Source organism: Oncorhynchus kisutch, linkage group LG1 (assembly GCF_002021735.2).
Source record: "Oncorhynchus kisutch isolate 150728-3 linkage group LG1, Okis_V2, whole genome shotgun sequence".
Lineage (NCBI taxonomy): Eukaryota > Metazoa > Chordata > Actinopteri > Salmoniformes > Salmonidae > Oncorhynchus > Oncorhynchus kisutch.
The window spans coordinates 11855266-11925941 of NC_034174.2; the positions used below are offsets into that span (position 1 = coordinate 11855266).

Here is a 70676-nt window from a genome sequence, read left to right on the forward strand (position 1 = left end):
AACTAGGCTGAACTCAGGAGGAATGCCTGTGCTTTCCATTACAGTGGTGATGAGGCTATCAACTAACATAGCGTAGCATGAATACTCCAACTCATTTGACGCTGCTGTCTGCACAGCGGCAGTTATCTTTCTGATTAGCTCTATCGAGGGGAGGGGGTGTAAATGGCTCTGCTTTATGATGGCATAATGATAAATAATAACACTGGTTAATGGGGTGATGATTGTCTAGTTGGGACCTTTGAAATCAACTTGAAGTAGTACACTTATTTATTGCACAAAGAAACTGATGAACTAAAACACTGCCTTATTCAACTATTCAACTATCGTATATCCACAGCTGGCAATTTAACAATTCAAGCAAGTGCTGAAAGTGTTGATTGTTTGAAATATCTGGATTTGAGGCTAGAATCGGGATTATCTTCTGGAAAGAATATACAATGCCTTGCGAAAGTATTCGGCCCCCTTGAACTTTGCGACCTTTTGCCACATTTCAGGCTTCAAACATAAAGATATAAAACTGTATTTTTTTGTGAAGAATCAACAACAAGTGGGACACAATCATGAAGTGGAACGACATTTATTGGATATTTCAAACTTTTTTAACAAATCAAAAACTGAAAAATTGGGCTTGCAAAATTATTCAGCCCCCTTAAGTTAATACTTTGTAGCGCCACCTTTTGCTGCGATTACAGCTGTAAGTCGCTTGGGGTATGTCTCTATCAGTTTTGCACATCGAGAGACTGAAATTTTTTCCCATTCCTCCTTGCAAAACAGCTCGAGCTCAGTGAGGTTGGATGGAGAGCATTTGTGAACAGCAGTTTTCAGTTCTTTCCACAGATTCTCGATTGGATTCAGGTCTGGACTTTGACTTGGCCATTCTAACACCTGGATATGTTTATTTTTGAACCATTCCATTGTAGATTTTGCTTTATGTTTTGGATCATTGTCTTGTTGGAAGACAAATCTCCGTCCCAGTCTCAGTTCTTTTGCAGACTCCATCAGGTTTTCTTCCAGAATGGTCCTGCATTTGGCTCCATCCATCTTCCCATCAATTTGAACCATCTTCCCTGTCCCTGCTGAAGAAAAGCAGGCCCAAACCATGATGCTGCCACCACCATGTTTGACAGTGGGGATGGTGTATTCAGGGTGATGAGCTGTGTTGCTTTTACGCCAAACATAACGTTTTGCATTGTTGCCAAAAAGTTCAATTTTGGTTTCATCCGACCAGAGCATCTTCTTCCACATGTTTGGTGTGTCTCCCAGGTGGCTTGTGGCAAACTTTAAACAACACTTTTTATGGATATCTTTAAGAAATGGCTTTCTTCTTGCCACTCTTCCATAAAGGCCAGATTTGTGCAATATACGACTGATTGTTGTCCTATGGACAGAGTCTCCCACCTCAGCTGTAGATCTCTGCAGTTCATCCAGAGTGATCATGGGCCTCTTGGCTGCATCTCTGATCAGTCTTCTCCTTGTATGAGCTGAAAGTTTAGAGGGACGGCCAGGTCTTGGTAGATTTGCAGTGGTCTGATACTCCTTCCGTTTCAATATTATCGCTTGCACAGTGCTCCTTGGGATGTTTAAAGCTTGGGAAATATTTTTGTATCCAAATCCGGCTTTAAACTTCTTCACAACAGTATCTCGGACCTGCCTGGTGTGTTCCTTGTTCTTCATGATGCTCTCTGCGCTTTTAATGGACCTCTGAGACTATCACAGTGCAGGTGCATTTATACGGAGACTTGATTACACACAGGTGGATTGTATTTATCATCATTAGTCATTTAGGTCAACATTGGATCATTCAGAGATCCTCACTGAACTTCTGGAGAGAGTTTGCTGCACTGAAAGTAAAGGGGCTGAATAATTTTGCACGCCCAATTTTTCAGTTTTTGTTTTGTTAAAAAAGTTTGAAATATCCAATAAATGTCGTTCCACTTCATGATTGTGTCCCACTTGTTGTTGATTCTTCACAAAAAAATACAGTTTTATATCTTTATGTTTGAAGCCTGAAATGTGGCAAAAGGTCGCAAATACTTTCGCAAGGCACTGTAAGTTTGGGTTACTATACAGATCTAAGAATTGTTTTACTGTATCGATTAGAAAGCCTTTAGTAGCCCAACGTCTGCTTCCTATCCTAAACTATGATGACGTCATCTATCAAAACACAAAACAAAACCTTACTTTGCCAATTAGATGTAATTCATAACCATCTTTGCAGATGAATTCTTGGATGCTGTTATAAGACACGGTATGAATCACTAAATGGGCAGAAGACAACTGCATTGGCACCAATTTATTTTGAAATGAATCAACTTACATTTCCCAGTATTTATTAAGGAACACCACACTTTATAAGACTCACATTACTTCTTTCGAACAAGAGCAGAAATTAAAAATTCCAAGGGAACATCATGAGGGTTGAAGTCTCAACTTCAAGGCCCAACTGACGGCATCACACAGTGAATTTAAGAAAGCCATTTCTCAAATGTTAAGAACAAACTGTTTGTGTTTTTAACTAATAGAAACATCAAAAGATATTTATAAATATGGCTACCAGCTCTCACAGTCTCACATCAGAATTAATGTTCATCCATGTTTCTCAATCGTCAAAATTTCTAAGTTGTTCCCAATGTCACATTTCAAAGTGTTTAATATTAAGTTAAGTTCATTCTTAAGGTTAGGCATTAACGCCGAATGGTTAAGGTTTGGGATAGGCTTAAAACAGAAATATCAAAAACAACTTTCTATTGCTGGATTTGAACTAGCAACCTTTCGAATCAGAGGCAGATGCTTACCAAAACCGTACCAAATCCGAAACCTACTTGAAGGTAACAGCGCTCACTGTTGCCCCTAGTGGCCGGATTCCACATAATCTCCCGACATGCTCAGATGTGGATAGATGTCAGATACTGACTGGCCTGGCTACATATGTATTTATATATGTATTATATATGTATTATAAGTAATTAGATTCATTAGATGTATTAGTAGTTTTTATTGGTAGTTTTTATTGTACAACTAGTTGTACAAAACCTTTTTATGCAGTTAATGTACGTTTTTATTATTATTATAATTATTGAATTATTAGATAGTAGTTGCCTTGTTATTATCGTTACTATGTATTGTCTGTTTAGTATTTTTCATTTGGACTTGAAAATAAGAAATAATTCAAGTGTACCATCTAGTGTTCAAACATAGTATTACAACAACATTGGTGAGGACAGGTTGTCTAACAGACCCACTGATCACTCTAGCTTGTTGACCTGATGTGACCACTTGTTTTATTCAGTAACAGACATTCAGAAATAAACATTCCAACACATACTTAATCAATATGACAGAGTTAGTTGATTTGCAGGGAGACCAAACAGCTCCAACTGGAATCATCAAGAGGACATCAAAGGGGATGGCACCAAAATGAACATTATATTTCTCTCAAACATAGTTAGTGTCACCTAACACATAGCATGTTATTTATCAGCTCACTTAAATCAATTCAAATCAATGCAGATATACAGTGCCTCAGTAATGGGTGCGAAACGCATCACACATTCTAGAACAATCTAGTCTTACAATTAAAGTACCTTCGGAATGTGTTCACAAACCCTTTACTTCTTACACATGTTGTTGTGTTACAGCCTGAATTTAAAATGGATTCCATTGAGATTGTATCACTGAACTACACACAATACCCCATAATGTCAAAGTGGAATTTTGCTTGTGTCATTTTTTTTTTATTAGTAAAAAGTTAGATGCTGAAATGTTTTGAGTTTATGGCAAGCCTAAAAAGGTTCAGGAGTAAAAATGTGCTTAACAAATCGCATAATAAGTTGCATGGACTCATTCCGTGTTCAATAATAGCTGTTATCATGATTTTGGAATGACTACCCTGTCTCTGTACCCCACAGATACAATTCTCTGTAAAGTCCCTCAATCGAATAGTGAATTTCAAGGACAAAGGGAGGTTTTTCAATGCCTCACAAAGAAGGTCACCGATTGGTAGATGGGTAAAAAATAAAAAAGCAGACATTGAATATCCCTTTGAACATAGCAAAGTTATTAATTACACTTTGGATGGTGTATCAATACATCCAGTCATTACAAAGATACAGGTGTCCTTCCTAACTCAGTTGCCGGAGAGGAAGGAAACTGCTCAGAGATTTCACCATGAAGCCAATGGTGACTTTGAAACAGTTAGTTTAATGGCTGTAATAGGAGAAAACAGAGGATGGATCAACAAGTAACTCCATAATACTAACCTAAATGACAGAATGAAAAGAAGGAAACCTGTACAGAATAAAAATATTCCTGTTTGCAACAAGGCACTTAAGTAATACTGCAAAACATTTGGCAAAGAAATTAACTTTTTGTCCTGAAAACAAAGCATTATGTTTGGGGTAAATCCAACATAACACATCGCGGAGTACCACGCTTCATATTTTCTGGCTGCATCATGTTATGGGTATGCTTGTCATCAGCAAAGGACATTTTGGGGATAAAAAGAAACAGAAAACAGCTATAAGCACAGGCCAAATCCTTTTCAACAGACACTGGGAGACAAATTCACCTTTCAGCAGGACAATAACCTATAACACAAGGCCAGATCTACACTGGAGTTGCTTACAAATACCAAATTCAATATTCCTGAGTGGCCTAGGTACAGTTCTGACTTGAACCGGCTTGAAAATCTATGGCAAGACTTGGAAATGGCTGTGATAAACAATCAATTTGACAGAGCTTGAGTAATTTTTTTAAATGATAAAATGGACAAATACTGTACAATCCAGGTGTGGAAACTGAGAGATTTAGCCAGAAAAACTCACAGCTGTAATCACCACCAAAGGTGCTTCTGTAAAGTATTGGCTCAGGGGTGTGAACACTTGTGTAAAAGAGATATTTCTGTATTTAATTTTCAAAAATAGATTTTCACTTTGTCATTATGGGGTATTGTGTGTACATGGGTGTGTATTGTATTGTGTGTACATGGTTGTGTATTGTATTGTGTGTACATGGGTGAGATTATTATTCTTTTTTAAATCCATTTTGAATTCAGGCTGTAACAACAAAATGTGGAATTAGTTATGGGGTGTGAACACTTTGAGGCACTGTTACTGTAGAATTAGTAGCACTGAAAATAAGAAATCTATTTCTTTCTTTCTCTTCCCAAATGCTGGGCACTTTGAGAACAGAAGGCTCTGTCTATCTAGCCTCGTAATTACCAGACTGATTCTGTGGTAGCGAACCATTCATGAAAGCTTGTGAGATCAGGCGGCTTCCGAGGTTACTGTTTATCCACTCATGGGCTCTTTCCACTCCAAGTTATTATTATTCTACCTCTCTTGGATGTGAGTTCTGAGGTGTCTCTTGATCTGGCTGGACTGACTGAATCCTTTCCCACAGACAGGACAGGAGTAGGGTTTCTCCCCTGTGTGTACTCTCAGGTGGGCCTTCAGGTGGGCTGACTGGTTGAAGCGTTTACCACAAACGTAGCAGCGGTAAGGTCTCTCTCCTGTGTGAATCCGTTGGTGTTCCCTAAACTTCCCTGAGTAGCTGAAGCTCTTGCCACACACACCACAGTGAAAGGGCTTTTCCTTAGTGTGAGAACGCTGGTGGACCTTGAGGTAACTGGTAGAGGTGAATGACTTCCAACAGACTGTGCACATGATTTGCCTGTGACTAGTGTCACCACTGTGTGGTGCTGTGTGGGATGGCATGTGTGCCTCCAGTTGGGATAGCTCACAGAACACGGCTCCACACTGAGTACATGAGTGTGTGTCTGTATCCTCCTCTGGTCTCCTTTCTAGATCTCTCAGAACAATAGGAACACTTTCTGTGTTCTCAGTGTTCTCAGTGTTCTGACTTTGTGTTCTAGAAGAGTCTGGACTTACTTCAGAGACGGGCTGAGACTGAGGGGAGTCACTGGTTGGTTCTGATACTCCATAGCCATCAGGTTCTGTTTTGATCTGTCCAGTTGTGTTGGTCAGTAGAGACTCCCTCACTCTGTTCTCCACAGTTTTGGTTCTGGAAAGATGTGAAGGCTGAGGTCGGTCCTCATCATTTTTCACACAGGGAAGAGTAGATATGGAGTCTTCTTTGGTATCAGACTCCGGTACTTGAAGCTGCTCTTCCTCCTGACTGGTCCCGAGTTCACCCTGTTCCTCTTTAATCTGTGTGGTCTCAAGGTCCTCCTGGCCAAGACTGAGCCTCCACTCCTGCTCACAGTGCTGTTGTTCAGGGGGAGTTCGCGGCTCTGAGACCCAAGAGAGAATGGGCTGAGGGGCTGGGGGAAAGAAGACAAGTCAAAATTGAGATCAATGAAAGTAATGACAGTTGTTGACTCTTGATTGACAAGACCACCACTGCGTTAGCTAAGTGTAGTTTGTTCTGGGAATGGCATAGGCAGCTATGTGTCTATCTCTGCCCTACAGAGTCAAATTCTGTAGAATACAATGTAACACGTTTCTAACTATGTAGATAACTCGTGCATATGAGAAGAAAGTACAGTCGTTTAGCTAGCTTGCTACATACCCGGCGGTAGGACAGGTGTGATCAAGTGTCGTTTAAGGTATTGGTTCTCTCGCTTTGTCCGGGATATTTCTTCCTGGTACTCGGAGATCGTGTCTGCGACAACTCTTAGTATTTCCTCAGCAGCTTGCATGAGACGCTCAGTCAAATACACATTCAGATATTGTAATTTAGTCATCATTGGACGATTTAAACTGGCAAAAGATCTTCCCAAAATCCACGTAGAATTTGTTGTCAAACATGAACGCTGTACTGCACGGAAGTGACGTCAGCGCGCTAGGCACATGTGCGCGGGTTCACCATAGAAATGTCCTGAACATAGAATGGATCTTTAATCGATATCGATTTCTAGATCTTCAAACAAACGAAAAATATTTTATGCAGCACACTACATCACCTTAATTTGCAATGCCATTGATATACAATAATGTAATATTAGTCTTATATATGCCGGTACATTATACAGCAGATAATAAATCAAACAGCTACTGTAAATCAAGGCATCCATTTTTATTTTATACCAGAAGTCAAGTCTTTGTACAGTATAACATCCACATAAGTGTTAGGGTGAGAAAGAAGAAGTTGTATTTATTTTGTATTATATGTGCACTTTAGTGGACAGTACGACCAGGGAGGACATATTGATTTGGAGGCCCAGGCAGAGGCCAGTCTACAGACATTTGGATCATCTACATTTTAAAAAGTCTATTAAATCCATGTAATAAAGCCAACACCTTCACAATAAATCCATTATTATTTTCGACAGGTCTTAAGAAACACTATGGTGAAGATAATGTAGTCTATTTCAGAAGAACTGAATAGCATACTCTGAGTTGTCCTTGTGTTATCAGGGGTGGGTAATTCCAGTCCCGGGGGCCTGATTGGTGTCACAGCCCCAGCTAACACACCTGACTCCAATAATCAACTAATCATGACCTTCAGTTTAGAATGACATTTGATTAATCAGCTGTGTTTGCTAGGGGTGGAGAAACAGCCCCCAAGGACCTGATCTGGCTATGCCATATGGCTGTGGGCTACACTAGTTCATTTAGCAGACAAGATTTGCTTAGTATTCCGTGGCATTATTTTACCCTTATTTTATAGTATGAAGAATACAATTGAACAAAGCTGAATAAATAGAAAGGATATTTTCTCCTAACAACTTGAGGTGCGCACATGCAGCTATTCTGTGTTGAGCAGTTAACAAAGAAACAGGTACTCCTATATTCTTCATTTAGAGTTATTAATGTAACTTTAGTTGTTCTACAAACATTGGTCTATATGTTTAGATTTTTAATACATTGTAAAGCTAATGATGATTAGAAAACAGGCGCTTGAAAGGCATGAGCTCTGGTTTTTTTTGCGAAGGCTGTACACACCTCTCATTCACAATTTGAGAAGCACTTGATAATGCTTCGAATTCCCGGTGGCATCCCCTTTGTGTGGCCATAATGCACCCTTAAAAAATCCATGCCTTTTGCAACCCTTCTCCCTGAGTGCTGCCTGCTGTGAAACACTTCTCACTCACATGGCTGTCCATCACGTGATCTGGTCTTTATCACAGGCTACAAGGGAGGACAGACACAACGGCTTATCCAATTCCTCTTTTATTAGAGGCCATCACTCCTCTTTCTGGTGTCATTTCATAGCCTATAGAAATGTTGCGCAACATGAGCTCATGGGCTCTCATGAAGTGTTTGATTAGATTTTGGGATACATCTGCATTGATGACAGAGTGATTAGAGGGACAATAGAGTGCTGAGTACCAGGCAGTTAACAAGTTTGGTAGACTACTAATGACCGTCAGAGCTTGAAGATGCCTAAACGGTCACGAGGAATTTGACTTCATGACTCGTGACCGCAGGTGTGGCAGTTATTCGGTCACTGCAACAGCCCTAGGTGGATTCCAATCAAGTTGTAGAAACATCTGAAGCATGATCAATGAAAACAGGATGCACCTGAACTCAATTTCATGTCTCATAGCAAAGGGTCTGAATGCTTATGTAAATAAGGTATTTCTGTTTTTTATTTTTAATACAGTTTACAAGCACTAAATTGACTGTGCCTTTTAAACAGCTTGGAAAATCCAGAAAATTATGTCATGGCTTCAGAAGCTTCTAGTAGGCAAATTGGATGTATTTCAAGGCCTACCTTCATATTCAGTGCCTCCTTGCTTGATATCATGGGAAAATCTAAAGAAATCAGCCAAGACCTCAGAAAAACAATTGTAGTCTTTACTGAAGACTTATCTCTTCAGTGGGTCATATGATTGAGTGTAGTCTGGCCCAGGAGTGGGAAGGTGAACGGAAAGGCTCTGGAGCAATGAACCGCCCTTGCTGTCTCTGCCTGGCCGGTTCCCCTCTTTCCACTGGGATTCTCTGCCTCTAACCCTATTACAGGGGCTGAGTCACTGGCTTGCTGGGGCTCTCTCATGCCGTCCCTGGAGGGGGTGCGTCACCTGAGTGGGTTGATTCACTGTTGTGGTCATCCTGTCTGGGTTGGCGCCCCCCCCCTTGGGTTGTGCCGTGGCGGAGATCTTTGTGGGCTATACTCAGCCTTGTCTCAGGATGGTAAGTTGGTGGTTGAAGATATCCCTCTAGTGGTGTGGGGGCTGTGCTTTGGCAAAGTGGGTGGGGTTATATCCTTCCTGTTTGGCCCTGTCCGGGGGTGTCCTCGGATGGGGCCACAGTGTCTCCTGACCCCTCCTGTCTCAGCCTCCAGTATTTATGCTGCAGTAGTTTATGTGTCGGGGGGCTGGGGTCAGTTTGTTATATCTGGAGTACTTCTCCTGTCCTATTCGGTGTCCTGTGTGAATCTAAGTGTGCGTTCTCTAATTCTCTCCTTCTCTCTTTCTTTCTCTCTCTCGGAGGACCTGAGCCCTAGGACCATGCCCCAGGACTACCTGACATGATGACTCCTTGCTGTCCCCAGTCTACCTGGCCATGCTGCTGCTCCAGTTTCAACTTCCACCTGACTGTGCTGCTGCTCTAGTTTCAACTGTTCTGCCTTATTATTATTCGACCATGCTGGTCATTTATGAACATTGAACATCTTGGCCATGTTCTGTTATAATCTCCACCCGGCACAGCCAGAAGAGGACTGGCCACCCCACATAGCCTGGTTCCTCTCTAGGTTTCTTCCTAGGTATTGGCCTTTCTAGGGAGTTTTTCCTAGCCACCGTGCTTCTACACCTGCATTGCTTGCTGTTTGGGGTTTTAGGCTGGGTTTCTGTACAGCACTTTGAGATATCAGCTGATGTACGAAGGGCTATATAAATAAATTTGATTTGATTTAGACCACCACAAGTCTGGCTCATCCTTGGGAGCAATTTCCAAACGCCTGAAGGTACCACGTTCATCTGTACAAACAATAGTACGCAAGTTTAAACACCATGGGACCACGCAGTCGTCATAACCCTCAGGAAGGATCCTGTCTCCTAGAGATGAATACTTTGGTGCGAAAAGTGCAAATCAATCCCAGAACAACAGCAAAGGACCTTGTGAAGATTCTGGACGAAACCGGTACAAAAGTATCTATATCCACAGTAAAACGAGTCCTATATTGATATAACCTGAAAGGCCGCTCAGCGATTTTTCTGCAGGTACCGGGTTACCTTCAGACGAGTCTCGTGAAACGTGTGGGGGTCGTAGAGCTAAACCGAGAACAACCCCGTGTTCACGAGGGTCTCATCTTTCCATAGAGGTGTCATATTAGTGTGTAGCGTTCGGACACTACAGATGTTTTCGTGAGAAGACCGGTTTTCGGGATGTCTCCTGATCTGAGAAACACTGCTGTAGCTCTGCCACCTTCCACAGGTTGTCACTAGTACCACAGCCACAAAGTCAACATTGGCTATATCGAAAAAATGCATCTGCAGCGGAAGGGTTCGTCACTAGTTGCCACAAAGTCATAAGTATGGCTAAACCCTGCATAGTTCTACAATTTCTCTTCTTAAAGTTAGATTTTAAAGCTAAACCTAACTTTAACCACACTGCTGACCTTATGCCTAACCCAAACCTTAGCAATTTTTTTGTTTTCATGAAAAAAAAACACATCTCTAACTTAAACAGACAGATTTTTGGTTTACTTTCTATATTTGTTTTATGCCTCGAGCACAAAATTCATATTATTTAAAAACAATTGCCCATCTCTCATGAGGCCCCTTTGATGTGAGGCCTGAGGCAATTGCCCATCTCTCATGAGGCCCCTTTGATGTGAGGCCTGAGGCAATTGCCCATCTCTCATGAGGCACCTTTGATGTGAGGCCTGAGGCAATTGCCTCTTCTGTCGAATGATAAGTCCACCAGTGTTTAGGACTCAGTTGATAGTAAATATGTTACATTTAATATGACAGTAAATGGGTACAGTAGGTGAAAAACATAGATAGCACATCCTTTATAAACAAGCTCTTATTAAGGTCTTACTAAATGTGGGGGAAAAATATTACACTGCTCTGAAAACTCAAACTCCTCCTGAGATATTTACTTCCTAGGAACTATTTGAATATCAAACTCACTCACGTTCTGACCTTTATTTCCTTTGTTTTGTATTTATTTAGTATGGTCAGGGTGTGAGTTGGGTGGGCAGTCTATGTTTGTTTTTCTATGAATTGGGTATTTCTATGTTTCGGCCTAGTATGGTTCTCAATCAGAGGCAGGTGTCATTAGTTGTCTCTGATTGAGAATCATACTTAGGTAGCCTGGGTTGCACTGTTTGTTTGAGGGTGATTGTCTATGTTGTAGCTTCACGGTCCATTTGTTTATTGTTTTGTATACAGTGTCAGTACTTTCTTTATTAAAGATTTACCATGGACACTTACGACGCCGCATTTTGGTCCGATCCTTCTCGCCTCTCCTCTTCAGATGAAGAGGAGGATGACCGTGACACTCACCAAAAAATATAATTACACAATTACACACATTTACCTTTCTTCCATAAAAGGTGCCAATTTTGATGGCAGCCAGATTGGAGAAAAAAACAGGAAGAGAAAGTTCGGTCACACACTCATTGAAAAGCCCCAGTCTGTCAGAAATTGCTAGCTCAAGTCAAAATTGGCAGTCTCTTTGGCCATGACAAGGAGTTAGTGTTTAGCTAACATAACAGACTGGAATACAGGTCAAATTTTTACATTCTGCCATAAAAAATAAAACATGAGAGACTATAGTAAGTGCCAACCCATAACAGGGTTGATGATTTTTTCTTAAATCAGGCATAAATCCACTTGTGACAGTGGGAATGGAAGGAAGTGGCCATTGAATACAAGCTTCACAACAACAACAAAAAGACATTGCTAAAACATTTCTAGTCTGTCTATCTGTGGCTAACAGGGTTGACGTGTTAGGCTTGACACGCACAGTTTTACACCACAAAATGGCAGATATTTGTAATTGTTTTTAAAGTAGTAGAACCAGCTCTCCTGCTTGTACTCTATGATCTCACTATTAGATGTTCAATGTTTATTTTCATAACAAATATTTAAAAAGCAATAGTTTCGCCACATTAAAATGAGAGTTCAGTTCAGACGGAAATATTTCACTAATTTCATGAAACAAGTCATCTTCAGACGTGACTTTGTCGAAGCAACAAAATAACTAGGACTTTACAATGAAGGTGAAAACGTGGGGATTAAAGTGGGTTAAAATCTTCCTACAAGTGTTGACAGAGGGACATGTCAAAATGCTGAATTCAGGCACTTTAGCAAGCATTTATTTATATATGAAACCATGAGGTCTATATTAACGGTCACTGCCACTGCCTCCCTTTCCTACCAAAGGCACATGAATTGAGGAGCAAACTGAAGGAGAGAGGAGATTCAGCAACACTTGGAGGACAATGGAATTCAATTTTTAAAAAGCATTTAATATAATAGGCTTTTAAAATTCAATATTGGAGCACAGTTTATACTTAAAATATCAAAGGGAAAAGCAACCATTTTGATTGAACAACCCAGGTGTTAGCATAGATGACATGGAAGTCTGTTTAAGCTGTTAATGCTCTGGTTCTTCTTTCAGCAATAAATATGCTTTTTTTTAATTGAATTCCATTGTCCTCCAAGTGTTGCTGAATCTCCTCTCTCCTTCAGTTTGCTCCTCAATTCATGTGCCTTTGGTAGGAAAGGGAGGCAGTGGCAGTGATCCCTTCCCTTTGCACTGCGTCTGCTCTCTTGCCAACTCCTTATGGAATTGCCATGTTAAGCTTGACAATGATAGCAATGGACTTGGCAAGAGCACAAACAGATTTGGGACTATAACATCTCGCTCTCCTGGGGCCGGAGGGTTGATCGATGCAGAGAAGAGTTAGACAGGAACAGTGGGGTATGTCTAGTGTGAAGTGTGTGGGTTTCCTATCTGAGAGAGGAGGGATACAGGGAGAGACAAAGGCAGAACAATAGAACAAATAAAGAGAGAAAGGAATAGAGTTTTACCACCTCTGGAGAGTTCATATCTCATTTACCACCAGAGAACCTGGATAATGAGGGTGAATGAGTCAATGTTTTCACCTGCCACAGACAGGGTTTACCACAGACAGGGTTTAGCACAGACAGGGTTTACCACAGACAGGGTTTACCACAGAATACTGTGGCCACATAACACTTGACAGTAAAACCTAGCACTGTCTCATCGTCTACATCCAACCAGGATGGGGGTCAATTCCAATCCAATTCATTAATTCAATCAAATTCAAATTCCTTTGAAAAGCATTGTAGAGTATTGGAATGTCTGTGTATTTCCTGAATTGGATGCAACATTGCTAAAAGACAAACAGAATATACTTCCCCACATCATAACAGGAGCACAATGTCCTGTTTCCCGTTTGGTATTCTGTTTGCTTCTTGTTGTTCTGAAAAACCAATCAATATACAAAGGGGTTCAAAACAGTGATGCAATACGTTACAGACAGAAATATAGTAGCCACTTCTCAGTAAAACCTAGCACTGGCTGTTACTTTCTATCCAAGTAAAAAATACTAACAAAAGACAGAACAGAATATTTACAACATTATAACAGGTTTGCATGATCTTGTGTCTAATATACAGATGCTGTCAAATACTGTATATTGGCACCCTTGCATGATTCACTGTTTCTTCTCAAATACATTTCATGTAAAAAATACTTTTGTGGTTTACATGTACACAGGATCAAGAAAAACAATGGCCTGGACAATTATCATTGTTTACTGTGTAATGTATCTCCCCTGTGGTAAATGGCAGGTGCCTACAAAGTAAAAATAGGCAATCAACCAGTTTTGAAAAGAAAACACAAAACATCCCGCTCCATTGTAAAGTGCAAGGTTGCCAATATATTTGACTGTATCTCTACGTAGGAAAAACAAAACCAGTGTGTATACTTTACATTGTCTGCAGCACCATGGAGCTTGGTGCACTTCAGTGCAGTGGGCTATGGCCTATACTACTGCTGTGGAGACTGGGGGCAAAGGTCAGAAAGACCAGGACAGACAGACGCACAATGAGTACTCACTAACCATTACCCTGCTCTCTGAACTCTCTGTTCTCTCTCTGATATCTATGTTCTCTCTGCTCTCTCAGTAAGAGTCACTGGTCAGGCAGAAATCATTGGACTGTCGCATCACATTTTATTTCAACATACCTCTTTATTTAGGATGAAAGCATGACGTTGAAACAATGATGTTAATTCAAACATTCCATTTTACTATCAACTATCTAATCAAATCTAAACTTCAACAATTTCAACCACCCAATTGAATATAGGATGAAAAATATTGTTTATGTAGAATTTTCCACTCAATTTCAACGTTTACATAGTTCTGATGTATGTTGAAATTAGATTGTAACAACCTGTTAGTCAGGTTAAATCAATGTATTTAAGCTGAAGTTTTACCCTAATTTCAATGTTTCAATGCTGGTTGAAATGAGATGATAACAGTACTGATTGAAATTAGATGAAAACTGTACTGGTTGAAATTAGATGAAAACTGTACTGGTTGAAATGAGATGATAACAGTACTGGTTGAAATGAGATGATAACAGTACTGGTTGAAATGAGATGAAAACTGTACTGGTTGAAATGAGATGAAAACAGTACTGGTTGAAATGACATGAAAACAGTACTGGTTGAAATGAGATGAAAACAGTACTGGTTGAAATGAGATGAAAACAGTACTGGTTGAAATTAGATGAAAACAGTACTGGTTGAGGACTTTATTCAGATCCAATGTATTTCCCACATTGATTCCATGTCACAATACGTTGGCAAATAACATTGAAACAGAAATGGATCACCCAGTGCATGCCCAGTGGGTTAGTCCTTCTCTGTTTACAACACTGTGATAAACAGTTCCTGAAAAACTTTTCCCTTCTCTTCCCTGCAGGTATATGATGAGTATCTCCAGTGCAAGGCAGGCCCTAGAGGACAGGGGGTGGGGTCAAGGAGAGGAGTTTACAGCCCGTTGACAACCTCCCTCACCGCGCCGCGCCTCCTTCTGCTGCTCAGATCCAATGTTTTACAGGGTCCGTGTGTGAGGCCCTTCATCCTACGCACAGTGCACACCAGACCAGACCTGGGTTCTGTGGTGAATTTTTGACGTGGTTAATTTTTTGGTTGATTTCACATTGAATTCAGGTTAGATAACAACTCAGCCAAATGTAAATCAAAAGTACATGTTGAACTGAAATCTGTGCCCAGTGGGTTTTGTTGCTGAGAATTTACCTGCACCACACAATGCAGATGAGCTTTGTGATTTACATAAATTCACTGAAAACCCACAATAACATATTAACAGCATTGCACTTTTCATGTAGCATACTTTTGGCCATATTTCAAATGTTTTATGTATGTAAGTCTGGGACTGAAACAGAATACTTACTTAGTCTTTTTCATTCTGGGTGGGACAAGAGACTGCAACAATCTTCTGCCATTTGAGTCTGTCTTGTGCCCTGTCCCATGAGAGACCCATATATGATTTAGTTATTATTTGTCATAATGACAGACAGCTCAAAATCAAATCAACTAGGCTGAACTCAGGAGGAATGCCTGTGCTTTCCATTACAGTGGTGATAAGGCTATCAACTAACATAGCGCAGCATGAATACTCCAACTCATTTGACGCTGCTGTCTGCACAGCGGCAGTTATCTTTCTGATTAGCTCTATCGAGGGGAGGGGGTGTAATGGCTCTGCTTTATGATGGCATAATGATAAATAATAACACTGGTTAATGGGGTGATGATTGTCATGGTGATTGCCCCCCTGCAATGTCAAAGTTGAGACCCCTTGAAGTAAACTTGTTTCTTGCACAAAGAAACGAATGAGCTAGGTAAGCACTGCCTTATTCAACTATGGCTCTATCATATATGTCTAATATAGGAGGGACCCTACTAAAACCCTGGAATGTTTATGTATAAACTTCACAATAAGGTGGTTTCTAGATTTTACACTATGCTGCTAGGCAGGACCTATAAGGAAAATAATATTTAAAATTCTAACACTTTTGTGGAGAAATAATTAAAGTGTACCATCTAGTGTTCAAACATAGTATTACAACAACATTGGTGAGGACAGGTTGTCTAACAGACTTACTGATCACTCTAGCTTGTTGACCTGATATGACCACTTGTTTTATTCAGTAACAGACATTCAGAAATAAATGTTCCCACACATACTTAATCAATATGACGGAGTTAGTTTATTTGCAAGAAGACCAATCAGCTCCAACTGGAATCATCAAGAGGAAATCAAGGGAGATAACACCAAAATTAACATTATAATACTCTCTAACATAGTTAGTGTCCCCTAGCAATACAGGGGATGAGCCCAGTCTTTTCATAGCATGTTATTAAGAAGCTCTCTTAAATAAATTCAGATATACGGTGCCTCAGTTATGGGTCCAAAACACATCATTGTTTACTCCATGTGTAACTCTGTGTTGTTGTTTACTCCATGTGTAACTCTGTGTTGTCTGTTCACACTGCTATGCTTTATCTTGGCTAGGTCGCAGTTGTAAATGAGAACTTGTTCTCAACTAGCCCACCTGGTTAAATAAAAAAAATCACACATTCTATAATCCTCTAGTCTTACAATTAAATGTGAAATTTGTAGCACTGAAAATAAATGTCTTTCTCTCTTTCTCTTCCCAATCGCTGGGCATTTTGAGAACAGAAGGCTCTATCTAACCTCGTAATTACCATTTTGAATTCAGGCTGTAACAACAAAATGTGGAATTAGTTATGGGGTGTGAATACTTTGAGGTACTGTTACTGTAGAATTAGTAGCACTGAAAATAAGAAATGTATTTCTCTTCCCAAATGCTGGGCACTTTGAGAACAGAAGGCTCTGTCTATCTAGCCTCGTAATTACCAGACGGATTCTGTGGTAGCGAACCATTCATGTAAGCTTGTGAGATCAGGCGGCTTCTGAGGTTACTGTTTATCCACTCATGGGCTCTTTCCACTATAAGTTATCATTATTCTACCTCCCTTGGATGTGAGTTCTGAGGTGTCCCTTGATCTGTCCAGACTGACTGAATCCTTTCCCACAGACAGGACAGGAGTAGGGTTTCTCCCCTGTGTGTACCCTCAGGTGGGCCTTCAGGTGGGCTGACTGGTTGAAGCGTTTACCACACACATGGCAGCGGTAAGGTCTCTCTCCTGTGTGAATCCGTTGGTGTTCCCTAAACTTCCCTGAGTAGCTGAAGCTCTTGCCACACACACCACAGTGAAAGGGCTTTTCCTTAGTGTGAGAACGCTGGTGGACCTTGAGGTAACTGGTAGAGGTGAATGACTTCCAACAGACTGTGCACATGATTTGCCTGTGACTAGTGTCACCACTGTGTGGTGCTGTGTGGGATGGCATGTGTGCCTCCAGTTGGGATAGCTCACAGAACACGGCTCCACACTGAGTACATGAGTGTGTGTCTGTATCCTCCTCTGGTCTCCTTTCTAGATCTCTCAGAACAATAGGAACACTTTCTGTGTTCTCAGTGTTCTGACTTTGTGTTCTAGAAGAGTCTGGACTTACTTCAGAGACGGGCTGAGACTGAGGGGAGTCACTGGTTGGTTCTGATACTCCATAGCCATCAGGTTCTGTTTTGATCTGTCCAGTTGTGTTGGTCAGTAGAGACTCCCTCACTCTGTTCTCCACAGTTTTGGTTCTGGAAAGATGTGAAGGCTGAGGTCGGTCCTCATCATTTTTCACACAGGGAAGAGTAGATATGGAGTCTTCTTTGGTATCAGACTTCGGTACTTGAAGCTGCTCTTCCTCCTGACTGGTCCCGAGTTCACCCTGTTCCTCTTTAATCTGTGTGGTCTCAAGGTCCTCCTGGCCCAGACTGGGGCTCGACTCCTCACAGTACTGCTGCTCAGGTGGACTTTGCTGCTCCGAGTCACAAGACAGTATGGGCTGAGGGGCTGGGTGGAAAAGACGACAACAGACATAATAACAGTAATAACAGCCTCCAAGGAATCATGAGACAGACTTTCATCAAGTAAATGACAAGAGACCAAGCCTACACTTTGGCTCGTGAAACGGGATGCTGTCTTCCCTATAGAGTACATTGTCAAATACAATTCGGGTAGGTTCTTTAACACACTAGTTAGCTAGCTAAGCAAGATAAGGCCTAAATAAAATGGGAACTACACTAGCTACTTCCTAGCTTGATACATACCCAGCGATAGAACCGGTGTGTTCAGTTGTCGTTTCAGGTATTTGTTCTCTCTCTTTGTCCGGGATATTTCTTCCTGGTACTCGGAGATTGTGTCTGCGACAACTCTTAGTATTTCCCCAGCAGCTTGCATGAGACGCTCAGTCAGATACACATTCAGATATTGTAATTTAGTCATCGTTGGACGATTTTAGGGGCAAAAGATCTTCCCGAAATCCACGTAGAGCTTGTTGTCAAACATGCACGTTGCACTCTACGGAAATGACGTCAGCGCGCCAGACACTTATCGGCGCGTCTACCATAGAAATGGAAGAACGTATACTTGATCTTTTATCTTTATCGATTTCTATGAGCAGAATATGTATCATATCTTCAGACTATGCGAGTATATCTTATCTCAGTAAACATGAATAAATATGCAGCAAACTACATAACTTTCAGTTGTAATCTCTTTGATATACAATCATGTTATCGCCTACTTTATTATCCATTATACTACCTGCACACATTTTTCCCTTTCACCAAATATACTTAAACCACATACCACACGGTGGCTAACTCAAGGCATGCATTTTATTTAGAACCAGAAGTCAAGGCTTTGTACATTATAAAATACTACTTCCAATCATTCATTCCAAAAATTAATTTTCATAACTTAAAAACCGATTAAATTAATCCTAAATTCAATATTAAATTCAAAAAGGCAAATAAGGATGATACAGTGCATGTATAATATATGTGAAACATTAAAGCAGAAGGTGGCTGAGGGTACATCAGGTAGGCCTACAGTACAGTAGGCGTTAGCCTGGATGCAATGCCAGTCTGTGTCTGCTCTCTTGCAATCTTCTTATGCAATTATCATGTTTGGCTTGACAATGATAGCAATGGGCTTGTCAAGAACACAAACTGATCTGGGACCAGGCAGTACCTGTTTCAGTCCGTTTGGTACAGTATTAATTTTGGCACTATTTTTTAGATTTAGACTAATCTTAGTCAGTTTGACTAAATTATAATTAAGTCTCCCTCACATTTTTGTTATTTGAATAATGATTTAGTATAGTTTTTCTCGTCAACTAAATGCCCTTTAGTCACATCACATTTGTATTGCCTCATTAACACATAGTAAACATAAATCAGACTCCCATGTGCATAAACATACATAGCCTTGTCCTACAAACATTTTTCTGCATAACATCCTATTGTCTTCCCAGCAGCAGAAATATGATAAACATATTTAAGTATTAACGGGCCATATAAATTCCTAATTCAGCCTACATAGATATTACACATTACATAAAAAACAAACAGACACAAGCGCAGGGAGGGATGGTGGGAGGAGGCGAGGTACTATCACGTATTGACACAGTAGTGTGGGTTGCATCTCCGTCACATCATTGTTCTCACCATTTCCCAGATGCCACACTGATGTCAGGAAGTAGTTCCGCTTTAATGACCATTTCACCCAGTGATGTAGTCAAGTCATTAAACCTCAAATCCCAATCGAGTCCCAAGTCCTCTGTGCTCAAGTTCGAGTCCCTATGGCTGAACACCCGAGACCCAGTGCTCGAGTCCTGGTCCAAGTATTATGAGTCATATATTTTGAAAGGTAATCTCTCAAGCCATTTTCTCTGAGGAAAAGAGGGAGTCTTGGCTACAGAACCTGGCTATGAAATGCAGTGGGGAAAGTGGGAGGGTTGAGCGAGACTACAAATACCAAAGACAGCCTACTTTTCTAAACTCAAGGGAGCTAGACTGTTGTTTTACTATTAAACTCAACGCTGCTATTGTTTTTCATTTCATAAAGCAGCTTGTGATTCTTAACCAGACAAAGCGTAGCTAACCAGAAGGCTGGTGGTGACTGGTTAGCTACGAGGAAGCAAGAGAGTCGCCTGAGCGATGTGTATAATCGAAGGCAGAGTGGAGCTGGTCTGTCCACACTCATTGCTTGCTCCCCCCCCAGCTCACCAGGTGATGTGGCAAGTCCTTCCCACTGCTAATATTAATTGTGCTTATCACAGAAAAGCTCTCAATCTCTCCAAAAACTATTGTCCAGTCCACTTATCTGATTTTAGTCAGATCATTTATTCTCGTCCAGTTTTAGTCAACTGGAATGAAATATAATTTTAGTTTATTTCTAGTTCTTTTTCTGGGTCTATTTATTCAGTTATAGTCTTGTCAATTGCCACTGAAAAATAGGTGCTTGCTGAATATTTTAGTCACTATTTTTGTTGACGAAATTAACAATGGTTTGGTGACTACTAGTGAATATGACCCAGGTAGAGTAGGAAGGTAGCCTGGGTACCAGTCTGTGCTATCATCCCACTCCTTGGCATGACAATAATAGCACAAACAGACTGGTACGCAGGCTAGAAGGAAGGTGTCCAGGCATTAATAGTCTTGCTCCTGTTTGATGTTGATGTGTTGTTGGATGTGTTGCTGTCTCTGGGTATGGGGGACCTGGGGTGACTGTCTGGGGGGTCTGCCTCCTCCTCCGCGTCGGTCTGGGGCGTACTTCAGTACGTTGGCCATCAGGTGCATCACAGCAGACTCTGTGGCGTACGGGTGGGTGATCATGATGCTGTCTGAAAGATTCAGAGAGGAGAGAACACAAGATCAGTGGACATTCAATCACATTAAAACGAGGCATCAACAAGGAATACATGTAATACTTCTGCAGTAAAATGATCGTCATCATCGTGGTCTGACAGACTTTCAGATCGAAACATTGAAATGAACTATTGAGTCGGGTAACTCTTACCAATAATGATTTTACTGAGGGAGTGTGTGAGAAAACTCTTCTTGGTTCCTTTCCTTCCTTTCATGTTGAAGGTACTCATCAGTTCATTGGTCATCAGCCTAAGAAGAGAACAGAGTCTGTATTTCAGCATTCCAAAAGTGTGTGTGTGTGTGTGTCTGTGTGTGTGTCCAGTACCCACCTCTCCATCACCCTGGTGACATTTTCCCTCAAGGTGTTCCCACCGATCCTGCTCAGGAACTGTTTCTGAGAAACATACAAACAAAGACAACTACTTATTTTGTGTACGTTGGGGTTTCAACAACACTGTCATTGTAATGCTAGCTTATCACTCAATGCTCTGCAGATCCACGTACCATCTGGGCAGCTACCTCAGGAGGCTCTAGAACTTTCTCCAGGTTGGCCATGTCCTCGTAGGTTCTGCACACGTCAAAATGGAAATCTGTTCCAGAACCCCTAGAACCACCCCAGTGTTCTAGAACTCCCACCCTTCCTCCTAGATCCCACACTGACTGTCTGATGTCCACCAGCAGACCCAGGACCTGCTCCTGGAACTCTGGAGATGGAAGAGTCACAATGTGGTACAATGTAATCTTTATTGGTACCCAGATTCAAATTAAACCTACACCTGGATTGAAATGCATGCTAATGGAGATGGATTTTAAATCCTGAAATATGTGTAATCTGGGTCCGTGAACCAGGCCATTATGCATTTCTGTGTGACTGACCAGATTGATTAAATAAAGAGAATACTCACGGTCATTTGGAAGAGGAAAACTTTGGGTTGAATTCAGCAGGTTTCCCATCATATCCTGTCCACTATAAACACACAAAACATTTTTCAAAAGGGAGGATACTTAATTCCACAGCACTTACATCAGAGTGTGTTCTTACTTCCTATCCATCTGCCTTGGCATTAGTAATGCAAAGGTTACATTGTTCAGCTGCAGCACATACCTTAGGAATGTTCCCTCTCTGGACTGAGAGGTTGGAAAAACAGAATCCCCTAAAAAAAGAAAGTGGAAATACCAATGAAGTAATTCACATATAGTAGGATTATGTAGTCTCTTACAACTATATAAAATTGAGTAAAACTTGTAACGTATTAATATATATTGTTAAGCGTATTACGGCCATTGAAATCTCAGCTATTAACAATAATATCAAAGGGGTTAGAAAACAACAAAAGGTGTCATTGTACGCTGATGAACCTCCATTTGCCCTTTCAAGCCAATGTTGAGATGTCTAGCGTTTCTTTTGGAATATTCAGATTTTTAAATGTGCAGTTTTAACCTGCCTCGTGTTTTTGTAAAATCTTCTAGAAAATGTAAATTGAAAAATATCCTGCTTATAAGAAAGGGTTACTGTGAAATGTATTATATAGATTCTTGCAAGATGAATGTTCTCATTAAAAAAGGATTTAATGTATACTTTTAATTCTCCTAAGTGTTTTGCTTATCATTAGAATTGTTGTTTTAATAAGTCTTGTGTGACTCCCATTTTGTAAATAGGACTGGTGGCGTTATGTCACACAGCTAACAAAAATATGTGGAAATGTCTGCTCTACCCAAAATTACAACCAACTAATTGCAGAATTACCGCAAAAATAAGAGGAAAGTGGAAAAAAGTAGGGAACTTGTCTGCCGGTACTGCATTTATCTCGATTTGGTTAAAGAAAATCGAGATAAATTAAAAACTGGTATACCAGTTTCATTTAAGGACCAACAATTTTACAGCTGTGCCATATAGATTGCAAAAGAGTTGGGAAGAGATTTGACGAAATCAATTTATGAACTGATACAGAAAATGACACCAGATTCAAAACTTTGAATGTTTATATTTAAATTATGCAAAATTCTTGCAACCAATAGAATGTTATATATATTGGGGATACAACCTTCCCAGCTCTGCAGATTTAGCTGCGAAGAGACAGAATCATTAGATAATTTGTTTTGGTACTATGTGTAACTCTGTGTTGTCTGTTCACACTGCTATGCTTTATCTTGGCCAGGTCGCAGTTGCAAATGAGAACTTGTTCTCAACTAGCCTACCTGGTTAAATAAAGGTCATGTCAAACATACTGTGTCTGTAAAACGCATATAGATTCTGAACTTTAGTGAAAGAAATAGATGAGAGATTGAGGTTAAGAGGAAGGACAGGAGAAAAAAAAAAAAACATAGAACTATTGTAAAATAAACCTGTGCCCATAAAATGTATATAGTGTGTATAAGCTGGTAGTAGAAGACTAAGCGTTAGGGGAGGGGTGGTAGAGTTAGAAAGTAATAAAGGAAAATATATCTTTTTAAAAGGTACCAGTCAAAAGTTTGGACACACCCACTCAAGGCTTTTTCTTTATTTTTACTCTTTTCTACATTGTAAAATAATAGTGAAGACATCAAAGCTATGACATCACACATATGGTATCATGTAGTAACCAAAAAAAAGTGAACTTTTTTATTTTACTAGGCAAGTCAGTTAATTAAGAACAAATTCTTATTTTCAATGACGGCCTAGGAACAGTGGGTTAACTGCCTGTTCAGGGGCAGAACGACAGATTTGTAACTTTGTCAGCTCGGGGTTTTGAACTTGCAACCTTTCGGTTACTAGTCCAACGCTCTAACCACTAGGCTACCCTGCCGCCCCAATCAAAATATATACTATATTTTAGATTCTTCAAAGTAGCCACCCTTTGCCTTGATGACAGCTTTGCACACTCTTGGCATTCTCTCCATCAGCTTAATGAGGAACGCTTTTCCAAGTTCCCACATATACGGAGCACTTGTTGGCTGCTTTTCCTTCACCCTGCGGTCCAACTCATCCCACACCATGTCAATTGGGTTCAGGTCGGGTGATTGTGGAGGCCAGGTCATCTGATGCAGCACTTCCATCACTCTCCTTCTTGGTCAAATAGCCCTTACACAGCCTGGAAGTGTATTTTGGGTCATTGTAAAACAAATGACAGTCCCACTAAGTGCAAACCAGATGGGATCACGTATCGCTGCAGAATGCTGTGGTAGACATGCTAATTAAGTATGCCTTGAATTCTAAATAAATCACAGACAGTGTCACCAGAAAAGCAGCCCCTCGCCATCATACCTCCTCCTCCATGCTTCACGGTGGGAACCACACATGCGGAGATCATCTGTTCACCTACTCTGCGTCTTACAAAGACACGGTGGTTGGAACCAAAAAAACTCAAATTTGGACTCTTCAGACCAAAGGACAAATTTCCAAAGGTCTAATGTCCATTGCTCGTGTTTCTTTGCCCACGAGAGTCTCTTCTTATTGGTGTCCTTTAGTCGTGGTTTCTTTGCAGTACTTCAACCACGAAGGCCTGATTCTCCTCTGAACAGTTGATGTTGAGATGTGTCTGTTACTTGAACTCTGCAAAGCATTTATTTGGGCTGCAATCTGAGGTGCAGTTAACTCTAATGAACTTATCCTCTGCAGCAGAGGTAACTCTGGGTCATCCTTTCCTGTGGCGGTCCTCATGAGACCCAGTTTCATCATAGCGCTTGATGGATTTTGCGACTTCACTTAAAGACATTTTCAAAGCTCTTAAAATGTTCATGTCTTCAAGTAATGATGGGCTGTTGTTCCTCTTTGCTTATTTGAGCTGTTCTTATCATAATATGGACTTGGTATTTTACCAAATAGGGCTATCTTCTGTATACCACCCCTACCTTGTCACAACACAATTGTCTCAAACGCATTAGAATGGAAAGAAATTCCACAAATGTACATTTAACAAGGCACACCTGTTCATTGAAATGCATTCCAGGTAACGACCTCATGAAGCTGGTTGAGCGAATGCCAAGAGGGTGCAAAGCTCTCATCAACACCACGGGTGGCTACTTTGATGAATATAAAATATATTTTGATTTGTTTAACACTTTTTTGGTTACTACATGATGTGTTATTTCATAGTTTTGATGCCTTCACAATAATTCTACAATGTAGGAAATAGTCAAAATAAAGAAAAACCCTTGAATGAGTAGGTGTCCAAACTTTTGACTGGTACTGTACGCATATGTATTTATGTGCAAATAAATATATTGGGACATGGAAGCGATGTAGCTTCCATCAATGTAATTGTCTGCAATCTATTTGCAATTTTAAAGCTGATCTACCCCCTGAAAAACATATAATAAAATAACCCTCCTTTGGGCAACATTCACACAGGACCATTAGACAGCCTTTGTTTCTCTCACATGCGTCAGAAGAGTGTGGTCCCTCTATGAGGTAGCTCTCCTTGTTGAGTGCGTCATCAAGGCTGTAATAACAACAAAAGAGATTGATCAGAACACATTCAATGCCTCAAACTGACATAGAACACTTGTGTGACAAACCAATGGGAACACCGGTAGATGCAGTGAAACTTGCCCTCTGAGCTCAGACGGATCCAGCTGAGGTTCTGCTTCTAGAGCTCCAGAACTCTCCTCCAGGGTTCCAGATTTCGTCATCACTCTCCTCTTCAGAGGAGGAGAGTTTGAGGATCCTGACACACCTTTGGATAAACAGGCAATGAGTACAGCTACAGAATTGTGTTCCATACATATGGCTAGTTTAGTGAAAGTACAACACGGTGGCCCAATACATTCTCTAAGGATTCTGTCACCTGTGTGTATCCTTCCATCTCCACTGGGTCCTCCTTGAGGTATCTGATCAGTGCCTTTTGTAAAAGATGATGGAAATCAAATGTTCGTCAAACACACTGTCCTACAGAAGCAATCCTAATTTATCAATGTCTATGTTAAGGCTATCTCACACTGACCGGTAACGTGCCCCTCACCCGTCCTCCTCTTCCTCCTCCTCCTCTTCTTCTTTTGTGTGTTGGGCTCACTGTCTCCGTTGTCAGTGAGCTCATCACTGGACCTACTGTAGCCTTCACACTCTTCCAGAGATTCTGAAACCATACAGGGTAGCTCGATCTCAGATTCAGGCTACAGCAAAATTAAGGCAGTTCTATACAATTAAAAACATTACACAACAGATTTCTCAACACATTAAGAGTGTAGCTGTACCTTCCCTGAGAGCATTCTGAGAATTGGTAGTTTGGCACAAATAGAGTTAAAGAGGGATATGGGATCATGAAACAGTTATTCTTTCAGTCACTGGGGTGACCCTCTACAAGGAGCTTATTTACATTTCACATGTATTACTGCACTTGATTTTCTGAGAACTTTAGGGGAAGTTCTTTAATAAGGTATTTAAACATCAAACATAACCACTAAAAACTCAACATTGTGTAAGTGGTAGGTAAGACGCTTCAGTACCTGAGAATAGTTTGACCTTAACAAGGTCATATGTCGTCCAATTGGCTCCTGGCTTGTGTCTCTCTTTCATAGCCTTCCTCCCATTGGCTGGAGGCCACAGAACCTTCCTTCCCACCACCCAGGTACTGGGAACCACACCCTCCACCTCCTCCTGGCCTTCCCTCCACACCGCACAGCACCAGAAGTCATCCGTGTTTTCATAGTCCTGGAACCCACATAGGAAGAAAGGATAAACATGCACTCTTTCATGTTTATTATAGTTGTTACCAATGGTTTTTCATTCTAGAACATCACATAATTCAGGCAGTTGAGGGGGTACGAGACCAGAGTAGTTGTTTGTTGACAACATCCTGTCCCCAGGATAGATTCTATGTTCTATTGTTCTACAAAGTTCTAGAGTTCTACATACTGAGCTCGACTAAATTAATATTTTAAGTCATCCGACTTAGCTGATTTTCAGCCGTTATGAAGCTCTCCCACTTTGGAGGGTTGCTTCTTTCCGTTGAATCACCAGCTTCGCTCATTCACCCAACTTTTCACCTTCTAACATCTTCTTGACATCGAATGTTGAGGGACGACAATCATCCAACCCTACACCACTAAATAAAAACGAAAAATCTGATGGTTTGTTTCAAGAATTCTGACATTTATTTACCAAAATACACAACACAACAATGTCCAAAACATCCCATTTACATCCAACTGCCCAATAACTATTTCCACCAAAATCACACGTTGGTTTCATGCTTTAAAAATACAATAAGTAGTTTGGATGTTTATGTCCATTGACTTCCAAAATGTATTACAGAAAATTCTGTTTCAGTACTTGTAGACGTAACAATGTAAAAATACCTTTTGACAATTGCTTTACATAGACAATGCCATTTAGGTAAAATGCTTGATTAGACACATTATTATAAATAGCTAGCCTAAACATTTTCAAATCATTTCTGACACTGAAATGGATTTGAAATGGAGTTATAACCCCTATCCTGTACATTTCCACTTAAACATCTACCGCATCTCCCTCATAGGCCTGGTAGGAACATCCTGTCCCTAGAATGTGTTACAAGGTGTCTTTTCACCTTGTTGGACTGACTGAAGCTCTTCCCACAGACGGGACAACTGAACGGTTTCTCACCTGTGTGGACTCTCAGGTGTACCGTCAGGTGTGCGGTCTGATTGAACCGTTTTCTACAGATATGGCACTGATAGGGCTTCTCCCCTGTGTGAATCCTCTGGTGACCTTTCAACCTTCCCGACGAGCTAAAGGACTTACCACACAAGCCACAAAGAAATTGCTTCTCTTTCATGTGCATTTGCATGTGTGCGTTTAAATGGCCCATATGTCTACAGGGTTTCCCACACACCTTGCAACACAATGCTGTGTTGTGGTGATTTTGAAGGGACTGTTCCATGTGTAGTGGTATCTGTAGCGCCTCAAACCCTGATAGTAGTCCTTCACCACCTTCCACCCCCATCATACTTACACTGTTCTCACTATGTGCTGCCGAAAGGTCAAGGTTCACTGACGAAGAGAATGTATTGGGGTCACTTGACGGATCAAATGGACAAACACCCAGTCCTTCAGTCTCTGTTTTGATTGGTTTGGATGTTGATGAGCTGGACAGAGAGCCTCCCTCTCTACTCTCCCCGGTGAGAGTTTGGAACTGACTGAGTGAGGTGTGTTGAGGTGGGTTCTGATCATAGTCATCATTTCCATTGGAAGGAGTGAATATAGACTGAGAGTCCGGTCCTCTAAACTGATTTTCCTCCTTCCTGGTCCTTCCCTCCTGTTTCTCCATAGTCTGCCTTGGCTCTGGTTCCTGCTTTTGCCCAATGCCTCCCTCCTCCTCAGATTCTACAGGAGCAAAGGGCTCTCGGTCTGAAAGTCAAGGAGGGAAAATGTAGTGTCGTTAGCAAAGCACCTTTACTTGAGCTATCACGACCTGCTACCACACAGTTCTGAGTTGTAGTAGCTAGCTATTGAGGAACAGAATACACAGAATGTACTGACAACTATGTTCTTTTCAAGGAACATTTTTCGTAACTGGTTAGGAGAGCATTTTCCCTAAACCTTTTCCTAACCTTAACCGCAGTCTCCTAACCTGCTACGAAAAAGTCACTTCCTTATCGACGTGGCGTGAAAAGAGTGTTTCTCGATTTTCTAGCCATGAATGCTAACGTTAGCTAGCCGTCTCTCTGACTGCACTGCAGAAAACAAAGATACAGCAGCTACATTAGCTAACACGCCAAGCTAGCCACTGGCATATGACACAGTCATAGTTGGTTAGCTAAAACAAAGCACATTCATCACGGCATATTTCAGAACAAATACATAACTAGCTACATAATGTGTGCTCATTATCCTCATTAGCACAGTTTGCTATTCAAATAACGTAGTTAGCTAGCTACATTACCAACCTGGCCATGGAATCCCAAACTTGCGTCTCAATTGATCATTCTCTCTCTTTCCCTGGATGATTTCTTCTTGGTATTCTAATATTGTCTCTTCCACTTGCTTATATATCTCTTGGGCGGCTAACATCAAACGTTCGGTCAAAAATACATTTAAAAACTGTAATTTGGTCATTTTGAGGGTCGATGGCAGCCGGGGCACATCCACCCTAAATAAACACAATAAACCAAACGGTTTTTGAGAATGTGACGCTTTCTGGTGACGCAATCAGAAAATGACTCGCGGTTACAATATGTACATCTGACGCGTTCAACAACACCTGGGAACTCGAAAATCTGGGGAAGGGAAATCGTTGTGAATTGTCAAACAACTCGGGAATCCAAGTCAGAAACTCGGGTATCTTTCTAGAGCTCCGCCTCCCCGACTTGAAAATCAACGACGTCATAATTTGAACAGTTTTTTTCTCTTTCTCCTGAGTTCCCAGTTGTCTTGAAAGTGTAACCGGTGTGAAATGGCTAGCTAGTTAGCGGGTGCGCGCTAATAGATTTTCAATTGGTGACGTCACTCGCTCTGAGCCCTTTAAGTAGTTGTCCCCTTGCTCTGCAAGGGCCGTGGCTTTTGTGGAACGATGGGTAACGATGCTTCGTGGGAGGTATTTTTTGATGTGTGCAGAGGGTCCCTGGTTTGAGCCCTGAGAGGGATGGAAGAAATACTGTTACAAAAGCACCATAACTAGAGAAACTAGGGCAGCTAAAATCAAATAATTGTATCATCTGAGACAAATCAATCAACATATGGATTAAAATAGTTGATTAATTGACACATCTGTTCCAGCATGTACACTGAATAAAAATATACATTTTTTTACTGAGTTACAGTTCATATAAGTAAATCAGTCAATTTAAATAAATTCATTAAGCCAAAATCTATGGATTTCACAAGAATTGGCAGGTGCGCAGCCATGGGTATGCCTGGAAGGGCATAGGCCCACTCACTGGGGTTCCAGGCCCAGCCAGTCAGAATTAGTTTTTCCCACAAAAGAGTTTTATTACAGACAGAAATAAAAAAAACATGTGACCAACACTTTACAGGTTGTATTTATATTTTAGTCATACCATAGAGTGTGGAAGTCAGGCCTACCGTAGTGATGTGTGGTAGTCATACCATAGAGTGTGGAAGTCAGGCCTACCGTAGTGATGTGTGGTAGTCATACCATAGAGTGTGGAAGTCAGGCCTACCGTAGTGATGTGTGGTAGGCCTACCGTAGTGATGTGTGGTAGTCATACCATAGAGTGTGGAAGTCAGGCCTACCGTAGTGATGTGTGGTAGGCCTACCATAGAGTGTGGAAGTCAGGCCTACCGTAGTGATGTGTGGTAGTCATACCATAGAGATGTGTGGAAGTCATATCGTAGTGATGTGTGGTAGGCCTACCATAGAGTGTGGAAGTCAGGCCTACCATAGTGATGTGTGGTAGTCATACCATAGAGATGTGTGGAAGTCATATCGTAGTGATGTGTGGTAGGCCTACCATAGAGTGTGGAAGTCAGGCCTACCGTAGTGATGTGTGGTAGGCCTACCATAGAGTGTGGAAGTCAGGCCTACCATATTGATGTGTGGTAGTCATACCATAGAGATGTGTGGAAGTCATACCGTAGTGATGTGTGGTAGGCCTACCATAGAGATGTGTGGTAGGGCCTACCATAGAGATGTGTGGAAGTCATACCGTAGAGATGTGTGGTAGGCCTACCATAGAAATGTGTGGAATTCATACCATAGAGATGTGTGGTAGGCCTACCATAGAGATGTGTGGTAGGCCTACCATAGAGATGTGTGGAAGTCATACCGTAGAGATGTGTGGTAGGCCTACCATAGAAATGTGTGGAATTCATACCATAGAGATGTGTGGTAGGCCTACCATAGAGATGTGTGGAAGTCATACCATAGAGATGTGTGAAAGTCATACCGTAGAGATGTGTGGTAGGCCTACCATTGAGATGTGTGGAAGTCATACCGTAGAGATGTGTGGTAGACCTACCATAGAGATGTGTGGTAATCAAACTATAGAGATGTGTGGAAGGCCTACCACAGAGATCTGTGTTAGTCATACCATAGAGATGTGCGGAAGGCCTACTCAAACTCTGAATCCCAAATAAACCCCTGGCACTAGATGTAGATCGGAGGGGATTGGATATGTGAGGGTAACCCATTCATAGATAATAACTAACTTTAGCGACTATTGAAGGTACTATGTTCTTCTGGCCGGGGAAGTTTCGTTAAGAGCTGCAAGAACGTGCTCTGAATGTTAAAACACATGGCTTGGTTGTGGAAACATAAAGAACGTATCTTTCATATCAGCAAGACATTTTCCAAATATCTGAAGGTTAAATTACTACACACCTTTATAGGGTTCGCACACTGTCATATGTCCATGTTACAGTGCTTGTTTATAGACAGAAGGCCGAGGCGTAGGCCTACCTGTGCTAATTAGCTATTTACGTCTCAGAACACCTGTGTGGAAACGGAAGACGGACGACAAACATGTTGTCACTGAAAAAAGTAGGCTGCAACTGTATTAAAACCAGTTAAAACAGTGTACAGTGTATATTTTGAATTTGTGAAATTAATTTTTATGTGATATGAATGTAGAGGGCTTAATGTTTCTAGAACCGTACTGCAATTGGGAATTGATTCATGTTTAGATGGAGTATTTTACCAGAGCCAATTAGCCTCTAAACTGAACATGTAAGGTCCTTGGACTATAAGGAGTAACGTTATGTAGGCTCATTTAGTTGATTAATGGGCTACGGTGCAGGTAGCTCCATCTTGATTTGATTGGGGATTCAGCTTCTCTGTGGTGACTACTGTGGCTTCTCTGTGGTGGTTACTGTGGCTTCTCTGTGGTGGTTACTGTGGCTTCTCTGTGGTGGCTACTGTGGCGGTTACTGTGGCTTCTCTGTGGTGGTTACTGTGGCTTCTCTGTGGTGGTTACTGTGGCTTCTCTGTGGCGGTTACTGTGGCTTCTCTGTGGTGGTTACTGTGGCTTCTCTGTGGTGGTTACTGTGGCTTCTCTGTGGTGGTTACTGTGGCTTCTCTGTGGTGGTTACTGTGGCTTCTCTGTGGTGGTTACTGTGGCTTCTCTGTGGTGGTTACTGTGGCTTCTCTGTGGTGGTTACTGTGGCTTCTCTGGTGGTTACTGTGGCTTCTCTGGTGGTTACTGTGGCTTCTCTGTGGTGGTTACTGTGGCTTCTCTGTGGTGGTTACTGTGGCTTCTCTGTGGCGGTTACTGTGGCTTCTCTGTGGCGGTTACTGTGGCTTCTCTGTGGTGGCTACTGTGGCTTCTCTGTGGTGGCTACTGTGGCTTCTCTGTGGTGGCTACTGCTTACCTCTAGGTTCAGGATAGTTCATTTGTGTTCCAACAAACTAGGCTTTAATTTGAACCGCTGTCAGATAATAATGCATACTAGCACTATTCAATCTAGAGAGCTGAGCTGTGCTTTTTAGGTGTATGGAGGAGGAAACACAAAACAATTTCGACAAGGTAATCAATTACTAGTTTATTAAAAAATAACATTTAGTACACAATGATACAACACTGTACAGTAATGTGTGTGGGAGCAGTGGTGTCCCAGAATAGACTGTGGGGAAGAGACTGGAGGAATGTCGATTGAGTTAGACGGCCTACTGTAGTAGCCTCAGTCCTGAGAGGTGATAAAGGCCCTGTCTTGTGACAACCCCAAGCCCCTATTGCCCAAGACACTTGGCCTAAGTGATGGGGGCTACAAGGTCTTGAAAGCATTCCACAGGGATGTTGGCCCATGTTGACTCTAATGCTTCCACAGTTGTGTTAAATTGGCTCAATGTCCTTTGGGTGGTGTACCGTTTTTGATACACATGGGAAACTTGTGTGTGAAAAACCCAGCAGCGTTGCAGTTCTTGACACAAACCGGTGCGCCTGGCACCTACTACCATACCCCCCCCAAGACACTTACATATTCTGTCTTGCCCATTCACCCTCTGAATGGCACACATACACAATCAATGTCTCAGTTGTCTCAAGGTTTAAAAATCCTTCTTTAACCTGTCTCCTCCCATTAATCTACACTGATTGAAGTGGATTTAACAAGTGACATCAATACGGGATCATAGCTTTCACCTGGTCATCTATGTCATGGAAAGAGCAGTTGTTCTTAATGTTTGATATACTCAGTGCAGACAGTGTCTTCAGAAAGTCTTCACACCCCTCGACTTTTTCTTCATTTTGTTGTTACAGCCTGAATTTAAAATGGATTCAATTGAGATGTTGTGTCACTGGCCTACACACAATACCCAACAACGTCAACGTGGAATTATGTATTTTGAATCTTAAATGTCTTGAGTCAGTAAGTATTCAAACCCTTTGTTATGGCAAATGAGTTCAGGAGAAAACATTTGCTTAACAAGTCATATAATAAGTTGCATGGATTCACTCTGTGTGCAATAATAGTGTTTAACATGATTATTTAATGACTGCCTTATGTCTGTACCCCACACACACTGTAAGGTCCCTTGGTCGAGCAGTGAATTTCCAATGCCTTGCAAAGAACGGCACCTATTGGTAGATGGGTAAAAAATGGTAAAGCTGATGTTGAATGTCCCTTTGAGCATGGTAAAGGTATTAATTACACTTTGGTGGTGTATCAATACCAGTCACTACAAAGATACAGGCGTCCTTCCGAACTCAGTTGCTGGAGAGGAAGGAAACCACTCAGGGATTTCACCATGAGGCCAGTGGTGACTTTAAAACTGTCACCGAGTTTAATGGCTGTGATAGGAGAAAACTGAGCATGGATCAACAGCATTGTAGTTACTCCGCAATACTAACCTAAATGACAGATTGAAAAGAAGGAAGCCTGTACAGAATAAAAAATATTCCAAAACATGCATCTTGTTTTCTATAAGACACTAAAGTAAAACTTTAAAGAATGTGGCTAAGAAATTCACTTTATGTCCTGAAGCGTTACATTTGTGGCAGGTCTAACACAACATCGCTGAGTACCACTCTTCAGATTTGTAAGCATGGTGGTGGCTGCATCATGTTATGGGTATGCTTGTCTTCAGCAAGTAGTAGGGAGTTTAGGACAAAAATAAATGGAATGAAGCTAAGCACAGGCAAAATCCTTGAGGAAAACCTGGTTCAGTCTGCTTTCCACCAGGCACTGGGAGACAAATTCACGTTTCAGCAGGACAATAACTTAAAACACAAGGCCAAATCAACACTGGAGTTGCTTACTAAGAAGACCGTAAATCTTCCTGAGTGGCCTAGTTACAATTGACTTAAATCTGCTTGAAAATCAATGGCAAGACTTCAAAACAACCAACTTGACAGAGCTTGAAGAATTTTAAAAAGAATAATGTGCAAATATTGTGTATTTAGCCAAGTTATTGGCATTGTGGATTTGTTCCTTGTGTTATTATTTTTCTATTATTTCTTTATTTTCTTTGCAATTTTGGGACGGGACCATAAGTAAGCATTTCACTGTTAGTCGACACCTGTTTTTATGAAACATGACAACATTAACAAAATTTGATATAAACTTCTAAGGGACAGGCTTACATTTCAAGTTTTTATGTAATGTGCACAAGTACAGTGAAATGCAGTAATCAATATCAGTAGTACTTTAAAATAAAGTAAATTAGAACAAAAACATGACAAATAGAAATAAAAACATAAGAAAGTAAATAAGCTATATACAGGGTCATGTAATAACTTGCTGGTAAACTTAATCAAATATTGACAGGAAAACGTAATTACTTTTCCCGCTAAATGGAATGTTATTACATTAACTGGTGAGTAAACACTTTTTAAAAATGAATTTCAACCAATCATATAATAACAAACCAAAATCACAGTTTTATGTACTACTTCCCTCAATTGGGATGCACATGCCACCATCCACTGTCAATTACAACAGAAACTCCTGCACATCATCCCGGAATACTCACAGCATTCATTGAAATGTACACACATGCACTTGGGTAACACTTTACTCTATTAATCAAGCTTATTATTATGTTGTTGTCTGGTGGTTATTACTTTTTCAACCAATGATGTAATATCCAAGATCAACGTCTTTGTGTGGTATTCCTCTTACTTTGATGGACATGGAATAGTTCAAAGAAGAAAGAAAAAAGGCTCAAGCAAACGCTCAAAGTACTTTGAACAATTTCAAATCTGGATGACAGATCTGGCTGGCACCCGTGCAATGGGTGTCCTTTTAACATGTTGAGTCAACTTGTCTGAAACCTGAAGACTGGCATTAGCTCCACAATCTAGAACCTTGGCTTCGGCTTGGCAGAGGCTATCAAAGTCTTGTGCTGTGCAGAACTAACCCAGCAACCACCCAAGCTCAATTCATCCAGATAGTTCTACTATAAAATAATTGATAATAACGTTTTGCTTTTGAAGATTACATATGATTGATGTTTAATCTGGTATGATTTTATGATGACTGATACTGAAACATTAATGAAGGGGATTCTGAATGATGTCATAACGGTGTTATCAATGGAAATGTATACTTCCTTTGGTGTTGCCAAAAGCACACATACTGGTATATATACCCAGGACCCACACATACTGGTATATATACCCAGGACCCACACATACTGGTATATATACCCAGGACCCACACATACTGGTATATATACCCAGGACCCACACATACTGGTATATATACACCCAGGACCCACACATACTGGTATATATACCCAGGACCCACACATACTGGTACAGTGGGGCAAAAAAGTATTTAGTCAGCCACCAATTGTGCAAGTTCTCCCACTTAAAAAGATGAGAGGCCTGTAATTTTCATCATAGGTACACTTCAACTATGACAGACAAAATGAGAATTTTTTTCTCTCCAGAAAATCACATTGTAGGATTTTAAATATATTTATTTGCAAATTATGGTGGGAAAAAAGTATTTGGTCACCTACAAACAAGCAAGATTTCTGGCTCTCACAGACCTTTAACTTCTTCTTTAAGAGGCTCCTCTGTCCTCCACTCGTTACCTGTATTAATGGCACCTGTTTGAACTTGTTATCAGTATAAAAGACACCTGTCCACAACCTCAAACAGTCACACTCCAAACTCCACTATGGCCAAGACCAAAGAGCTGTCAGAGGACACCAGAAACAAAATTGTAGACCTGCATCAGGCTGGGAAGACTGAATCTGCAATAGGTAAGTAGCTTGGTTTGAAGAAATCAACTGTGGGAGCAATTATTAGGAAATGGAAGACATACAAGACCACTGATAATCTCCCTCGATCTCGGGCTCCACGCAAGATCTCACCCCGTGGGGTCAAAATGATCACAAGAACGGTGAGCAAAGATCCCAGAACCACACGGGGGGACCTAGTGAATGACCTGCAGAGAGCTGGGACCAAAGTAACAAAGCCTACCATCAGTAACACACTACGCCGCCAGGGACTCAAATCCTGCAGTGCCAGACGTGTCCCTCTGCTGAAGCCAGTACATGTCCAGGCCCGTCTGAACTTTGCTAGAGAGCATTTGGATGATCCAGAAGAAGATTTGGAGAATGTCATATGGTCAGATGAAAACAAAATATAACTTTTTGGTAAAAACTCAACTCGTCGTGTTTGGAGGACAAAGAATGCTGAGTTGCATCCAAAGAACACCATACCTAGTGTGAAGCATGGGGGTGGAAACATCATGCTTTGGGGCTGTTTTTCTGCAAAGGGACCAGGACGACTGATCCGTGTAAAGGAAAGAATGAATGGGGCCATGTATCGTGAGATTTTGAGTGAAAACCTCCTTCCATCAGCAAGGGCATTGAAGATGAAACGTGGCTGGGTCTTTCAGCATGACAATGATCCATAACACACTGCCCGGGCAACGAAGGAGTGGCTTCGTAAGAAGCATTTCAAGGTCCTGGAGTGGCCTAGCCAGTCTCCAGATCTCAACCCCATAGAAAATATTTGGAGGGAGTTGAAAGTCTGTGTTGCCCAGCAACAGCCACAAAGGAGATCTGCATGGAGGAATGGGCCAAAATACCAGCAACAGTGTGTGAAAACCTTGTGAACCTCTGTCATTGCCAACAAAGGGTATATAACAAAGTATTGAGGTAAACTTTTGTTATTGACCAAATACTTATTTTCCACCATAATTTGCAAATAAATTCATTAAAAATCCTACAATGTAATTTTCTGGATTTTTTAAATTCTCATTTTGTCTGTCATAGTTGAAGTGTACCTATGATGAAAATTACAGGCCTCTCTCATCTTTTTAAGTGGGAGAACTTGCACAATTGGTGGCTGACTAAATACTTTTTTGCCCCACTGTATATATACCCAGGACCCACACCTGCAGACTCAACCTGCATTACAAACACACACGCACTCACAGGAACACACAGGCATGTAACACACACACAGGCAACATTTTATTTCAAAATAAAAGTCTTATTGTATAACTGAAACATGTTTTTTGTTGTCACCCTAGCCAACTCTATGAAACACCAAACCCAGAAAAGGCTTGTAGCATAACAGGGTCAGCCTGTGCCCTTGTAGCAGTTAAGGGGAGAAGTGCCTAAGTCATGGTCACCAAGGCAGAATGGGATAGCACCTGAAAAGTGATGTAGGTGTCATGCAACTTATTAATCTAAAGATTTGTGTAAACTCCCTGTGCTAATGCCTACGTAAAAGCTGAACAGGGCAACAGTCTTGTGGCCTGCAGTAGACCTATGCTAGACACCAGTCTGTCCCATTGGTGTTCTGACCTGGATAGGTATCTATAAAGGAGGTGAAATGGGTGGTGGAGTGTAACCAAGGTAGGTCTGTAAACCATGCTATATTTGAGTGTGGAGTAAAACAATCTTATATTACGATGTGGTAAGATCAAGCTCTGTAAGCATATGAAACATTTAATAAATAAGTTATATTGTTGAATAACATTCAGAAACAGAGTTACCTTTATTCACAAAGGACATTTACATATATCCGGAATTTGATTTGGTGAAACGGTGAAAATAGATGATAAACACAATATACAGACAGAATGTATCGACAAAGAATTGACGAATCCGCACACTATAAACAGCAAAACCTCACAGGTGGTGAGGACATGTTAAATAATAATTCCCATCAAGTGACGTCCCCAGGACAAACCGGGAACTAGACAAAAACCTCCAGGGGACCATTCTAACTCATTACTGTTTACAGTGAACTATTGGAGATGACATGTTTAATACTAGGACCTTATATATATATATACACAGTATCTAAAGTACTTTTAATTCCAGGAGAAGCATTGATCTGGGTCTGACAAAAATGTCTGTTTCACTTCCAAACAATGGGCCACAGATCTTTGCTATAGTGAATATACAGGTAACTGCAACATAAAATATCTTAATGGGGCGTTGGCACCACGAGCCAGAACAACTTCAATGGACATTGGCATAGATGTTACAAGTGTCTGGAACTCTATTGGAGGGATGCAACACCATACTTCCACAAGAAAATCCATAATATGGTGTTTTGTCGATGGTGGTTGAAAATGCTGTCTCTGGCGGTGCTCCAGAGTCTCCCATAAGTGTTCAATTGGGTTGGGATCTGGTGACTGAGACAGCCATGGCAAATGGTTTAAATTGTTTTCATGCTCATCAAACCATTCACTGAACACTCGTGCTCGGTGGATGGGGACATTGCCATGGTAGCCAAAATAATGGCCTGCCCAGCATTTTTCACATGACCCTAAGCATGATTGGATGTTAATTGGGTAATTAACTCAGGAACCACACCTGTGTGGAAGCACCTGTTTTCAATATACTTCGTATTGCTCATTTACTGAAGTATTTCCGTTAAATTGAATCACATTTTATTGGTCACATACACATGTTTAGCAGATGTTATTGGTCACACACACATGTTTAGCAGATGTTATTGCAGGTGTAGCGAAATGGTTGTGTTCCTAGCTCCAACAGTGCTGTAATATCGCAAAGTTGCTTAGGATCTAGAAGCAGAGCTGCCATGTCTGTCGGCGCCGTCTTTCATTATTTTAGCAGTTACCTGTATGTGCAGCAGAGCCTAGCTCAGGACCAACCCTCGCGAACAAGTAACACAGTTATACTGAACAAAAATATAAACGCAACATGTGTTGGTGCCATGTTTCCATTCGCACAATTTCTCTAATTTCTCTAAAATGTTGAGCACAAATTTGTGAAGCAACTGCATTAGTGAGCATTTCTCCGTTGCCAAGAAAATCCATCCAGCTGACAGGTGTGGCATATTAATAAGCTGATTAAACAGCCAGTTGGATGTACTGCCAAATTCTCTAAAACAACACTGGAGCCAGCTTATGGTAGAGAAATTAACATAACATTTTCTGGCAACAGCTCTGGTGGACATTCCTTCAGACAGCATGTCAACTGCACGCTCCCTCAAAACATGAGACATCTGTAGCACTGTGTTGTGTGACAAAACTGCCCATTTTACAGAGGCCTTTTATTGTCCCCAGCACAAGGTGCACCTGTCTAATGAACCTTGCTCTTTAATAAGCTTCTTGATATGCCACACCATATTTTTGTTCAGTATAATTCAGAAAGACTAGCAACTAACTCATAAAATGTTGTGTTTTTAAAGATTCACAAAAACTCCATTCAGTGACATGTACAAAAAGAAACACTAAATTGACTATAATGCAATACAAAACCTATTGCATGAGAGAAAGAGACTATGGCATGGAGAAGTGTTACTCAGAGAACATTCTCTAAGAAAGTCGCAGAATCCCTAGCTCTTTGAGAGAAAGAGAAAAAAAATCACAAGCCTAGGTGCCTTCACGGCTTCACGGCTGTGGGTCTGGAGGTGACGTTTAATTTTGTCGGAGTGGCTGAAGCACTTGCCACACACAGGACAACTGAACAGTTTTTCTCCTGTGTGGACACTCGGATGCACTTTCAGGTGTGCGGTCTGATTGCACCGTTTCCTACAGATATGGCACTGATAGAGCTTCTCCCCTGTGTGAATCCGCTAACACCCTTTCAACCTCCCCGGCGAGCTAAAGCACTTACCACAAACCCCGCAGAGTAATGGCTTCTCTTTCATGTGCATTTGCATGTGTGCGTTTAAATGGCCCATATGTCTACAGGGTTTCCCACACACCTTGCAACACAATGCTGTGTTGTAGTGATTTTGAAGGGACTGTTCCATGTGTAGTGGTATCTGTAGCGCCTCAAACCCTGACAGTAGTCCTTCACCACCTTCCACCCCCATCATACTTACACTGTTCTCATTCTGTCCTGCCGAAAGGTCAAGGTTCACTGACGAAGAGAATGTATTGGGGTCACTTGACGGATCAAATGGACAAACACCCAGTCCTTCAGTCTCTGTTTTGATTGGTTTGGATATTGATGAGCTGGACAGAGAGCCACCCTCTCTACTCTCCCCAGTGTGCGTTTGGAACTGACTGAATGAGGTGTGTTCTGCTCATAGCCATCATTTCCATTGTAAGGAGAGACATCTAGACAGAGTCTAGTCCTCTAAGTTGCTTTTCCTCCTTCCTGGTCCTTCCCTCCTGTTTCTCCATAGTTTGCCTGGGTTCTGGTTCATGCTTCAACCCAATGGCTCCCTCCTCAAGCTCTATAAGAGTCGAGGACTCTCGGTCTGAAAATTAAGAGTGGACAGTGGACAGTGTTATGTAACAAGTAGGGGTGTAACAGCTCACCAAACCCACAGTTGGTATGTATTGAGGTCACAGTTCGGTTGCCATCAATTACTGTAGTTAATTTTTGTTTATTTGGCAAAAGACACAAAAATAAAAAGCCCCCTTTTTGTGGTCCAAGTCCAGCTTCTGTAACAGCATTCACAATGTTCCTGGCATTGTCTGTTGTGACAGGGATTGTTCTATTGTTCTATCGCAGACTGAACTCAGGATCATTGAGAAACATCCCTTGTAGTACTCGTTGTCCGAGTTTTCCGGAGCCCAGATTGCGAATATATTTTCGGTCGACAGCTCCCGTATAAAACAAATAATTCCAACGATCCGAAAACTTTTGCAACAGAGGGATAGGCAACAACATCCTCCTTCAGGACGGACATGCCTGTTAACTTGGCACACTTCCATGACAATGTACAAACGGTCAAGATTCCTAGTTTCGAAGCGATACTTTTCTGTGTGCTGCCACTCGTCAAAAACCCAGATTCTGGTTCATGGACGAACATGCCATTTTATCCCTTGTTTGTTTTTATTTATCCTCCTGAGCAGTAAGCGCAGTTCAAGCTCTTCTAATTTGTAGAGACATGTTTGCTTCTGAAGCTAGTTAAATCCTTAAGTAGCGTTGAAGTGTTATTGTTTATTAGTTTACTCCAATTAGGGGAAGGGTGGTAGGGATTGCGGGGAATAATAAAGGAAAATATATATATGTATGCATGTTTATATATGTGGGTATGTATATATAAATATATATATTTACCCCAAAAATATATGGTGGGTTGAAAATGATGCAGAGAATTACATTGATGGAAGCTACAATCAGCAATATTAAAGCTGATCCACCCTCTAAAATGTTTTTATAAAATATAAATAAATAAACTGCGTCGAATTTTGGCAGGCAAGAAAATCCTCCTCCCCTTCTAATTTCCCTAATTTTGTGGCTAGAGTCAAATACTTTCTATAGAACAAACTTAATCATAATAATAATTCATAATTAATGTATGTGTGTTATATTAAACAGAGGGAGTCAAATGTAGGCAAGCAATAAACATTTCAGAACAACTACTAGTCGAATAAGACATGGGAGAGATGACGAATTTTGGTTAAGAGATGTATTTATAGGCCAATACACTTGAAACAAATAGCCAAACCGAAAACTGCAGACATTACAAGTGCCTCCCGCGATCAAACCGACATTAAAAAAAATAATGAAACGCACCCTAAAGTGATAAGAAATCTCAACTAGTAAGTAAGCAAGTCGTAGCAATGAAGGAGTGAGTGCGAGTTCACGCGAAGAGAGTGGGTGGTGGGGTTATTCTGACAGGGGGAGATTTTCGGCACCAGATACTTCACATTTATACATCAGGTGAAATATGTCTCATTATTCCGTGGTGGAACGCAACTGCGACGTGAGCAAAAGTACGCATTGCTCCAAAAAATCCGACTCCGCCCATGCTCACACGTGGATCGACGGAGTGACGTCTGTACAGACCATTATACCACACGTCATACCCATCGTCGACATCTAAACGCAGATACGGGGGCAGGTTAGCTAGCTAACATTAATTCATATTTCAAATAAGATATCTACAGAAGATCTGAGGACGTTTTATCCTCGCTAGCTGTCTACTGTTACTAACCTGGCAATGGAATCCCATTTCTGTGCAGTTTGCGTCTCAGTTGATCATTCGCTCTTTCAGTGTATTACAGTATTTCGTCCTTGTATTTTAATATGGTCTCATATCTATTAGGCAGCTGACATCAACCGTTCGGTCAAATATACATTTAGAAACTGTAACTTCGTCATGTCGAGGGCCGCTGGCAGGGCACAACAAACCATAGTTTGTAAAATAAGAACGAATATGACACAATCAGAAAAAGTTAGTTACCGTAAGTCCTTAAGAACATGGGGCAGCTGAAATCAAATAATTGTATCATCCATCCGAGACAAATCAATCAGCATATGGAAAATATATATATAAATTTGATACACCGATACATTTATTCCAACATGTGCGAGGTACTTATACTCTGAATCCCAAAATCAACCCCTAGTCCCTCAACGTTTTATCTCCATCTCTTCATTCAAAGACTCAATCATGGACACTCTTACTGACAGTTGTGGCTGCTTTGTATGATGTATTGTTGTCTCTACCTTCTTGACCTCTGCTGTTGACTTTGCCCAATAATGTTTGTACCATGTTTTTGTGCTGCTACCATGTTGTTTTTCAACCATGCTGTGTTGTCATGTCTTGCTGCCTTATGTTAGATCTCGCATTATGTAGTGTTGTGATGTGGTTTGTCCTATATTTATACAGTATTTTTGCCTTTTGGTACAATCTAAGATAAATGCCCTCAATCTCACATAAATTATCAAGGAACCTACCAGGTACAACCTTAAATCCGTAACCATGGCACCCTCTTAGATATCATCCTGATCAACTTGCCCTCTAAATACATCTCTGCTGTCTTCAACCAGGATCTCAGCGATCACTGCCTCATTGCCTGCGTGTGTAATGGGTCCGCGGTCAAACGACCACCCCTCATCACTGTCAAACGCTCACTAAAAGACTTCAGCGAGCAGGCCTTTCTAATCAACAAGGCCCAGGTAAACTGGAACACCTCTCAGTTAGTGTTCAGTGTGTCAAATCGGAGGGCCTCTGTATATATCAATGATGTCGCTCTTGCGGCTGGTGATTCTCTGATCCACCTCTACGCAGACGACACCATTCGTATACATCTGGCCCTTATTTGTACACTGTGCTTACAAACCTCCAAACGAGCTTCAACGCCAAACAACACTCCTTCCGTGGCCTCCAAACACTTTTAAATGCTAGTAAAACTAAGTGCATGCTCTTCAACCGATTGCTGTCCGCACCCTCCCTCCCGACTAGCATCACTACTCTGGATGGTTCTGACCTAGAATATGTGGACAACTACAAATACCTAGGTGTCCGGTTAGACTGTAAACTCTCCTTCCAGACTCACAGTAAGCATCTCCAATCCAAAATTAAATCTAGAATCGGCTTCCTATTTCGCAACAAAGTCTCCTTCACTCATGCTGCCAAACATACCCTTGTAGAACTGACTATCCTACCGATCCTCGACTTCGGCGATGTCATTTACAAAATAGCCCACAACTCTACTCAGCAAACTGGATTTAGTTTATCCTAGTGCCATCCGTTTTATCACCAAAGCCCCATATACCACCCACCACTGCGACCTGTATGCTCTCGTTGGCTGGCCCTCGATACATATTCATGCCAAACCCACTGGCTCCAGGTCATCTATAGGTCTTTGCTAGGTAAAGTGCCGCCTTAACTCAGCTCGCTGTTCACCATAGCAACACCCATCCGTAGCACGCTAGTCCCCAAAGCCAACACTTACTTTGGTCGCCTTTCCTTCCAGTTCTCTGCTGCCAATGACTGGAACGAATTGCAAAAATCTCTGAAGCTGGAATCTTATATCTCCCTCTCCAATTAAGCATCAGCTGTCAGAGCAGCTTACCGATCACTGTACCTGTACACAGCCAATCTGTAAATAGTACACCCGACTACCTCATCCCCATATTATTACTTACCCTCTTGCTCTTTTGCACCCCTACTTGCACATCATCATCTGCATATCTATCACTCCAGTATTAATGCTAAATTGTAATGATTTTTTCACCTCTATGGCCTATTTATTGCCCACCTCCCTACTCTTCTACATTTCCACAAACTGTACATAGATCTTTCTATTTTTATTTTCTTTTGTGTTATTGACTGTACCTTTGTTTATGTGTGTAACTTGTTTTTGTCGCACTGCTTTGCTTTATCTTGGCCAGGTCGCAGTTGTTCTCAACTGGCCTGCCTGGTTAAATAAAGGTGTTCTCAACTGGCCTACCTGGTTAAATAAAGGTGTTCTCAACTGACCTGCCTGGTTAAATAAAGGTGTTCTCAACTAGCCTACCTGGTTAAATAAAGGTGTTCTCAACTAGCCTACCTGGTTAAATAAAGGTGTTCTCAACTGGCCTACCTGGTTAAATAAAGGTGTTCTCAACTAGCCTACCTGGTTAAATAAAGGTGTTCTCAACTAGCCTACCTGGTTAAATAAAGGTGTTCTCAACTGACCTGCCTGGTTAAATAAAGGTGTTCTCAACTAGCCTACCTGGTTAAATAAAGGTGTTCTCAACTGACCTGCCTGGTTAAATAAAGGTGTTCTCAACTAGCCTACCTGGTTAAATAAAGGTGTTCTCAACTGGCCTGCCTGGTTAAATAAAGGTGTTCTCAACTAGCCTACCTGGTTAAATAAAGGTGTTCTCAACTAGCCTACCTGGTTAAATAAAGGTGTTCTCAACTGGCCTGCCTGGTTAAATAAAGGTGTTCTCAACTAGCCTACCTGGTTAAATAAAGGTGTTCTCAACTGACCTGCCTGGTTAAATAAAGGTGTTCTCAACTAGCCTACCTGGTTAAATAAAGGTGTTCTCAACTGACCTGCCTGGTTAAATAAAGGTGTTCTCAACTGGCCTGCCTGGTTAAATAAAGGTGTTCTCAACTGACCTGCCTGGTTAAATAAAGGTGTTCTCAACTGACCTGCCTGGTTAAATAAAGGTGTTCTCAACTGACCTGCCTGGTTAAATAAAGGTGTTCTCAACTGGCCTACCTGGTTAAATAAAGGTGTTCTCAACTGACCTGCCTGGTTAAATAAAGGTGTTCTCAACTGACCTGCCTGGTTAAATAAAGGTGTTCTCAACTGGCCTGCCTGGTTAAATAAAGGTGTTCAACTGGCCTGCCTGGTTAAATAAAGGTGTTCAACTGACCTACCTGGTTAAATAAAGGTGTTCAACTGACCTACCTGGTTAAATAAAGGTGTTCAACTAGCCTGCCTGGTTAAATAAAGGTGTTCTCAACTGACCTGCCTGGTTAAATAAAGGTGTTCTCAACTGGCCTGCCTGGTTAAATAAAGGTGTTCTCAACTGGCCTGCCTGGTTAAATAAAGGTGTTCTCAACTGGCCTGCCTGGTTAAATAAAGGTGTTCTCAACTGGCCTGCCTGGTTAAATAAAGGTGTTCTCAACTGACCTGCCTGGTTAAATAAAGGTGTTCTCAACTAGCCTACCTGGTTAAATAAAGGTGTTCTCAACTGACCTGCCTGGTTAAATAAAGGTGTTCTCAACTGGCCTGCCTGGTTAAATAAAGGTGTTCTCAACTAGCCTACCTGGTTAAATAAAGGTGTTCAACTAACCTACCTGGTTAAATAAAGGTGTTCTCAACTAGCCTGCTTGGTTAAATAAAGGTGTTCTCAACTGGCCTGCCTGGTTAAATAAAGGTGTTCTCAACTAGCCTACCTGGTTAAATAAAGGTGTTCTCAACTAGCCTACCTGGTTAAATAAAGGTGTTCTCAACTAGCCTACCTGGTTAAATAAAGGTGTTCTCAACTGGCCTACCTGGTTAAATAAAGGTGTTCTCAACTATCCTACCTGGTTAAATAAAGGTGTTCTCAACTGGCCTACCTGGTTAAATAAAGGTGTTCTCAACTGACCTGCCTGGTTAAATAAAGGTGTTCTCAACTGGCCTACCTGGTTAAATAAAGGTGTTCTCAACTGGCCTACCTGGTTAAATAAAGGTGTTCTCAACTGACCTGCCTGGTTAAATAAAGGTGTTCTCAACTGGCCTACCTGGTTAAATAAAGGTGTTCTCAACTAGCCTACCTGGTTAAATAAAGGTGTTCTCAACTGGCCTACCTGGTTAAATAAAGGTGTTCTCAACTATCCTACCTGGTTAAATAAAGGTGTTCTCAACTATCCTACCTGGTTAAATAAAGGTGTTCTCAACTGGCCTACCTGGTTAAATAAAGGTGTTCTCAACTATCCTACCTGGTTAAATAAAGGTGTTCTCAACTATCCTACCTGGTTAAATAAAGGTGTTCAACTAGCCTACCTGGTTAAATAAAGGTGTTCTCAACTGGCCTGCCTGGTTAAATAAAGGTGTTCTCAACTGGCCTGCCTGGTTAAATAAAGGTGTTCTCAACTGGCCTGCCTGGTTAAATAAAGGTGTTCTCAACTGGCCTGCCTGGTTAAATAAAGGTGTTCTGAACTAGCCTACCTGGTTAAATAAAGGTGTTCTCAACTAGCCTACCTGGTTAAATAAAGGTGTTCTCAACTAGCCTACCTGGTTAAATAAAGGTGTTCTCAACTGGCCTACCTGGTTAAATAAAGGTGTTCTCAACTAGCCTGCCTGGTTAAATAAAGGTGTTCTCAACTAGCCTGCCTGGTTAAATAAAGGTGTTCTCAACTAGCCTGCCTGGTTAAATAAAGGTGTTCTCAACTAGCCTACCTGGTTAAATAAAGGTGTTCTCAACTAGCCTACCTGGTTAAATAAAGGTGTTCTCAACTAGCCTACCTGGTTAAATAAAGGTGTTCTCAACTAGCCTACCTGGTTAAATAAAGGTGTTCTCAACTAGCCTACCTGGTTAAATAAAGGTGTTCTCAACTGGCCTACCTGGTTAAATAAAGGTGTTCTCAACTAGCCTGCCTGGTTAAATAAAGGTGTTCTCAACTAGCCTACCTGGTTAAATAAAGGTGTTCTCAACTAACCTACCTGGTTAAATAAAGGTGTTCTCAACTAGCCTGCCTGGTTAAATAAAGGTGTTCTCAACTAGCCTACCTGGTTAAATAAAGGTGTTCTCAACTAACCTACCTGGTTAAATAAAGGTGTTCTCAACTAGCCTGCCTGGTTAAATAAAGGTGTTCTCAACTAGCCTGCCTGGTTAAATAAAGGTGTTCTCAACTAGCCTACCTGGTTAAATAAAGGTGTTCTCAACTGACCTGCCTGGTTAAATAAAGGTGTTCAACTGGCCTGCCTGGTTAAATAAAGGTGTTCTCAACTAGCCTGCCTGGTTAAATAAAGGTGTTCAACTGGCCTGCCTGGTTAAATAAAGGTGTTCTCAACTAGCCTACCTGGTTAAATAAAGGTGTTCTCAACTAGCCTACCTGGTTAAATAAAGGTGTTCTCAACTAGCCTACCTGGTTAAATAAAGGTGTTCTCAACTGGCCTACCTGGTTAAATAAAGGTGTTCTCCACTAGCCTACCTGGTTAAATAAAGGTGTTCTCCACTAGCCTACCTGGTTAAATAAAGGTGCTCAACTAGCCTACCTGGTTAAATAAAGGTGTTCTCCACTAGCCTACCTGGTTAAATAAAGGTGCTCAACTGGCCTACCTGGTTAAATAAAGGTGTTCTCAACTAGCCTGCCTGGTTAAATAAAGGTGTTCTCAACTGACCTGCCTGGTTAAATAAAGGTGTTCTCAGCTAGCCTACCTGGTTAAATAAAGGTGTTCTCCACTAGCCTACCTGGTTAAATAAAGGTGTTCTCAGCTGGCCTACCTGGTTAAATAAAGGTGTTCTCCACTAGCCTACCTGGTTAAATAAAGGTGTTCTCAACTAGCCTACCTGGTTAAATAAAGGTGTTCTCCACTAGCCTACCTGGTTAAATAAAGGTGTTCTCAACTAGCCTACCTGGTTAAATAAAGGTGTTCTCAACTAGCCTACCTGGTTAAATAAAGGTGTTCTCAACTAGCCTGCCTGGTTAAATAAAGGTGTTCTCAACTAGCCTACCTGGTTAAATAAAGGTGTTCTCAACTAGCCTACCTGGTTAAATAAAGGTGTTCTCAACTAGCCTGCCTGGTTAAATAAAGGTGTTCTCAACTAGCCTACCTGGTTAAATAAAGGTGTTCTCAACTGACCTACCTGGTTAAATAAAGGTGTTCTCAACTAGCCTACCTGGTTAAATAAAGGTGTTCTCAACTAGCCTACCTGGTTAAATAAAGGTGTTCTCAACTAGCCTACCTGGTTAAATAAAGGTGTTCTCAACTGGCCTACCTGGTTAAATAAAGGTGTTCTCAACTAGCCTACCTGGTTAAATAAAGGTGTTCTCAACTAGCCTACCTGGTTAAATAAAGGTGTTCTCAACTAGCCTACCTGGTTAAATAAAGGTGTTCTCCACTAGCCTACCTGGTTAAATAAAGGTGTTCTCCACTAGCCTACCTGGTTAAATAAAGGTGTTCTCAACTAGCCTACCTGGTTAAATAAAGGTGTTCTCAACTAGCCTACCTGGTTAAATAAAGGTGTTCTCAACTAGCCTACCTGGTTAAATAAAGGTGTTCTCAACTAGCCTACCTGGTTAAATAAAGGTGTTCTCCACTAGCCTACCTGGTTAAATAAAGGTGTTCTCCACTAGCCTACCTGGTTAAATAAAGGTGTTCTCCACTAGCCTACCTGGTTAAATAAAGGTGTTCAACTGGCCTACCTTGTTAAATAAAGGTGTTCTCCACTAGCCTACCTGGTTAAATAAAGGTGTTCTCAACTAGCCTACCTGGTTAAATAAAGGTGTTCTCAACTAGCCTACCTGGTTAAATAAAGGTGTTCTCAACTAGCCTACCTGGTTAAATAAAGGTGTTCTCAACTAGCCTACCTGGTTAAATAAAGGTGTTCTCAACTAGCCTACCTGGTTAAATAAAGGTGTTCTCAACTAGCCTACCTGGTTAAATAAAGGTGTTCTCAACTAGCCTACCTGGTTAAATAAAGGTGTTCTCCACTAGCCTACCTGGTTAAATAAAGGTGTTCTCCACTAGCCTACCTGGTTAAATAAAGGTGTTCTCCACTAGCCTACCTGGTTAAATAAAGGTGTTCTCAACTAGCCTACCTGGTTAAATAAAGGTGTTCTCAACTAACCTACCTGGTTAAATAAAGGTGTTCTCAACTATCCTACCTGGTTAAATAAAGGTGCTCAACTAGCCTACCTGGTTAAATAAAGGTGTTCAACTAGCCTACCTGGTTAAATAAAGGTGTTCTCCACTAGCCTACCTGGTTAAATAAAGGTGTTCTCCACTAGCCTACCTGGTTAAATAAAGGTGTTCTCCACTAGCCTACCTGGTTAAATAAAGGTGTTCTCCACTGGCCTACCTGGTTAAATAAAGGTGTTCTCAACTAGCCTACCTGGTTAAATAAAGGTGTTCTCAACTAGCCTACCTGGTTAAATAAAGGTGTTCTCAACTAGCCTACCTGGTTAAATAAAGGTGTTCTCTACTAGCCTACCTGGTTAAATAAAGGTGTTCTCAACTAGCCTACCTGGTTAAATAAAGGTGTTCTCAACTAGCCTCCCTGGTTAAATAAAGGTGTTCTCAACTAGCCTACCTGGTTAAATAAAGGTGTTCTCAACTAACCTACCTGGTTAAATAAAGGTGTTCTCAACTAGCCTCCCTGGTTAAATAAAGGTGTTCTCAACTAGCCTCCCTGGTTAAATAAAGGTGTTCTCAACTAGCCTACCTGGTTAAATAAAGGTGTTCTCAACTAGCCTACCTGGTTAAATAAAGGTGTTCTCAACTAACCTACCTGGTTAAATAAAGGTGTTCTCAACTAGCCTACCTGGTTAAATAAAGGTGTTCTCCACTAGCCTCCCTGGTTAAATAAAGGTGTTCTCAACTAGCCTACCTGGTTAAATAAAGGTGTTCTCAACTAACCTACCTGGTTAAATAAAGGTGTTCTCAACTAGCCTACCTGGTTAAATAAAGGTGTTCTCAACTAGCCTCCCTGGTTAAATAAAGGTGTTCTCAACTAGCCTCCCTGGTTAAATAAAGGTGTTCTCAACTAGCCTCCCTGGTTAAATAAAGGTGTTCTCAACTGGCCTACCTGGTTAAATAAAGGTGTTCTCAACTAGCCTACCTGGTTAAATAAAGGTGTTCTCAACTGGCCTGCCTGGTTAAATAAAGGTGTTCTCAACTAGCCTACCTGGTTAAATAAAGGTGTTCTCAACTAGCCTACCTGGTTAAATAAAGGTGTTCTCCACTAGCCTGCCTGGTTAAATAAAGGTGTTCTCAACTAGCCTACCTGGTTAAATAAAGGTGTTCTCAACTAGCCTACCTGGTTAAATAAAGGTGCTCAACTAGCCTACCTGGTTAAATAAAGGTGTTCAACTAGCCTACCTGGTTAAATAAAGGTGCTCAACTAGCCTACCTGGTTAAATAAAGGTGTTCTCAACTAGCCTACCCTGGTTAAATAAAGGTGTTCTCAACTAGCCTACCCTGGTTAAATAAAGGTGTTCTCAACTAGCCTACCTGGTTAAATAAAGGTGTTCTCAACTAGCCTACCTGGTTAAATAAAGGTGTTCTCAACTAGCCTACCTGGTTAAATAAAGGTGTTCTCAACTAGCCTACCTGGTTAAATAAAGGTGTTCTCAACTAGCCTACCTGGTTAAATAAAGGTGTTCTCCACTAGCCTACCTGGTTAAATAAAGGTGTTCTCAACTAGCCTACCTGGTTAAATAAAGGTGTTCTCAACTAGCCTACCTGGTTAAATAAAGGTGTTCTCAACTAGCCTGCCTGGTTAAATAAAGGTGTTCAACTAGCCTACCTGGTTAAATAAAGGTGTTCTCAACTAGCCTACCTGGTTAAATAAAGGTGTTCTCCACTAGCCTACCTGGTTAAATAAAGGTGTTCTCAACTAGCCTACCTGGTTAAATAAAGGTGTTCTCCACTAGCCTACCTGGTTAAATAAAGGTGTTCTCCACTAGCCTACCTGGTTAAATAAAGGTGTTCTCAACTAGCCTACCTGGTTAAATAAAGGTGTTCTCCACTAGCCTACCTGGTTAAATAAAGGTGTTCTCAACTAGCCTACCTGGTTAAATAAAGGTGTTCTCAACTAGCCTACCTGGTTAAATAAAGGTGTTCTCAACTAGCCTACCTGGTTAAATAAAGGTGTTCTCAACTAGCCTACCTGGTTAAATAAAGGTGTTCAACTAGCCTACCTGGTTAAATAAAGGTGTTCTCAACTAGCCTACCTGGTTAAATAAAGGTGTTCAACTAGCCTACCTGGTTAAATAAAGGTGTTCTCAACTAGCCTACCAGGTTAAATAAAGGTGTTCAACTAGCCTACCTGGTTAAATAAAGGTGTTCTCAACTAGCCTACCTGGTTAAATAAAGGTGTTCTCAACTAGCCTACCTGGTTAAATAAAGGTGTTCTCAACTAGCCTACCTGGTTAAATAAAGGTGTTCAACTAGCCTGCCTGGTTAAATAAAGGTGTTCTCCACTAGCCTACCTGGTTAAATAAAGGTGTTCTCCACTAGCCTACCTGGTTAAATAAAGGTGTTCTCAACTAGCCTACCTGGTTAAATAAAGGTGTTCTCAACTAGCCTACCTGGTTAAATAAAGGTGTTCAACTAGCCTACCTGGTTAAATAAAGGTGTTCTCAACTAGCCTACCTGGTTAAATAAAGGTGTTCTCAACTAGCCTACCTGGTTAAATAAAGGTGTTCTCCACTAGCCTACCTGGTTAAATAAAGGTGTTCTCCACTAGCCTACCTGGTTAAATAAAGGTGTTCTCAACTAGCCTGCCTGGTTAAATAAAGGTGTTCTCAACTAGCCTACCTGGTTAAATAAAGGTGTTCTCAACTAGCCTACCTGGTTAAATAAAGGTGTTCTCAACTAGCCTACCTGGTTAAATAAAGGTGTTCTCAACTAGCCTACCTGGTTAAATAAAGGTGTTCTCAACTAGCCTACCTGGTTAAATAAAGGTGTTCTCCACTAGCCTACCTGGTTAAATAAAGGTGTTCTCCACTAGCCTACCTGGTTAAATAAAGGTGTTCTCAACTAGCCTACCTGGTTAAATAAAGGTGTTCTCAACTAGCCTACCTGGTTAAATAAAGGTGTTCTCAACTGGCCTGCCTGGTTAAATAAAGGTGTTCTCCACTAGCCTACCTGGTTAAATAAAGGTGTTCAACTAGCCTACCTGGTTAAATAAAGGTGTTCTCAACTAGCCTACCTGGTTAAATAAAGGTGTTCTCAACTAGCCTACCTGGTTAAATAAAGGTGTTCTCAACTAGCCTACCTGGTTAAATAAAGGTGAAATAACCAAATAAAAAAGTCTGTCATTGTAAATAAGAATTTGTTCTTAACCGAGTTGCCTAGTTAAATAATGATTACATGAAAATAAAAACCGTAGATAGGTGTGGGTAGTTTATCCTGATTTGGGATTTAGGGACTCTGCTGTGTCAGTGAAGTTGTTTTAAATGTACATTTAGGTTCAGTCGGAATTGATTTGTTCACTTGAACGGCTAATAATCATGCAAACAAACATCTTATCCTAGTGCCGGCCATCTCTCTGCCTGTATGCCTATATATGGAGAAATGAACAAAGACAGCGTAGTCAGTTACTAGTTTATTAAAAAATAACATTTAGTACACAATGATACAACACTGTACAGTAATGTGTGTGGGAGCAGTGGTGTCCCAGAATAGACTGTGGGGAAGAGACTGGAGGGATGTCGATGGAGTTAGACGGCCTACTGTAGTAGCCTCAGTCCTGAGAGGTGATAAAGGCCCTGTCCTGTGACAACCCCATAGCCCCTATTGCCCAAGACACTTGGCCTAAGTGATGGGGGCTGTGGTTTGTATCTGGTATGGGCGATAGGCCTACTGCTTGTTCATGAGCATTGGTCTCAGCTCGGCATTTAATACTCCTGGATTAAATGGTTTCACAATATACACTAAAGTGCTTTTTATTCCAGGAGAAACCTTGATTAGGGTCTGAAAAAATGTATTTTACACTTGCAAACAACTGGCCACCATTACTATTACCATACTAGATATTTAGTATAGTGAATATGTGCATCAGCAACCTAGCTCAGGACCAATCCTCTTGAAACAAGCAGCACAGACACATACAGGGTAAAATACTGTATGACTCAGCTGAGGAATCGGTCTTTCCCTGCACCGTGTTGGTTAAAGACTGTAGTATTGCAGGTCATAGAGGATACATAAACCCTATCTGCATCAGAGGTGGGGGATAGATAGTGGTCATAGACAGAATGATCATCACCAAGGTCAAATTGATCTTGCAGAATAGCAGTCTCGGTGTTGACTCCTCTGTGACAATAGTATGTTATTGTATCAGTTACAAGTTGACTGAAATTCAGGGGGCAGTACACAGTTCTGCAACCGTGACTAATGCCTTGATCAGACTGACAGCACCATTGCATATCATTTTGCGTTGCTACGCAAACACACTGAACGCGTATCTCTACCATACAATTTGATGCATACGTTGGATATATCCAACACATGCACCACACAGAACGCACTACAATGCAGCGTTCTATTGGAAATGTATGTATACTGAACAAAAATATAAAAAAGTAAAAGTGTTAGTCCCATGTTTCATGAGCGGAAATAAAAGATGCCAGAAATGTTTCATATACACAAAAAGCGTATTTCTCTCAAATGTTTTGCACAAATTTGTTTACATCCCTGTATTGAGCATTTCTTGTTTGCCAAGATAATCCATCCACCTGACGGTTGTGGAATATCAACAAGCTGATCTTGACACAGGTGCACCCTGTGCTGGGGACAATAAAAGGCCACTCTAAAATGTGCAGTTTTGTCACAACATAATGCCACAGACATCTCAAGTTGAGGGAGCATGCAATTGGCATGCTGACTGCAGGAATGTCCACCAAAGCTGCCAGATAATTGAATGTTAATTTCTCTACCATAAGCCACCTCAAGTCATTTTAGAGAATTTGGCAGTACGTCCAACCGGCCTCAGAACCTCAGATCAAGTGTAACCACGCCAGCCCTAAACCTCCACATCCAACTTCTTCACTTGCTGGATTGTCTGTGACCAGCCACCCGGACAGCTGATGAAACTAAGGGATATGTGTGTCTAAATTGTAATAAAGCACCTTTGTAGGAAAAACTCATTCTGACTGGCTGGCCTTGGCTCCCCAGTGGGTGGGCCTATGCCCTCCAAGGCCCAAACATTTCTGTGCCTGTGCCCATTCATGTGAAATCCATAGATTAGGGCCTAATGAATTTATTTAAATTGACTGATTTCATTATATGAATTCAGTAAAATAGTTTAAATTGTTGCGTTTATATTTTTGTTCAGAATACTTCTGGTGTACCAAAATGCAATGACGCTGTTGGTGTGATTGAGGGAGAGGCAATGCTTTAAAATTGAGTATATCAGGGAGGCTTTATGTGGCCATACGGAAACATAGAATACAGCAGGCAGGGCTATTGCTAACCGTAATGCCCACCCCTGACCTCACCCGAACTAACAATGGCTAATGTCTACTTTATATCCATATTTGGAAACTCAAAAGAATGGACAACTGTTTATAAACAATGCCCATACGGTTAGCCAGTGTTCATTAAAAAAACACAAAACAAAAACAGCTTACGAATTTCAGCCAGGTGATTCAGGAAATCAGATTTCAGGGTGTTAGAGGCTGTGATATACTTTATCAAAAATAAATTAAATTCTAAAACAACCAATGCTTTTAGAAACTTGAAATGGGTGTAAATGGGCCCTGTGCAAATCATCTGGGGCAAGACCACGTATTGGAACGCTGCATTGTTGCAACCCTGAATGCACTCCGTTCAAGGCGCATAGCGGAAGACTTCATTATCATCATGCTATCAAGCTTATTACTAAAATACTAAATCATTAGGAAATACTAGCTAATAACTCAAAATACAAATAGAAAAAAAAATGGACACATACTAAATTGACTATACTGCAATACAAATCCTATTGCATGAGAGATAGACTATGGCATGGAGAGAACTGTTACTTAGGAGAGATAAAACATTCTAAGAAAGTCACAGAATAGCTCAGAGAGAAAGAGAGTGAGAAAAAACAAGCCTCGTCTTTAGTGGCAGCAATTTTAGCTTTTTAAAAATGTCCCATAAATCAGCAATTCATTCATATACCGAGACTCAGTGGTTCATTAACAAGAACCACCAGCGGTGGAGTCTCCCTCATCTCACTGCCCCGAGAAGTAGGTGCCCTCGCGGCTGTGGGTCTGGAGGTGACGTTTGATTTTGTCAGAGCGGCTGAAACACTTGCCACACACGGGGCAGCTGTAGGGTTTCTCTCCTGTGTGGATACGCATGTGGACCTTGAGATGGGCCATCTGGGTAAATCCTTTTCCACAGCTCTGGCAGCGGTACGGCTTCTCTCCAGTGTGACTCCTGGCATGCTCCTGGAGCCTGCCGGACGAGCTGCAGCACTTGCCACACACCCCGCAGCGATACGGCTTTTCTCGGGTGTGCACCTGGACGTGGACATGCAGGTGTCCGACATGGCTGAACGTCTCCCCGCACACCCTGCAGCAGAACGACGACACATGCACCTGGAGAGGAGATTTTCCACACTCTGCGGCCGCGGTGGAATTAGCACCCTGGTTGCCTAAGTGGGAGCCCTGACCTCTGCTCCCGCCGGCTCGTCCTTTAGCCGCCGACATCTGCCCTCCGTTCTCCACCCCAATGATGTCAATGTTCTCGTTGGAGCAGTTGGGGTTGACTGTGGCCAGGGGCTGCGGGCCGCTGTTGGATGAAGACGACGATGAGCCTCTGTGGGACCCTTCTGATTTGACGTGTCTGGATGAGCTTCTGGGACCAGGCTCCCTCTCTCTGTTCTCCACCGACGGGTTCTGGGGCAAGTTGGAAGAGTGGGGAGGGTCCTGGGGGTATTCGTTGCTGACGCGGGGAGGGGTGAACATGGATTCGGGGGTGCTGCAGGAGCCGTGGCCGCGAAGCTGATCGTCCCCCTGGCTGTACCTGAGCTCCCGTTTCTCCTTGATCAGGATGGGGATGCGCTCCTCATGGCCCATACTGGGGCTCCACTCCCGGCGGGGATGCTCGCTATCCTCCTCCTCCAATAGTGCCATGGACTGACGGTCTGGATGGAAGAGTGGGAGGGACGTGGCAGTCAGATATGATTTACGATCGCGGAAAAATACGATAAACTAAATTAATATAAACGTTATCACAGGAACCCGATTTCAGAAATTAATCATTAAGGCTGATGCCTGAAATTCTAGTCTAAATCGCAACAACTAGCTAGCTAAGGAACAAAGGTGGCTAACTAGCTAGCTGAGTTAGCAACCGCTTACATTATTAGCTAATGTTAGCCTTCTGAAAAACATGAGTTACCTGGCTACTTCTCGAAGCGTTAATACAGGGTGTAAAATATATATATATAAAAAACAAGGGCCCTTTCGCTAGTTACGCAGCTATGCATGCATACAACAGCACTTTAGTGACCAATTTGGTTTCCTAGCGTGCGGCTTCCGTGCTAATTTTAGCATGCTACTAACCTGGCCATATTTCAATCCCAGCGTCTCGAAGCCGACGTCTCAGATGGTCGTTCTCCCTCTCCCTGAGCGCAATCTCCTCTTGGTATTCCAAAATCGTGTCTTCGACGGATTTATAGATCTCCTGGGCAGCGAGCATAAGCCGCTCGGTCAAAAATACATTTAAAAACTGCAATTTAGTCATTTTCGGGTGTCGTAGCTAGCTACAAGAGCTCTCGCTATCATCCAAAATGGACCTAAAAGATGCTCTCGCTGATCACGTGATAAGGAATGCCCGCTGTTACCGTAATAATAGGAAAACGCGAGGCCCTAAATATGAAAGGCCAAACCCAAACATCATGTTCAGCTCTCAAGGAACGCTGAAAATGAATGCATTGTACACGTTAATCCATATTTTTCAGTACTGTACAGGGTGTTCTTATGGAAGACAGCACAACAGTAAATATTTTTTAATGGTTTATGTAGGTTTAAAATGGCATGTTAATTTTGGGTACCTACCACAGGCTACAGAAGTGAATACCAATGAGTGAGCTTTGAGTGGTATACCCAGGTGGATTTTGCATACAAAATACAGCCAACTCCTTATGCAGTGCCTGGAAAAGTGTTTACCATCTTCCCCACATTGAAATAACATATGAATCCTGTCATGATTTTGAGGTGTGTGTATCTAGAACACACCAAGTGACTTGTGAGTGTTTTGTATAGACTGGTGCAATTAACCAATGTGCACTTATCAGGGGTTGACTGAATTTGCTTTTGAGCCGAGCAAAAAAGCATCTTACCATGCAAGACCTGTCCAGCAATTAGAACCAAAATATGATACAAGTTAAGAGGTTGTAGCCTGTAAAAGAAAACAGTCTGTTTTACATCTTTAATGTAGTTTATGATTTGAGACAACAATACAGGGAAGAAAGGGAGGAGAAATTATATTCACCACAGGAGGGTGGTGGCACCTTAATTGGTGAGGACGGGCTCGTGGTAATGGAGGGAAATGTGGGGATTGCTATCAATGCCACTCCATTCACTCCGGTCCAGACTTATATGAGCCGTTCTCCCCTCAGCCTCCACTGACATACACTTGAATGTAGGGGTTGGGGAGACTTATATGAGCCGTTCTCCCCTCAGCCTCCACTGACATACACCTGAATGTAGGGGTTGGGGAGACTTATGAGCCGTTCTCCCCTCAGCCTCCACTGACATACACCTGAATGTAGGGGTTGGGGAGACTTATGAGCCGTTCTCCCCTCAGCCTCCACTGACATACACCTGAATGTAGGGGTTGGGGAGATGTGTCCTACAACTTTATTTATTTTTGCTGTCTTTTTCCCACATAACCTTTTCACCATCCCACCTAGCTATCTTAAGATGAATGCATTAACGGTAAGTCGCTCTGGCTAAGAGCGTCTTCTAAATTACTAAAATGTAAATATGAATGTAAATCCGTATACTGAATGCTATATTTTGTTGTTTGTCACACACCCTTGACATCTTTGTGTTTCCTCTGCATGTGTACTTTGAGGTTCGACCTCTGGTTGAAACAGTGACCACAGACATTACAGAGGTAGGGTCTCTCGCCGGTGTGTATTAGCTGGTGTGTTTTTAACTTGCTGGCAGTAAGAAAACACTTTCCACACAACGTACAGCAGTGGGGTTTTTCCTGCGTGTGAGCCATGCGTGTGTGCTGTTTCAAACGACTCATGTAACGGAAAGTCTTCCCACAGTCTTTACAAATAAACAATTTCTTTACAACCTGAATGACCAGAGGCGATATCTGATGAGATAAGACGACGGCTTGGTTCTGTGCGATTTGGAAGGGCTGTGCGGGCTGAGCCAGGAGAAGGGGTATGGGTAAGGAAGGTAAGGGCTTGGGCTGGATCTGGGGCAATGTTTTGGATGGGCCAAGATCATTGTCTTTGCTGCAACAGTGAGTGGTGGGTGTAGGCATCAATTCTGTTGTTCCAGTCTCTTGAAGCTGCTCTTCGCCCTGACTGGTCCTTGCTTCTTGCTTCTTCTCCTCAGTTTGTGAAACCTCCTTCCCCAGACTGGGGCTCGACTCCTGCTTCAGCTTTGGGGGAGCTACTGCTACAGAGACAGTGCGGGTGATCTGTCGTAGACCTGCAGTTATGGATGGTTGACAAAATAACATCTCAGACAGACCCCTTGTTGGTAAAACAATTCTATAGCGGACGTGCGTGCACTGCACATGTCACAACTCCCCCTAAACACAAGTACAGTAGCTAGTTCATACCCTGATATTCTCTTTTAGATAGAAATATGGCTTAAATTTCCAATAATGAAATGTGCATTATTAGGTCCTACAAACCTCGTTTAACGTTCACTTTTCTCGGTCTGTTAGCATTAAACTGCTTCCGTAGAAATTCATTCTCTCTCTTTACGTAAGTGATCTCTGCTTGGTATTCTGCAAACGTTTCTTCTAACATTTTATATATATCCTGTGCAGCAGACGTTAATCGTTCAGTGAGAAACAAACTTAGCAACTCCAATTTGGCCATTTTTTTTGCGAAAAGAAACGCACACTAGCAGCCAGCTAACGTTAGCTAGTTGTTTACGATTGAAAGTCTTCTTCTACGGTTCAGGGCGCACCCAACAACAATAAAGTTGGCGCATTATCGCCACCTTCTGGGACTGCAGTGAAACAAAGATAACAACAGCAAAGACAACAGTTTCTTTGAGACCAAGTCGACTATCTAAACTCAGCAAAAAAAAGAAACATCCCTTTTTCAGGACACTGTCGTTCAAGGATAATTCGTAAAAATCCGAATAACTTCACACTGTTTCCCATGCTTGTTCAATGAACAATAAACAATTCATGAACATGCGCCTGTGGAACAGTAGGCAATTAAGGTCACAGTTGTGAAAACTTAGGACACTAAAGAGGCCTTTCTACTGACTCTGAAAAACACCAAATAAAATATGCCCAAGGGTCCCTGCTCAGCTGCGTGAACGCACTGCAAGGCATGAGGACTGCAGATGTGGCCAGGGCAATAAATTGCAATGTCTGTACTGTGATACGCCTAAGACAGCTCTAGAGGGAGACAGGACGGACAGCTGATCGTCGTCGCATTGGCAGACCATGTGTAACACCTGGACAGGATTGGTACATCCACACATCACGCCTGTGGGACAGGTACCGGATGGCAACAACTGCAGAGTTACACCAGGAACGCACAATCCCTCCATCAGTGCTCAGACTGTCCGCAATAGGCTGAGAGAGGCTGGACTGAGGGCTTGTAGACCTGTTTTAAGGCAGGTCCTCACCAAACATCACCGGCAACAACATCGCCTATGGGCACAAACCCACCGTCGCTGGACCAGACAGGACTGGCAAAAAGTGCTCTTCACTGACGAGTAGAAGTTTTGTCTCACCAGGGGTGATGGTCGGATTCGCGTTTATCGTCGAAGGAATGAGCGTTACGCCGAGGTCTGTACTCTGGAGAGGGATCGATTTGGAGGAGGGTCCGTGACATGGTCTGGGGCGGTGTGTCACAGCATCATTGGACTGAGATTGTTGTTATTGCAGGCAATCTCAACCCTGTGCGTTACAGTGAAGACATCCTCCTCCTTCCTGCAGGCTCATCCTGACATGACCCTCCAGCATGACAATGCCACCAGCCATACTGCTCATTCTGTGCGTGATTTCCTGCAAGACAGGAATGTCAGTGTTCTGCCATAGCCAGCGAAGAGCCCATATCTCAACCCCATTGAGCATGTCTGGGACCTGTTGGATCGGAGGGTGAGGGCTAGGGCCATTCCCCCCAGAAATGTCCAGGAACTTGCCTTAGTGGAAGAGTGGGGTAATATCTCACAGCAAGAACTGGCAAATATGGTGCAGTACATGAGGAAGAGATGTACTACAGTACTTAATGCAGCTGGTGGCCACATCTGATACTGACTGTTACTTTTGATTTTGACCCCCCTCCCCTCTCTTTGTTCAGGTACACATGATTCCATTCCTGTTAGTCACATGTCTGTGGAACTTATTCAGTTTATGTCTCAGTTGTAGAATCTTATGATCAATCAAATATTTACAAGTTCAGTTTGCTGAAAATAAACCTAGTTGACCGTGAGAGGACATTTTTTTTTTCTCCTGAGTTTAGTATGTTTAGTAAAAAAACATTCAGTTCTCATGCATCTTAAGGTTTAACCAACAGTAAGACTACATGGAAGAGGAGCTAAACCTATTCAGTGAATATGCATTCTAATTATGATGAGAAGTGTGTCCCTTCTGTGGTTGAAAAACAGTACAAAATATTTTATTGTGTTATCCTCTGTCAGCTACAATACACAATACTTTTGAACCAAAACATAAAGAAATGAATCAATCTGTAACTGTGAGACTAACACATTTTAGGGACCAGTCAGCAGTCTCATAACAATTTGGGACAGACAAGTTGACCACATGCTGTCGACTCCTGTTTGTGAAAATGACATGTACTGTGGAATGTTGGAGAGTCAGTCTAAGTCCATTAGCGATGTTTTCAAACTGCTAATTCACAATGTATTTAAACAAGAGAAGTGACTTTAGAGGCATGTCTTTGTCTTCTAAAAGGTGTCAGAACAGGCCACTTTTACAACTTCTAAGGCAGGTTGTGGGTTCTCCCTTTAGTAAATGTTCATATGTGTTGTGAGGGGGATCTAAGCTATGGTGTCTCTCCATTGGACCAGCATTTTAGAGATCCTACTCCGACAAAGCCTTTTCTGCACTCTGTGGACTCTGTGGTCTCTCTGCACTCTCTGGTCTCTCTGCACTCTCTGGTCTCTCTGCACTCTCTACTGCGTGAGCCATTTTGTGAGTTTTCATGTGAGTCTTGCGGGATGAGGACTGACTGAAGCATCTGCCACAGACGTTGCAGCGATACGGTTTCTCTCCAGTGTGAGTTAGTAGGTGACATTTTAAAGCACCTAACAATCTAAAGCATTTTCCACACTCTCTGCACTTATACGGTTTCTCTCCTGTGTGAGTCCTCATGTGCCCTTTAAGAGTGTTCTTCTCCCTGAAGCACATGCCACAATCTTCACACTGAAACGGTTTCTCTCCAGTGTGAGTTAACTGGTGGAGTTTAACTTGTCTTTCTCCTGAGAAGCCTTTTCTGCACAAATGGCATTTATATGGCTTATCTCGTCCCTCTATGTGAAAGGACGTGTGATGCTCTTTAAGGGCCTTGCCATGTCTGAAGGTTTTGCCACAGACTTCGCACAGATGTGGCTTCTCCACATAGTGATAAATACTTATATGATATTTCAGCTCAGAATTCTTAGGGAAACATTTGCCACAAATATGACAAAAAGTTTTCATTAGACTGTGAGTTTGCAGGTGAACCGCCATGTTCTCTGCAGGCCCAAGGACCTTCCCACACAAACCACACAAACGGTTTTGCTCCGCTAAGTGCATCTGAACATGTCTTATCAAATGACGTGTGAAGTCAAATGATTGCCCACACACCTGGCAAGAACAAGGAACGTTGTAGTTGTGCAACGTAGTGCTTTCCACACCTTTGACTTCCTCACTTTGAGCTGCAGGGCTTTGCACATAGGGAAGTGTAAATATCATCAGGGGGGCATTCTGTTTAGACAACATAACAGTTTTGTTCTGTGCTGTTTGGAAGGGTTGGGCCAGGAGAAAGGTTGTGGGGAAGGGCTGGGGTTTGGGCTGAGGCTTGGGCTGGGCCTGATGTTGGGGCTGGGGCTGAGGCTGGGCCTGATGCTGGGGCTGAGCCTGATGTTGGGGCTGAGGCTGGGCCTGATGTTGGGGCTGAGGCTGGGCCTGATGCTGGGGCTGAGGCTGGGCCTGATGCTGGGGCTGAGCCTGATGTTGGGGCTGAGGCTGGGCCTGATGTTGGGGCTGAGGCTGGGCCTGATGCTGGGGCTGAGCCTGATGTTGGGGCTGAGGCTGGGCCTGATGTTGGGGCTGAGGCTGGGCCTGATGTTGGGGCTGAGGCTGGGCCTGATGTTGGGGCTGAGGCTGGGCCTGATGCTGGGCCTGATGTTGGGGCTGAGGCTGGGGTTTGGGCAGAGGTTTGGGCTTGGCCTGGGATTTGGATGGGCCCTGACCATGGTTTTTGCTCCGAAAGAGAGGAGTGCATGTGACTGTTGTAGACTCTGTGGTTCCAGAGTCTGGAAGCTGCTCTTCCCTCAGACTGGTCCTTGGTTCCTGCTGCTTCTCAGTCGCTGTGGGCTCTGGGTCCTCCTGCTCCGTTAAGGCAAGGGTAAGAAAATCATTACTCAATAAATATTTCAATATTTTTTACATCTATAACTCTGACAGAACTTCCCTCTGCTCTGCCATGAAATGACTGAATAAAAACCACCATGTCCCACAAAGGGATGAGCACATTGGGGATAAAATGTATATCACAACCAGGACACAACCTACCGTGCCTTCTGAAAGTATTCACACCCCTTGACTTCTTCCACATTTTGTTGCGTTACAGCCGGAATTTAAATGTCATCAAATTGAGATTTTTCATCACTGGCCTACACACAATACCCCATAATATCAAAGTGTTTTTTACATTTTTTTTTTTACAAATCAATTAAAAATGAAAAGCTGAACTGTCTTGAGTCAATAACTATTCAACCCCTTTGTTTTGGCAAACCTAAAGTGCAGGAGTAAGAATTTAAGTCACATAAAGGACATGGACTCACTGTGTGCAATAATGTTTAACATGATTTTTGAATGACTACCTCATCCCTGTTCCCCACACATACAATTATCTATAAAAAAAGGTCCCTCAGTCGAGCAGTGGATTAAAACAGACTCAACCACAAAGAGGTTTTACAATGCCTGGCAAAGGGCACCCATTGGTAGATGGGTAGAAATCCATTTGAGCATGGTAAAGTTATTAATTACCAGTTTTGCACGGTGTATCAATACACTGTCATTAAAGATACAGGTGTCCTTCCTTTACTCAAGTTGCCGGAGAGAAAGGAAACCGCTCAAGGGTTTCACAAAGCCAATGGTTACTTTAAAACAGTTAGTTTAATGGCTCTTTTTTTAAAGAGGATGGATCAACAACATAGTTACTCCACAATACTAACCTAATTAAGGCTGACCCCAATTAGTCAACTGGTCAATACGCTGTTGGTCAAGAAGCTGCATGTATGCATACATGCATGCATACATGCATGCATACATGCATACATACATGCATACATACATGCATGCATGCATACATGCATACATACATGCACACATACATACATGCACACATACATACATGCACGCATACATGCACGCATACATACATGCACGCATACATACATACATGCACGCATACATACATGCATGCATACATACATACATACGTTGAAGTTTACATACACTGAGGTTGGAGTCATTAAAACTAGTTTTTCAACCACTCCACAAATGTCTTGTTAACAAACTAACATTTTGGCAAGTTTGTTAGGACATCTACTTTGTGCACGACAAGTCATTTTTCCAAAAATTGTTTACAGACAGATTATTTCACTGGATCACAATTCCAGTGGGTCGGAAGTTTACATACACTAAGTTGACTGTGCCTTTAAAGGCTTGGCTTTAGAAGCTTCTGATAGGCTAATTGACATCACTTGAGTCAAATGGAGGTGAACCTGTGAATGAATTCCAAGGCCTACCTTCAAACTCAGTGCCTCCTTGCTTGACATCATGGGAAAATCAAAAGAAAATCAGCCAAGACCTTTTGTAGACCTCCACAAGCCTGGTTCATCCTTGGGAGCAATTTCCAAACGCCTGAAGGTACCACGTTCATCTGTACAAACAATGGTACGCAAGTATAAACACCATGGGACCACGCAGCCGTCATAGCGCTCAGGAAGGAGATGCGTTCTGTCTCCTAGAGATGAACGTACTTTGATGTGAAATCGCAAATCAATCCCAGAACAGCAGCAAAGGACCTTGTGAAGATGGTGGAGGAAACAGGTACAAAAGTCCTACGAGTCCTACATCGACATAACCTGAAAGGCCGCTCAGCAAGGAAGAAGCCACTGCTCCAAAACTGCCATAAAAAGGCCAGACTACGGTTTGCAACTGCACATGGGGACAAAGATCGTACTTTTTGGAGAAATGTCCTCTGGTCTGATGAAACAAAAATAGAACTGTTTGGCCATAATGACCATCGTTATGTTTGGAGGAAAAAGGGGAGGCTTGCAAGCTGAAGAACACCATCCCAACCGTGAAGCACGGGGGTTGCAGCATCATGTTGTGGGGGTGCTTTGCTGCACGAGGGACTGGTGCACTTCACAAAATAGATGGCATCATGAGGGAGTAAAATTATGTGGATGTATTGAAGCAACATCAAGACATCAGTCAGGATGTTAAAGTTTGGTCATAAATGGGTCTTCTAAATGGACAATGACCCCAAGCATACTTCCAAAGTTGTGGCAAAATGGCTTAAGGACAACAAAGTCAAGGTATTGGAGTGGCCATCACAAAGCCCTGACCTCAATCCTATAGAACATTTGTGGGCAGACCTGAAAAAGCGTGCGTGAGAAAGGAGGCCTACAAACCTGACTCAGTTACATCTGCTCTGTCGGGAGGAATGGGACCAAATTCACCCAACTTATTGTGGAAAGCTTGTGGAAGGCTACCCAAAACATTTGACCCAAGTTACAATTTAAAGGCAATGCTACCAGCTACTGGGAATTTTTACCAGGATTAAATGTCAGTAATGGTGAAAAACTGAGTTTGTGTGTGTGTGTGTGTGTGCCTTCGGAAAAGTATTCAGACACCTTAACTTTTTCCACATAAAATTTGAGTTATTTTCCCCTCAATCTACACACAATACCCCATAAAGACAAGCAAAAACAGGTAGACATTTTTGCTAAATTTGTAAAAAAAAATCAATGAAATATCACTTTTACAGTTTTCAGACCCTATACTCAATACTTTGTTGAACCACCTTTGGCAGTGATTTCAGCCTAGAGTCTTTTTCGGTATGATGCTACAAGTTTGGCACACCTGTATTTGGGGAGTTTCTCCCATTCTTCTCTGCAGATCCTCTCAAGCTATGTCAGGTTGGATGGGGAGCGTTGCTGCACAGCCATTTTCAGGTCTCTCCAGAGATGTTCGATCGGGTTCAAGTCTGGGCTCTGGCTGGGCCACACAGGGACATACAGACACTTGTTCTGAAGCCACTCCTGCATTGTCTTGGATGTGTGCTTACGGCCGTTGTCCTGTTGGCAGGTGAACCTTCGCCCCAGCCTGAGGTCCTGAGTGCTCTAGAGCAGGTTTTCATCAAGGATCTCTGCACTTTACTCCGTTCATCTTTGCCTCGACCCTGAATAGTCTCCCAGTCCCTGCCTCTGAAAAACATCCACAGAGCATGATGCTGCCACCACCATGCTTTACCATAGGGATGGTACCTCCAGACTTGATGCTTGGCATTCAGGCCAAAGAGTTCAATCTTGGTTTCATCAGACCAGAGGATCTTGTTTCTCATAGTCTTTAGGTGCCTTTTGGTAAACTCCAAGCTGGCTGTCATGTTCCTTTTACTGAGGAGTGACTTCCGTCTGGCCACTCTACCATAGAGGCCTGATTGGTGGAGTGCTGCAGAGATGGGAGAACATTCCAGAAGGACAACCATATCTACAGAGGAACTCCTGAGCTCTGTCAGAGTGACCATCGGGTTCTTGGTCACCTCCCTGACCAAGGCCATTCTCCCCCTGATTGCTCAGTTTGGTCAGGTGGCCAGCTCTAGGAAGAGTCTTGGTGGTTCCAAACTTCTTCCATTTAAGAATGATAGAGGCCACTGTGTTCTTGGGGACCTTCAATGCTACAGACATTGTTTGGTACCCTTCCCCAAATATGTCCCTCGACACAATCCTGTCTTGGAGCTCAACAGACAACTCATTTAACCTCATGGCTTGGTTTTTACTCTGACATGCACTGTCATAAATGGACATTTTGGGTATACTTTGACTGATTTAAATCGGGAAAAAGACCCAATTGTGATGTTTATGGGACATATAGGAGTGCCAACAAAAGAATCTCGTCAAAGGTAATGAATGTTTTATATTTTATTTCTGAGTTTTGTGTAGCGCCGGCTACGCTAATTATTTTGTTTGCGTCTCGTTCAGGTATTTCGGGGGGTGCATGCTATCAGATAATAGCTTCTCATGCTTTCGCCGAAAAGCATTTTACAAATCTGACATGTTGGCTAGATTCACAACGAGTGTAGCTTTAATTGAGTACCCTGCATGTGTGTTTAAATGAAAGTTTGAGTTTTATTGAGTACTACAGTTGGAGCTCTGAAATTTCCGCTGATTTTGGTCCCTGTACAGGGACCGCAGCCGTAAAAGGTTAAATAAGGTATCCGTTTATTTTTTATTTTTAATACATTTGCAAAATTGTATAAACCCCTCACTCTGTCATCATGAGGTATTGTGTGTAGATTGCAGATTCTTTTATTTATTTCATCCATTTTAGAATAAGGCTGTAACGTAACAAAATATGGAAAAAGTCAAGGGGTCAGAATACTTCCCAAAGGCCCTGTATATATGGCACACAAGACAGCGGTCTTATTTGCGCCCATCTCAGTGGACTCATCCATTTCCGAGTCTGCGGGCATGGCACAGTCCAAGAAGTAGGAATGTGGCTGCACAATGCCTGTCTCTCGCTCCAGAATGCGCTCTCTCCTGACAATTTGTGCACACTGTTTCATAACTTCATTATGAATTGTTTGCATTTGATTGTTAGTGTCTATCAATTCCCATTACATAAATCACCAGTACATTTATTTTTATTTTTTAACAGTAGTACATTTACCATTAATTCCTAATCTACAAATGTTTGTTTGGTTACGGTAATGTCTGTTAATGCATTCAATACATTATTATTCCAGTTTTTTATCGTTCTCATTGCACAACTTAGGCTACACTTGTGAAAAACAACTTTTGGTTTATTTTATTCCATTTATGAGTTGTCAATTTAGTAATTGTCTTTTCTTTGGAGCGCTCCTGTCAATGTTGAGTAAGGACACGCACCTGATTACACATAGAAGTAGGACCTTCAGGCTACCTGGTTACACAGAAGTAGGACCTACAGGCTACCTCATTACACATAGAAGTGGGACCTACAGGCTAACTGATTACACATAGAAGTGGGACCTACAGGCTACCTGATTACACATAGAAGAGGGACCTATAGGCTACCTGATTACACATGTTAAATTGACTCGTGTGTATGTTAGTCATCATTTATCTGATTTATCAAACGCGCACAGCATACAGAGCCTAGTTTGATGAGCGGAATAGCCCATCACATGTTAGACAGCGAGCGAGCACCTCCTCAAAAAGCTGGTTTTGGAGTGAAACTAGCTTTTATAAACACTGTCATTGCGCAACAGATAATTCTAAACGCAATCGCGTGGTAAAAACAGTTTTGATGGCCACGATTAAAAAAGAGCTACCATTTTTTGTCATATTAGTAATATTAGTAGTCATATTAGTAACCCAATCTAGTTGTTGCTATTAGATTCCCCCCTCTTTCTAAGTTAAAGATTTTCATAATTTCATCTCTGTAGCATATGGAACGGCTCACATCAGGTGAACTGTTTTCCCGCAAAATTGTATTTCGGCAAAAATGTTTGAAAATTAAGTTTTAAATAGTTGCTTCATTACTGCAGTTGCATGTTCAATATTAAGCTCTTAATGAAAAATGTCCGTTCCTCGTATGCATGCATAGTATTTTCTGTTGGTCATGTCACTGTATGGAATTTATTTGGCCGTTAGTCGGCAGCAAAATGTACATCTCTAGTACAAAGTGTTATGTTTAGGACAAAACTAATACATCACATTACAGAGTACCACTCCATATTTTCAAGTATAGTGGTGGCTGCATCATGTTATGAGTTTTTCAGGATAAAAAAAAAAAGACATAACGGAGCTAAGCACAGGCAAAATCCTAAAGGAAAACCTGGTTTAGTCTACTTTCCACCAGACACTGGGAGATTAAGTTGGAGACTTTTATCTCCCTCACCAACTGCAAACATCAGCTATCTGAGCAGCTAACCGATCGCTGCAGCTGTACATAGTCTATTGGTAAATAGCCCACCCTTTTCACCTACCTCATCCCCATACTGTTTTTATTTATTTACTTTTCTGCTCTTCTGCACACCAATATCTCTACCTGTACATGACCATCTGATCATTTATCACTCCAGTGTTAATCTGCAAAATTGTAATTATTTGCCTACCTCCTCATGCCTTTTGCACACATTGTATATAGACCCCCCCCTTTGTTTTCTACTGTGTTATTGACTTGTTAATTGTTTACTCCATGTGTAACTCTTTGTTGTATGCTCACACTGCTATGCTTTATCTTGGCCAGGTCGCAGTTGCAAATGAGAACTTGTTCTCAACTAGCCTACCTGGTTAAATAAAGGTGAAATAAATAAAAAACCTTTCAGCAGGACAGTATTTGAAAACGTAAGGCCAAATTTACACTGGAGTTGCTTTCTAAGAAGACAGTAAATCTTCCTGAGTGGCAGAGAAACAGTTTTGACTTAAATCTGCTTGAAGATCTATCTACAAGTCCTGAAAAATGGTTGTTCATCAATGATCAACAACCCATTTAACAGAGCTTGAAGAATTTTGAAAATAATAAAATGGGCAAATGTTGCACTTTCCAGGTGTGAAAAGGTGATTCTAACATGTATTGACTAAGGGGTTGGATCTCTAATCAAGAAATTGATTAATTTTTCACTAAATGTTAGAGGTTTTCTACCACTTTGACATTGGAGTATTTTGTGTCGATCGTTGACAAAAAATGACATTTAAATCCATTTTAATCCCACTTTGTAGCAACAAAATGTGGAAAAAGTCAAGGTGTGAACACCTGCTGGAGACACTATAAACAAGCAAGGTTGGGGGCAATTCCTTGTCGATTCAGAAAGTAAATAAAATTGCAATTTCAATTGTTCAGCCTAGAAAAGCACTGAAGACAATTTGGAATTTCAGTCTAGGCCTAGTTCCCGAATTGACTGAAATTTAATTGGAATTGACTCCAACCATGATAGAAACAAATATTACACACCTGTCTGTCAGTATTTTCTGTGGATCTTCTTGGCGCTACTGAGTCGTAGTTGTGGTCTTCACCTGCAGAGGGAGTCCTGGTTACTTCTTCCGATGCCCTCACTCTTCTCAACAGATGAAGCATGCTTTGCTTTGTAACACAGACACCAAGTCTGGCAAACCTATTGAAGCACTTTTTCTTCTGAGCCTGGTGCATGATAAGCGAGTTCCGATACATGGGTGCACTCATCCTGCCGCAACGTACCTTGAGAAGAGTGGCTCCAGCCATGCCTATGGCGAAGTTCTTTCTCTGTGTACGTTCTTTGGTCAGGGCAGAAACCCATGTAGATGTGCTTGCGGACTCCAGAAACCTAAGGAACGTGGGTGCGGTTGTCTTCCATTCAGTAAAAACAGTGTCCCATCTGAAGGCTTCCAGAGAGGATGGACTGGTCTGTCTAAGTATGGAGTTGAATGGAACGCTAGTGAGCTCTTTGCATTCTTTGACGACTTGGTTCAAAACCTCTTTAGTGACAAGGGAAGCCAAATCAGGAATTTCCATTATTGCCTTTGCTGCGCTGAAGAATTGTCCATTCAACATGTTATCCACAAGTTTCTCCATGGGTCCAGTAAGGATGTATTTAGTTGGCACACTCACCTAAAATTAGAAGGGGGAAATGTCAATACCAATCAGTACATTTCTTAAACTTTTAATGGCCCAGCAAGCATTTTCACCTGATACTTGCGACCAAACTATCAAAATTCAGTTATTTGCAATGGAAGGAGGAGAGAAGACTTAACGATTTGACGGTTGAATAAAGTTCAACTTTATAGGTTGTAAATTATCACCGCATTGCTGTCAGAGATAGGATCATGGCACTACTGTGGCGCAGGACTCCAGAAAGGAAGGTACACTAGCGACCTTGAACACCTACCTGAAACTTCAAGATGTTTAGAACCTTTAACACTACCCCCCGACTTCTCTCCAACATACAGCAGGTATTAAAGGTGACAACACGTGTTTACCTGGCTTAGCTTCGAAGAAGCAGCATCATCGCCAGACTGTGGATCCTGCTCCATATCTTCTTCCAGGTATACTGAGATTTCTGCAGGCTCAGGTTTGATGTTATCGTTGTTGGGATGTGGCGTGGCTTCTTCGCCTGTGTTCTCGCTCTTTGGCACAACTACTAACGTTACGGTC

At 41.8% G+C, this 70676-nt stretch overlaps 5 protein-coding genes and 2 long non-coding RNA genes across 9 annotated transcripts in view; all 7 read right to left on the minus strand.

The window, feature by feature from the left end:
- Positions 1-2285: 2285 nt before the first annotated feature.
- LOC109866488 (zinc finger protein 583-like) lies at positions 2286-6813 on the minus strand. The gene is made up of 2 exons (XM_020455217.2): positions 6529-6813; positions 2286-6280 (listed from the first exon to the last, which is right to left on the minus strand). The coding sequence occupies exons 1-2, from the start codon at positions 6704-6706 to the stop codon at positions 5331-5333; spliced, it is 1128 nt and encodes a 375-aa protein (XP_020310806.2). The 5' UTR covers positions 6707-6813; the 3' UTR covers positions 2286-5330.
- Positions 6814-16163: 9350 nt separating this feature from the next.
- On the minus strand, positions 16164-18434 carry LOC109899609 (zinc finger and SCAN domain-containing protein 2-like). The gene is made up of 2 exons (XM_020494996.2): positions 18164-18434; positions 16164-17906 (listed from the first exon to the last, which is right to left on the minus strand). Exons 1-2 carry the CDS (start codon positions 18336-18338, stop codon positions 16969-16971), a joined length of 1113 nt encoding a protein of 370 aa, XP_020350585.2. The 5' UTR covers positions 18339-18434; the 3' UTR covers positions 16164-16968.
- A 281-nt stretch (positions 18435-18715) lies between these two features.
- Positions 18716-28992, minus strand: LOC109899603 (uncharacterized). Of its 3 annotated transcripts, none has more exons than XM_020494983.2 (13): positions 28616-28992; positions 27682-28076; positions 26192-26396; positions 25690-25821; positions 25534-25587; positions 25299-25422; positions 25127-25188; positions 21873-21921; positions 21673-21734; positions 21272-21471; positions 21097-21161; positions 20919-21016; positions 18716-20742 (listed from the first exon to the last, which is right to left on the minus strand). In XM_020494983.2, the coding sequence occupies exons 1-13, from the start codon at positions 28782-28784 to the stop codon at positions 20549-20551; spliced, it is 1809 nt and encodes a 602-aa protein (XP_020350572.1). In that variant the 5' UTR covers positions 28785-28992; the 3' UTR covers positions 18716-20548. The 3 variants fall into 3 exon arrangements, with proteins under 3 accessions (XP_020350572.1, XP_031683299.1, XP_031683250.1); XM_031827439.1 differs by having other exon boundaries at positions 26192-26790; positions 28616-28860; XM_031827390.1 differs by having other exon boundaries at positions 19235-20742; positions 25708-25821; positions 28616-28869.
- Positions 28993-37558: 8566 nt separating this feature from the next.
- Positions 37559-42218, minus strand: LOC116374464 (uncharacterized). The gene is made up of 2 exons (XR_004210404.1): positions 41960-42218; positions 37559-40270 (listed from the first exon to the last, which is right to left on the minus strand). It is a non-coding gene; the product is annotated as an uncharacterized LOC116374464 (long non-coding RNA).
- Positions 42219-52494: 10276 nt separating this feature from the next.
- Positions 52495-56736, minus strand: LOC109899591 (zinc finger protein OZF). Its single transcript, XM_020494963.2, has 2 exons — positions 56453-56736; positions 52495-56034 (listed from the first exon to the last, which is right to left on the minus strand). The coding sequence occupies exons 1-2, from the start codon at positions 56631-56633 to the stop codon at positions 55118-55120; spliced, it is 1098 nt and encodes a 365-aa protein (XP_020350552.1). The 5' UTR covers positions 56634-56736; the 3' UTR covers positions 52495-55117.
- Positions 56737-57306: 570 nt separating this feature from the next.
- On the minus strand, positions 57307-59161 carry LOC109899599 (uncharacterized). The gene is made up of 2 exons (XR_002256500.2): positions 58773-59161; positions 57307-58564 (listed from the first exon to the last, which is right to left on the minus strand). It is a non-coding gene; the product is annotated as an uncharacterized LOC109899599 (long non-coding RNA).
- A 1397-nt stretch (positions 59162-60558) lies between these two features.
- The window catches only part of LOC109878860 (circumsporozoite protein), an 11444-nt gene continuing 1326 nt past the window's right edge, over positions 60559-70676 (minus strand). The window contains exons 1-3 of the mRNA XM_031827725.1: positions 70502-70676; positions 69501-70133; positions 60559-62657 (exon numbers count right to left, since the gene is read on the minus strand). The exon at positions 70502-70676 is cut by the window's right edge and continues 1326 nt beyond it. Of these exons, the coding sequence (XP_031683585.1) occupies positions 62021-62524 (504 nt within the window). The 5' untranslated portion in view covers positions 62525-62657; positions 69501-70133; positions 70502-70676 and the 3' untranslated portion in view covers positions 60559-62020. The remainder of the gene's footprint in view (positions 62658-69500; positions 70134-70501) is intronic.

What these genes read in the sequence shown, in the direction of transcription:
- LOC109866488 (XM_020455217.2), bottom strand. Translation starts at nt 6,706, where the DNA reads ATGATGACTAAATTACAATATCTGAATGTGTATTTGACTGAGCGTCTC. An exon ending in CACACCTGTCCTACCGCCGG is followed by an intron (nt 6,281 to 6,528) that starts GTATGTAGCAAG and finishes TCTTTCCCCCAG; the next exon opens with CCCCTCAGCCCATTCTCTCT.
- LOC109899609 (XM_020494996.2), bottom strand. Translation starts at nt 18,338, where the DNA reads ATGACTAAATTACAATATCTGAATGTGTATCTGACTGAGCGTCTCATG. An exon ending in CACACCGGTTCTATCGCTGG is followed by an intron (nt 17,907 to 18,163) that starts GTATGTATCAAG and finishes TTTTCCACCCAG; the next exon opens with CCCCTCAGCCCATACTGTCT.
- LOC109899603 (XM_020494983.2), bottom strand. Translation starts at nt 28,784, where the DNA reads ATGACCAAATTACAGTTTTTAAATGTATTTTTGACCGAACGTTTGATG. An exon ending in TAAGGTCAAACTATTCTCAG is followed by an intron (nt 25,822 to 26,191) that starts GTACTGAAGCGT and finishes GTATGGTTTCAG; the next exon opens with AATCTCTGGAAGAGTGTGAA. An exon ending in CCTCAGTAAAATCATTATTG is followed by an intron (nt 20,743 to 20,918) that starts GTAAGAGTTACC and finishes TGAATCTTTCAG; the next exon opens with ACAGCATCATGATCACCCAC.
- LOC109899591 (XM_020494963.2), bottom strand. Translation starts at nt 56,633, where the DNA reads ATGACTAAATTGCAGTTTTTAAATGTATTTTTGACCGAGCGGCTTATG. An exon ending in TGGGATTGAAATATGGCCAG is followed by an intron (nt 56,035 to 56,452) that starts GTTAGTAGCATG and finishes TCTTCCATCCAG; the next exon opens with ACCGTCAGTCCATGGCACTA.